Below are 72,089 nucleotides of genomic sequence, written 5' to 3' on the forward strand. Positions count from 1 at the left end.
CGAACTTTTTCAAATTAATTTACATGACCTAGAGACTGAAATTTAAGAATTTTTGGAAGGTGTTTATTTAAGGTGTAAAAATAACCTTATAAACGTGTAGCCCAGTGTTGCCCCTTTATAAATAAAGAGCCAATGCAGTGTGCACGGTTCAATTAAATTGGCGCTAAGAATAAAATTATGAATAAGAGGACTCATTATCCTTCACTCAAAATTCAGGTAACGTTAGTTTGAGCCAAATCATTGCGGCTAAAATGATCAATTTGCTCTCATAATCATTAAAGGGACGGTAGCTGTACCAGAGAGTCGGCCCTCAAGAAGCCAATAAGCGGATAAGGTTCCTAATGAACCCCGAACTTCGTTAATTTGACTTCTAATTTGGTCGCTGAGTCAGTATGCATAACGTGAGGCTCGCTTGATCAACGGAGAAGCGAGCGCGATCATTCGAGCGTCAAATCACTGTTGATGAGCCACAGCCTCAGGCGCGGCCACTTCAGAGACATTATAGTCCATTCCCCTCATGTTTGTTGCCCTCATGTCTGCATTTAATAGTGCAAATAACGCAGATTAAATAAGATAAACCTTACTTATTCTATGAGAATAACGGGTTTTAATTTAACGCGATGTAGCACGAATGACTACAGCTGTACAAAAAAAAACAAAAACAGCGTGAATATAAGCAACGGGAAAACTTTACGATTGGTACTTACCCCACACGCATGATCTTGACTTCCTCCTCGTAGCTCCTACTTCACAAAATTTATTATCTGACCACCAAGTCACCATTCCATATTAAGCATTAATACGATTTTGCAGTTAGCCAGCTGTTCCGTGTACGATTTAGAAATGAACACTTCAAATCGCAAAATCACAGCCGTTTTGTCCTAAGGGGGCAATCATTCAATAACCCTGGGTGAATAATTTTTACAATGCAGCCTCAATAAGGTAACAATCGTCATGGGCTTAGGCAAAGGTTGAGTTTGATATTTAGAATTCAACGGCTTCATCAGCAGTCAAACCTCATTAGAAATTTTGTACTTCAAATTAGAGCAACGTTATTTCAATCGTAGCATGTCATTGTGAAAGGCATGTGAAAAAACTTATAGATTTATTAATAAAAACTAATTAAAATTCTCACACTGCCAGTACAAATTACGCATATTATACTAGATACACCATTGCGCGGTTGGAAAGTAGAAATACTTTTCAAATATCCACGTGTTTTTGGCAATATTCCTTGGTAGTCTTATCTGCGTTATCCTTAAAATTCACTCGGTAAAAAGAGGCAGAACCCTAGCCGTTAATTTGGCCGGCTTTGGGAAGGGAGCTTGTGGCCTCTGAACATGTATATCGAGCGCTGCAATTCGCAGTAAATTAGATGGAGGCTCAGGAAGTTTCCACGGCACTGAGATGGAGGCACTGGCACCTCAACTGCAGACGCGACCCCTCCGAGCTCAATTCAAAGAAATTGAAAGCCGACTCGTTTAATCCGTCAGTCAAGCGGTATTTAAAAATTTTAGATTAATTTCTGAGCTGCGCACGTGAAAACAGGAGCTGACATCAGCGGAGAGAAGGGACTGAGAAAAGACTTCTGAGAAGGACTTCAATTTGAAAGAATTATGAATTTTGGTGGTCAAACTCTTATTTTTACGATGATCGCCCGAAACTAAGGCAACTGAATCGTTTATAAGTCACTGACCACTAATGTTTAGAGCGAATTTCATTTGAATGAACTAATTTCAAGATAGTTATATTCTGAAGCATGTAACCGGCCTTTGAATATGTTCAGTTGGCAAGTGCCAGGTATCCGGGATGGTTGTGCGAGACGAGCTCCTACGTCGTTCTTGAATGACGCACTCTCCACCTACGACTTCTTTGCTCAGATTACTGTGCTCTGTTTTTGCTGCACTGAATTTAATAATGAAAAAAGGGGTCTACAGTTCTTTTCATATTAACTTTTAAGTGTAAATATTAATTACAAACCTGAAAATCAAAGACAGAATGGAGATGCCTTTAAGTCGCAGAACAATTGCCTAGGCAGCTTTAAGTCGTTTCTTCGATAAATTAAGTGGTATTTCGGTCGTATATTTTCGTTCGGGAGCTCAGCGCCGTAAGTTTACTACCGTAGAAACGTCGGAGGAAGGAAACGCCGAAACATCGCAACAACCTCAGCAATTTAATTTACCACGTCATGGAAGAAAGCAGTAACGTGAGTACACCATTATTTCGGTATTATACTTGCGTTTCTTGATAATTCACGATTAATTTAGCGCTTATTTGAGAGCATCGTGGGTCAAATTCTTGATGGAATTTGCAATGAATATTTTCCAAACAGGTACTACTAGGTATTTCAAGGATTTTCCAATCAGGTACTAATAACTGTACTACTTTGTTATTATAATTTTCAGTGGTTCTGCATAAATTTTATTGTTTCATTAGAAGCACAAGGGAATGATTAATAATAATATTCGACTTCAGAAAAGAAAGTTGTACAAAAATGTTACCGAATTTTAATTTGTATTGTTATTTGCTCGAAAAGGATTTTTGAGTTCGCACAATCGAATAAAGAATATTTCGCTGTCAAACAGCCGCTCGACTTAACTAGAATTCTATATCAATGCGCTCAAACTGGGCATGGCTATGAATTATCTACATGCTAATGAATTATTTTGTTTCTGTTTTGTTTTATGACGAAAATTCTGATTCTATTTAATACGAAAACTAAGTAATTTCCTTTCTCAAGAGTTTAGTTTTTAGAACGATTAGTGAAAACTCATCCCCTGCTAGCTATAATAATTTCATTTGGGGTTCTGCAATAATGGATAAATAGACAAAATCAAATCTTTTATTCTAATTAAGCTCGTTTCTTAAAGTTGATGAAAAACGACTACGTATTTTTCGGGGGGAGTAATAGAGAATTGCGACGCAAACAGATGCGATGAAGAAGATGCCTTATAAAGCAGTTTATTGATATGTGTTAATTAAAGATCATGAAATGGAAATTGGTCTTTTGTTTCAAATTCTATCAACTGACTGCTAAATGTAATGTATTGGCTTGGAATCAGTTATTATTAAAAATTATTACTTGGATTAGTATTGTTAAAGATGATTAGACAAACAACGATTCAAATTTTGTAAAACGATGATTTAAATTCTGTAAAACAATGGCTTACAGTCGGCCGGCAAATGTCCCTTAATGAAACGCTCTAAAATTCACGACTAGTTCCAGTCAAATCGTTGGATTTAATCAATTTGTTTGCTCTTAAATCACGAAGGTAACGCTTGTTGGCCAACAAGTGATCGCGAAAACATATCATGCGTGACGATGTCAGCACCGCAGCTGCTTGTCCGCACGTCATATCGCACGATCAGAGTTTTGGTATACGTCGTCTAGAACCTGACACGAAACTAGTTATAGTTTCGGCACGAAAATATTAAGCTATTAAGCTCTGCTGAGATTTATTTTTATGCCTTGAAATGACGGGAGTACGTTGAACTCAAACACAGAATTAAATATATATCAAATAGTCAAACGAAAGAGATAGTCAAATTAATTTATTGGCCGGATCATCGATGATGTAAAAGAATTATTTTATCGATCTAATGGAGCAAGCTTGATTACCATGCATCGTCAGATAAACAAGAAATTTAGCTGATTTTACGTCATACTTGTATGTATAAGTTAGCCTACTGAATGAGACGCATGCGAGTTCTTACGTATTTTCGAGGCTGACGTTCGGCGGATAAGACTCAAAAGCAAACCCCGTTCATCGTGATATGATCAACAATCAAAATTATTGCACTCAATACATAATGTTTTGGCTTAATGTCTGATGATCAAGAATTGAACCGTGCTTTATATTTAATGTTTTGGCTTAATGTCTGACATTTATTTTGTCGATACAAAATCTTGAGCCTCATGAATGGTACAGCACAAAAACAATTGCAGTAGATACGTTCCTGCGCAACAAGTGTGAGACGCAACGCGCAACAAGTGATGAGCCACGTATATACGCCGCGTCATACTCGTCACGCCTGCCGGAGGACAATTGACCCTGTACGTTTTGGCTCCTTCGATGTCGACTTCATTTTAACTACTTTTATAAAATTTAAACATTCATTCATGTTCCCTCACTTCTCGGAGAAAATTAAGGACACATTTATCTATATAAAACTTTGTTCAGTTACATTTAGAACAATATTTAAAACTTTTTAGCGCATTTTCTCATTTATGGAAAAAATGCACTATTGTGCTCGCCATGTCCGTATGTCTGTCCGTCTGTCCGTCCGTCCATGACCTCAAGTTTTTGTCGACGAGAAAATGCGCTCTCTGTCACTCGCTGCAGTGAGTACTGAGTTATATTTTTTTTAATTGAACTTCATTCACATGAACAGTTGTAACTGCTGCAATGCTGATATCCTCGACTGTTTCAGCCTCGTCGTCATCAGAGGATGAGAAATGTTACAGCTCTTATTCAAATGGATAAAAATGAAGTTGAATTCCCGATTCTTTAAATATGTATAGTTAATTGCTGATTTTACTCAAATGGAAATGGAAATAGAGAAAAGGAAAAATTGATTTGGATAATTTTTCTATCGCATAAAAATTACAGGTACCATATAATTAGATGGGTATTACATTTACTCATCATGTAAGTCAAAGCCTATCATACGTTTCAGTAAAAATGATGGGTGAAAAGTGTCTTACAGTTACGAATCAACACTAACAAAGTCTGGCAGCTGTCACCTCCATGTTAGTGGGCGATGCACCTGCGATCTGACTTGGGATTTTACGTTGTGTTCGGAACACAAAATTTGTTTGTTTGTATGAACGATTTAAGAGCATTCAAGAAATGAAGACTAATATACAATCCGGACATCGCCACCGGCTTTGGTGCTGCGTCTTAAGATGGTGGTGGGGGGGGGAGGCAAGAGGAATGGAAGGATGTACAATTTTAAATCCAATCTCTAAATAATAGACTGACATCCGATGAGCGGATTAGGGTTTTTAAAATGGAAAAAATGTATATGCCAACGAATCGCATGACATTTCGTCCACAGAACACATGAATTTTTATAGTTTAAAATATAATTGTCTTATATTGTGAGTTTATTTAGAATGCACTGGCTAGAAGCCGTCTTTAATTAGCAAAGATCGGTTGCGCAGTCCCAATGTTCGTAGAGCACTCCAGTGCAGAACCTGCTTGTTTTATTGGCAACGGCTATCCAGGCACTGTTCAATTTAATGTAGTTTTGGCGAAATTGGCTGCTGTAATTGAGTTGATAGTTCTTGAGCGTGAAGCGTGCATCTACTGTAGTGTCCTTATATCTTCAATTTTTATAGGTTTTAGTAGCGTATCCATATATGTATGGGATCGAGTTTGGTGCATAGTTTCAATTGCAATTTTACATAAAATATCTCCGAGGAAAATATTTTATTTCTTGGTGTTAAGTGAAATATTTTGTTGTGGTATATCGAGTTCTTGAAGGCCCTTGTCCCCGTGTATTAATCTCATGGAGCTATAAACGTCCTTGCGGTTATGCAATATGGCTGCGTGCTGGAGAATTAATGAAGACCTCAGGAATGCAGTCCCTCAAGTCTTCCCTTGTCTTCATTTCCGCGCCTACGACAGAGGGACAGAGGCCGCTCGTTTTGTGTGACCAGAACAATTAACGATCTTTCTTACTGCTGCTCAACGCTCGAAATCTCACAGGAAATTCTGGTCGGATTAATATACGCGCTTGTACTTCATTCTATAAACGCCATAAGATCACCTAGAAATAATTTTTTTTTGAGTTTTATAGAAAATCAAATTGTGGATATATAATTCCAATTCTCTAAACTATTTGATTTCAAATAAATTAAATTGATCAAATTTAGTTCTACATACAACTGCTTTACGTCAAGGAAATTTGTGGTTATTCATCATGAAGCAATAATTTACGTCGTTCGATCTCAGCTGCCTTATGTCGTCACGTTCGACGATAATCAAATCCGAGGCGTCAATCAGCCGCCTAACCCACTTAGGCCAGGTCCAGGGTAGAGAATTACTAACAAATCACAAAAAATCAATGAGAAAACATTGGCTCTCTGTTACCGTGATACGCGTTGAGCAAGTAGGTAGCTTATGGTGGCGTTTCCAGGATTAGTTAATGGTAGCGTACACAATATCCATCACAGGGGCTTAATTTTTTTTTAAATCAAGCTCAATTACAGCTCACTTTTGTAAAGAATAGGCGGGTCTAGGTCTTACAAGGCCCGAATACCCGATAAAAAAGTTTCACTACATTAAGACAGAAAATAATTTAGGTCACATTAGGTAGAAGAAAAGGAATATTTTGCTTATTTTAGACCAAGGGTATTTTCAATTAATTAGTATCGGAATCTTAAAGAAATCTTATCCTGATTCTTAACTGTACAGCGGGTTGCAACCAAAAATGCATGGTTCGAAGTCACCATAGGAAATAAATGTAATGCTGCTTGGATGTTGCGAAACTTGACAGATACTTTGTCTGAGCTCAAAATGATTATCGCGACTCAATATATGCTGTGTGAGGAATAAAACCTTGAAAATTACATTTCTACCAGACTAGTTCTAAAATATCTAGATTATTTGGGATTTATATCAAGCTTTTAACCAATCCATAGANCTTTCAGGTCCTCGTTTGTCTTTCTATACTGAGGTTTGCCAATGCATTAAATTTGCATGCAAATTATGCATTATTTAGACCCTCGGCTTCGCTTAGATGAACTCCACACATTCTAAGGCACTCCTTGCATCATGAAATTTTAATTACAAAAGTTGTCCAATATTACTTAGCTTATATTCACGATTAAAGGCAAAATACAAGAAGGTATTCATTTTTTAAAGTCATTCTGAAAAACGTTAACCATTTTTTACTGAATGTATTAAACTTACTGCCTTAAATTTTTACAATTAATCAGCATCAAAAGGAGCAATGTAGTAGATTTATTTGATGTTGTGGTTTACATATTAACCTTTGTTTAAGGGAATTCACTGCAGAAAAAAATGTTCTTCCACTCATCGCTTTCATACTAATGCTATAATTTGGACGCAAGGAGTTCATGACTTAGCAACTCTGTCCTCTCTGGCACTGCAGCATTTTTAAGTCTGGAAATGAATTCTGGCGCCAGTATTTTTTGCATGACTTTTCTTCGTGAATTTTCGCAATTGTTATGCATGCTAATACGAGCGGGCCTTAAAGATAAACTTTTATCACGGAACGTTTCATACTGTGGCTTGTTCTTTATTAGTGCCGTTCCGATGGAATTATGAAATGTAGCCGCGGCAAGACGTTAGGAAACATTGTATCCCCGGAAAATACTTTTGGATATTTAAGAAATATTCTGGATATCCATTGTTTAAAAAAATGTTGGTGTGTATTCGCTGATATTGATAAAAAAAATTTGACCGGATCTACGCTCAATAGTGTTGCTTAGGTATTTTATGAATTTTCGAACTTAGTCTAGAAAAAAAAACTCCTAAAAAATTCCTCTTTAATTTAATATCAATATCCGAGGCAAAGAAAAGCGCAGATGTTAATAAAATATTATTATTGCAAAGTTCAGGGCATAATAGCTCGAACTGACTTTAATTTTCATCAACCAGCAAGAATTAAAAAAAATCTTCATCGACCAACCTAATATTTTGTGGCTTTATTAGCTTTGCTTCGCCTTGGTCCTAAGCTGGATCGGAAGTCCTACAACTAGGATCTCAAATGAGACAACGCGTCCAGATTCTGAAACTAAATGGCATCAGGAATTTATGGAATCGCACTGTCATTCCCGATTCTCTCCGGATCGGTTCACCTCGCAGGATAATTCAGACTCAACGGTCGGATTCACTTGATTGCGTCTCGTAAAGTTACGATTGGAGTTTAACCTAATATAATGACAAGGAGCGCTCTTGATGATCGATTTTCAGAACTGAGAAGCAATTCGATATTTCAACTCCCTTTGGCATTATTTTACTTAAATTAAAAATGATATCGTCCGCTGTCCGTATCAATGCGGTTTTCAATTTCCATTCGTGCATCATACATTTTTAATTCGTACAGAAAATTATCATACGAAATGATTCAAACAAATTTCTTGATACATAGATATCTACAAGGAAAGTGTACGTTCTTAAACTCTCTTTCTGATTGCAATTTTTTAGCATTCACTCTGAATTTTTCTTTTCGAACTCTCGGTTTAGACATAGAGAAATATAAAAAAAAGATAAATTGGAACCAGTATTCGGAGAAATGTTCTATTTCCAATACACTAAAGGCTTCTGCGTGTCCAATAGCTCTAGTTTATTGATATCCTGTGCCTCACTATTGGCATCCAATTCTTACAAGAGCCTTGCAGTCAAAGAATCAGAGCTGTAAAGCGAAATGCACTGAACATTTATAAGGCAGTAAGTTCCTACAATTTTTTTTTTATTTTTTATGCGTAATATTTTGAAAAAAGAATTTCAAAGAACGGATTGCAAGAGAATAATTACTCACCATAAAGCAATAGAGTAACGGTATCAAATCTTTATATAACTCATACAGGTCTTTACAATTCAATTCCGCACGAAGTGTCTGCCTTTACCAAAAGAGAACCGTAGTAGTACTAAGAATTATCGTTATCTTAGTTCATAATTCTGTAATTTAAACGAACAATTTATATGATGAGCGTTATTTCCAATAAATTTTATTGCAAACAAATTTTGCTTGAGACTCCACAACGGGAGCGATAATTGTCAGAGGAGAAAGCATTGGCAGACAAAAGATCAGAATTTTTTCCGAATATTATTTTTGAGCGAATAAAAAACGTCTCTAAACGTTAAACCACTAACATTTCAAAACGTTAAACGTCATAAAAACGTTAAACCACTAACATTTTTCGCGTTACTAAAGAATTCACTACATTAACGGTTATATTAGCATATTTAAATCCAAAATGAAATTAAATTTGTATTTTTTACCACAGTCTACTTAAATACTTCTCAGTAATTAGTTCTCACTATACCAATTAAAAAAGTTTTCCTCTTGCTTGAGGTAAACCAATAAAAATGTAATTACGACATACTTTTACCATTGGTGACTTCTATAATGAATTCAAATATCACATCTAGAGTTTTCTGCATATAAGATAATTGCAAAAATATCTTCCCTTTTTCGTTTAGGACAAATATCCGATTAATAATTAACAGATCAAATGACTTTTTGAGAAAATAATTTCTGAGTCAAACTCGACTTATGATAGTAATATACAATTTTCTTTTGACATGTCATCAAATTAGTACAACGTAAATTAATTTATAGTCAGTATTGTCTAATTGATGAAATTCCGAATTTTTTTCGTGCATGTTGTGTAACAAAGATATTTTCCTGCGTGTTAACAGGTGATTTTTTTCGTTCGATAAACTTTTTACAAATGCACCTGCAACTCCTGTCCGACAAAATGTCCTTGCAAAGCTTTGAATCTCGAATTGGAAATCTTATAAATTGAAAAATATTGACCCCCAACCTCTACAAGTGTCACCCTTCCTTTTCCTCTCGCTTCCGCTCTTTCTGGTCTCTCTCTTCCCTCTCTCTACCCCGTGGCAGGCGCCTGCGTACATAAATGACGGCAGAGCAGATCAATAACGAGGCTGCGTAGCGTACCGGGGCCTCATACGCACCTCAGCTTCTCTGGGGAGATACCTTCTCTTCCCCAGCATCCCACGCTGCACCGGTGCCCAGTGGGCCTCTCTCTGCCCCGAGGATACCGGATATTCGATGGATATCCGGATGGATATCCGCTGCTAGAATATCCGGATGGACATCCGCTGCTAGAATATTCGGATGGACATCCGCTGCTAGATATTGCGAGTAGTTGATGAAATTAAGCGGCCTAAGATTGACGATACAACTTAGAAGCCAGGCATACTTGAACAGGATACTGAATGCGGCAACTTTCTTCGTGTAAACAAAAGACTTAGCAGCATTGTGAACTTCTGAATTGGATGCTTACAAACCACAATTGGATGTGTTTATTTAAGAATCTATTCAAAAGCAAAAAAAAAAACGAATAATCTAGGTGAATAAGAAAGCTTTTATTTTTATTGTGCGAAGAAATTGCTCGGTCAGCTCGGGGGCAGCGCGATTGCTGCTGAAACATATACGAGATAAGACCGCCCGCGGGCTGCAGACGCGACAAAGGAAGGTGGCAGCGGCCGACGAGAGCGAAGTGGCTCGCGCGAATTGCGTCACGACAACTCCGCTCTCTCCCCGTCAGCGGCCGCCGCCGCCTAAGAGCTGTTCGATATTTGCTGACCCTGGTTTCAGGTTCATCGGCAGCTGTAGACCGCGTCGTGCTGTTGAAGTTTAGCTCGGCTGCAGTGTGAATTAACAAAGCTAATTAAAAACTGTTGTGATGGCAATGCTAACTGAACGACTACGGCTACTAAACTCTGCCATGCACAACTGCGTGCATTTATGTTATTCTCAATTATTATGTTTGGGATTAAGACCAATAACGAAAACGAGGAAATGACTTGCTATAGCTGTCATGTCTGATTTGAAAGCTGTAGCAAATAATTCAAATAAATGCACATATTGTAACTTTTGTGATGAATTGAAGAGTTTTCCTCTGTTTAAGTCATTTAGGAGTGTAAACTGTTGCCCATGCAAACAAATAAAACTCTTACTCCCATTCATTTTTTTTTGATATTTTGTACAAGTTAGCCAATAGCATCATCATAATAGAAATTATTACTGATGATGATTTTCAACATTCATATTCTGCGTATCTGTTCATTATTTTGTCACGGCAAATGAAGGTTTATAAAGAGTCATTGAAGGTCACAGCTAAATTCTCCTTTTCAACCTACAACTAGGAAGCGTCGTTAGGAAATTCAAGCGCCCATATTCGGTGAGCCTGCATATTGGTGCCAGCGACTAATGGTGCAGCAGGGACCCCTTTATTCCTGCCATTTGTTAGGACGGCATGGAGGGCAGCCAGTAATGGCGCCCATCATCTAATGTGGTGCACATCATTGCCACATTGGCAGCCATGAGCATCGTATTGGCCTCCCATGGCTCGAAGCTCCACCAAAAATTGAACACGCGATCAGAATTATTGGATATTCGATTTTGCGATATTAGTCTAATTTGGGATATTTTTCAACATGATGCAAGCAGCGAGAGTTTTCAAGTTCGATTATTTTCTATATTCAGATGATATTGCCTGCAGTTTTTTTATATTCGCGTAGTGTGAATCTTAATACAGAATTTATAAAAAACCTGAACGTTATTCTTATTGTACCATCTTCTTATTGTTCTTCTCAATTTGGAGGATTCGATTTTTTTTGTAGGACTTTAAAGTTCGAATATTAGGTCTCTTACGGACATTTCTTTTACTAAATAATATTCAAACTTCCATCAGAGTTTGATGTAATAAAATGCATTGTCTGATCATTAATAGAACAACCATAAATGATATATGATATATAAAGAGACCTCCTTATTGCCTTCGGACCTCAGCTATGAGGTACCGAAGGATTCTGATTTTTATTTATTTACTTATTTTTTTATGGGGAAAGATTCCACCAAAACACTACGAAAATAAAGAGCAACTGCAAAAGGAACTACGGTAGTTTGCAACAGTTCTGCTGGATGCTCTTGTTTTACATCTTGGCCGGTGGCAAAAAGCAAACGCTCTGCTACGGAAACGGCATTGGTCCTCAGTGATACTATGAAATGCATAGTAGTGTCACTTGAGTGAATTTATTCAATCAGAATTCTTTAGTAATACTTTATTGAAATGCTTTTGTGTATTAAGGCCTTTATTGCAAGTCTAAACAAAGAAAATATTCAGAATTTGCAATATAAAGTGTATACAGCCATTGAAACATGAACAGCACATGTATAAAGCTTGCGCTAAGGAAGCAAATGAGCGATGACGCAAATTTTATCGGTCATGAGAAGCCATGAACTAGAGGATGAACTCTGGTCATCGTATTAAATTTTTTGTTTTTTATTCTCTATAATTAAAAATGTCAGAAGAAAGTTTCTGCGATAATTTGTCATTTTTAGAGCAAAATTCGAACCTTCTATAGAGGTTGTGCAGTACATCTTTGATCAATCAATTACTGCTTCATAAAAGTATTAAATAGGAACTGAATTCTCTATAAGAGTTATGAAAGCAGCGTCTTCCAAGCAGAAATTCAATTAAGATAGGCATTTAATCTTATAAGCTTCTGAATGAGAAGTTGAAGCTTTAAAAAGAAGGCGACTGGCTTTCAGTGGATGGTTTAGATTAATTATGCATGGGAGTTGTTATTTAGTTATACCTGGCTTATCTACGACACTCTTCGTTTTATTTAAAGAATTAAAAAGATTAATTTTCTCGTGACATAAGTCGCGAGACGTCGGAGGCGATCATAGTAAGGTTCAAAGATTTCTTTTTGTAAGAGAAAAATCTCTACGTACGAATGGGGTTATCAGGAAGGGTTTGAATGTTTTTTCCTGTATTTGTTGGCAGTACCTTTCAACCATTAAATTGCTTTCTATTTAACTAATCATTTAGATTTACTGCACATTTTTCACTGGTTTTTCTAAATATTTATGATGTAAACAAGGCAACACATAATCTCGATACATTACAAAAACAATTAAACAACTTAATTTCAAGAAGATCGTCATTTTCCCACCTTACGAATTACAGCAAACTAACATTTCGATCCTTGTGATTGCAAAGTCTGCTCTCTGTAATCAAGTCTTCAAAACCATTTGTGCAATTAGCGTCCTTATTGACGTGATGACTGTTAATCAAGTGCCGCATTACTGCAAACAAGAGCTAGCCATTTAACGTTACTGGTCATTACTTCATCGTAATTATATAATTGAAAGCAATGCGAATAGAAGCAGGTGACAATTATGCTGACATTTACGTACACGCGATAACATAAAGGTATAAATTATTTCAAAGAACAAGTGTTGTTTACTGATTGAGTTTTGTTCACACTGATTGAGTTTTGTTCACATTCCACTGAATTTTCTCATCGAAATTTTAAGTTGTAGATTTTTTGGCTCATCTAAATGGGATGGATAAGTCGCTCAACATTTAAAGCCATAGTCGCGCTCATTAGGGGAAAAATATCGACGCTGAAAAGTATATGGTTCGTGTGTAAAATCTAAATATTTATTTAAGAATGAAAACCCTTTGCGCAGAAATTTGAATTCGAGCAAACAGAAGTATTCAAGATCAAAAAATGACACACCGGACACATCATCAGATACATACCATATGTAATTTACTATATGTCCAATTCTGTCCCGTGCATTCTGTCCAGGCTTGTTGAATTAATTTTTTTCTGATGGATTGATTGATAATTTTTCTATAGAGACCCGCCAGGATCTTAATTTTTGATGTCCAAAACTTGAAAGATTTCCCATTTTTTGTTTCCTAATTATCTATCACTAGACATAATTCTTTATTCGTACGAGCAAGAACTCGGCTGAAAAGTTTTGCAATGCTTACCAAAAGCTTCTTAATTGCCTCGCGCAAATGGATGCGCTGAAAGGTGCAGTTAACGCCTCTTGTAGTCTATCAACAGCTTACGAGAGATAAACAGAAGTGTAGGCAACCCTCTTTTTCCCTCACTCGTAACACGCCGCTGGGTCGAGTCTTCAGCATCGTAACCTCTATAATAGGCTTCGTGGAATACGTAAGACTTGCGTGAATGTTAGTGGAAAAAATATAACTCAGTACTCACTGCAGTGAGTGACAGAGAGCACATTTTCTCGTCGACGAAAACTTGAGGTCACGGACGGACGGACAGACGGACGGACAGACAGACAGACGGACATGGCGAGCACAATAGTGCATTTTTTCCATAAATGAGAAAATGCGCTAAAAAGGATTTCTATTTCATCACTCGCTGGAAGCATAATTTTATAACTTAATCTTTAGTTATTGACAGACAGAAATGCATAGCATCTGCTTGCTTTTTTTTTAATGTACTTTAGAATTAGAGGTTTTGGTACCAAGGAGACTTTCAGCTGTTGTCTTCAAATCAGCTCATGCCATGAGGGCTAAGTACCAACAGGTAACACTGGCAACTCTTGCCGACGTTACTTAAAATCTTAATAGGCAGTTGATCCCCAATTCATTATAAATTGTGTTTTTAGGGGAACTGTGTACCCTAAACTTTATATATGTACTGTATATGCATAGTCATTTACACTTTCATGTGTTTGATCACACATTTCGTAAGGACTTGCGGATTAATTTTGTTGTTAAATTCGATTTGAAAATTTTTTCTTGTTATGCACTTTTCTAGTATATAGACTATAAAGTTAATTATGAATTTCCGGAAAACTTGACCTAAGTAACCTCAAATGAGGTAGGTTTAATGGATGTTAATAATAGATGATGTTAATATCGTGATATATAACGAAGAATAGGCTTTGTGGGGATATTTAAAGAATATTCGCTGTTCAACTGATTGTTCTTCGATATTTACCTCGTTTTAATTTCGGTTTCTAATTCGGGAATCACAAACCCTGATAAAAGTATCTTAAACTCCACACGCGTCCGCGCTATTAATACAAAACGATACAGCGAATCGAGCGTTGACCTTGTGTTTTTTGCTGACCTCGTGTATTATCCTTTGAATCGATACACGCACTTACTATCCTTGATGACAAATTTCACCAGCATTAGATGTCATGATAGTTAATGATGCAGCTTTTTTCATTAATTTTTACTTTTCTCTTTCGATAAATGAAAATACTTACAGCGAAGTACAAATTTTTGACACTGAAGTAAAATCGGGTACTTTCACTCAGATTCTTCTATTTAAATATCCGAGATAAACGAAATCATGTCTTATGACTATTGGCATTTATTTATATTATGGCTTGAGGCAGCGATATACTTCGAAATGTTAGTAATGTGTACGAATTATACCATATTTATAATTTTTTTCGTTGCTTCGTTGAAAATATACGAATATCAAGAAGTTGGAGCTTCCATATGCACAATGTCTTTTCATAAAATTAACAATTCTTTTTCGGAAGTCTTCAGCAGAACCGAGTTAAATGAACAGAATTAAAAACTCGTCGTTAAGGTCGAAAAAAATATGTTAATTTATGTGACATGTTTATTAAAAAATTCCGTTTTTACTCGTATTCTTACAAAAAATCCAGGAGCAGAATTAAGACGATGGTTACGTGACAACCGAACAATATCTTTTTGATAGCGGTGGTCAGGGGGCGCGGAAGAGGATGTTGTTCTGAGAGAATTATGGCAATTGTCCACAGAAATGATCGTCGGAGGTGATGGCGAAAGGGTAATCGTATTTCTGTGAACAATGATTTTTCTCGCGATATGAAAGTGATGATTTTTTTCGTTTCAATTGTTTGAAAATGTTTTTAAACATTTACATACAGCGTTATAAAATTGTAATCATTTTTTTATTTTCATAAGAAATCAATAATTACTCGAATCAACCAGTTAAGCTGAACCCAACTTGTTCGTCTCGCGTTAAATTTTTACTGAAATGAAGCAAGACGGTCACCAGCAATGCGGTCGCATCTTAAATTAGATTGTTTTAATGGAAAACTCGCAAATTGGATTTTACCCAACTTTTTGGAGTTCGATCTTACTTTTTAGACTGTGTTTTTGCAAACCCTCATTTCCGTTTCAAGGGCCTTCAATATGTTCTGTTAATATTGCGTGATATTAATTTCGGAGAAGAAACAGTAGATCTTTTATCCATAGAATGAAGCCAGCCGTGCTCTTCATATTGGACGGCAGTTCCAATAAAACACTTGACTTGCAAGCTTCGGCCGTAGACAGGAACAAATTCTGGCTATTTGTTTGGGCAACAATTGGCTCGCGGCATGAGAGGAACTGTGGCACCTCTATGTGACAAAGAGGCTAGCTCGTAGCTTTGACAATACGCGATGGGAAACTCTAGTGAATTACGGTCAAAGGTATTTTTGAGGTGACATGATGAACTATTGTCAGGGTAGTGTATCTTTTTAATTCTGGCAATGTTGAGTAGCGAGCGTCAATTCACTACTAAATTAGAAGAAAAGTATTTACTGTTTTTTGATGCCCCAACCGCAATTTTTACAGGTCAGAAAGTCAAATGCTCAGCAAAGAACCATATCATACATTCATCCTGGAAATGAATGTCATCTTATTTTCAGAGATATTTCCGACTGTATTTTTTCCGACTGTTTTTAGCGCATTTTCTCATTTTATGGAAAAAATGCACTATTGTGCTTGTCATGTCCGTCTGTCTGTCCGTCCGTGACTTCACGTTTTCGCCGACGAGAAAACGCGCTCTCTGTCACTCACTGCAGTGAGTACTGAGTTATATTTTTTAATGTTACCATTCTGTTTATATTTTAATTTTTCCATTCCGACTGTATTTTAATTTTTCCGTTCCAACAGTATTTTAATTTTTCCATTCCGACTGTATTTTAATTTTTCCATTCTAATTATATTTTCCTACTCCTCAGGAGCTAGTGGCGTCTACGCCGGATCAGCGCAACTGGCGCGGTGTTCTGATCGCGCTTGTGGTGATCGGCTTAGTAATCGGGCTGATCGTGTGCTCGGTCATCCTTCTCTCCCCGCCTGACCGGGGGCCAAACTTCACAGGAGATCGCTTCACCCTGCAAGATATCGTCAGTAACAAGTTCCGGGCACCACAATTTGAAGCGCACTGGATTACACGTAAGCTGGATATTTTGTTTCAATCGTCGGTAGAATATTCTAGCATAATTTAATAAATCAGGACTTACCTAATAGTTTGATAGAATATTTTTTCATAATTTAATAAATAAGGAAATGCACCGGGTGTAGCATGACTTGAATTGGAATATTTACGCTAGTATTTATGTATTACATATATGAAATATCCTATTTAGGCAACAGTTCCAATTGGTATGACCGGTCATGCGTGTACCTCAAAATGTTCGCTTAATTTCAATATTGGAGTTGAATTTGCAATACCTCCAATTACGCGTAGCCAAGTAATAAAAACTAATCTAAACTTAGAAGCATAAATCTTACAAAATGACTGAGAAGAAACAATCACAACCTTCTAATAGACTCTCACTAGACATTGATCACGATACGCAAAATCTAACAATATAAAAATTGTTCTCTTTACAAAATCTCGCAATCCAAGAAGCCATCCGATCTTTTCAGAGTAAATTTGCTCTGTCATGAGACACAACAAATTTCCACGTTTAAAATCGAGTGTCTCTACGGCGCTGGAGCGATAGTTCAAATATTGCTCTAAAATGGACAAAAACGAGCTTGTTAGGTCAAGAAATAAGTCGGCGTTATTGTCAAACTGAGAACAAAAGAATAGCAGTCCCAAGATCGTTATAATAGCTTCCCCAAAACACTAAATTCCATCCACAATATCAAGTATTTTTTATAATAATAAATATTAATACATTGCCTCCGGTTGGAAGGATACGGTTATTATGAAGCACCGAATAAAATATAAGATGACCTATAATTTGAAATGCTCTAGGGAGATCAAATAAAGATTCAGTTCAAAATTTGAAGTCGAATATTCTCTGGAGGAATTAATATATCTGGAGATCAAGCAAATATTCAGTGATTTTTATTCAGCCTTTCTCATGATATTTGTTTGAAAAATGTATAATGCATTTCACTCCACGATAGCAGGCAGCTAGTGAGGGACTTTTTCTGTGAACCGAGAACATATATAAAGAAAATGTTAATTATTCCATGCAGTACGATGCAAACAACTTAGGAAATAAGATTGCTGCCTATGAGTTTTAATAAGGCCTCGCTCTCGGAAAATATATTTGAGTCTTATCCGATAAAAATCTTTCCATTGACGCGGATTAGCTGCAATTCTGCCAAAATTTGTTAACAAACTTCTGGCTGGTTGTTTCCTGTAGCCCTGACTCGCATAATAATATCAATATGGTAGCTTTTCAAATTGATCGTTTCGATGAAAATGAACCAAAAATGAGTGCGATCCAGTTTAATTTTCTTATTTATCTAGGTACCCCCTTTTGATTTGGATTGAGGTTGAATTTAGCGCTTGATCTCTAACAAACAGCCGACTAGATGCAAATGAATATAATGCCACATCAGTTTTTCGCAATAAGACACAAAAGAATGTCAGAAAATGTAGGGCGCTGTACTCTGGGGAAGTGCTGTCGTGTGCGACACGTACGCTGGGTTCTCTCCTAATCAGCTAAACTGGGCCTCCATCACGCAACCTGAGCGCTAATTGATTGCCAGCACTTACTGCAATACCCGTGAAAATTTTCAGGTACAAATTATTCCAGTGAACTGGATAAACGGATAAATTTGAAGAACATGTTACACGAAGGGAAATAATTTATGTTTTATTTTTGCTGTGGGATAGTGTTGCAATTCGCCGGGACTTTTGGACCTTGACATCAGTTACCCAAAAAAAATGTCCTCAAACGTATAAAAAAACATGAAAAACTGGACAGGCTTCCCAATTTTCTAGAAAGACGAAGTTGTCAAATTAATAATTTGGAGAAATACAATTAGTATATTTGAGTGCCTCCTCCAACTTTCATTCAATCACATTGAAGTTTCTTGAGCACCACTCAGCCTCTTAATTGTGGCACATTCAATTTAAATTTTAATTACTGCAACCTTTATTTGTATTACCTACCCAAATATAATTTATTTCCACGATATAAGACAGCATTGAAATATATGAATAATTTTCGTAAGTTTTACCCGTAAAATTTTAGAGCTCATGTTTTTGTGCGGATTTCTACGTTTAAGTCGAAGTGAGACAATTCATTTTTTGATAATTCCTGCATCCTAATTTTAGTTTTCGATGTTGAAGCTTCGATTATAATTTATGTTTCTTTTTAAAATCACTTCAAAAAGATGAAAATTTAGTCTTTAACTGCGGAATTATAATGAAATAAACATATATTTGTGTTGACAATTTGTTGTGATATTTAGCAAAGACTCCCAAAGAGACCAGGAACACAAATATATCCCAAAAATTTAACTTTGTAAGATATGCATTTTCGTCCTGTAGCAATTAATTAAAGATTTAATTTGCAACATTTATCTTATTATAGACAGATGTGACATTATTCTATTCGATGAGTTAAATCATGCTTTATTTCTCATTTTTGTCTGATGGACCAATCCCGAGGACTTATTTTCATTTAGTTTACAAGAATAAACATTTTTTTTACATGAATAAACAATAAACAAGAATAAACATTTTTTTAGCTACATAAAGATTATTGGGTCCACATGAAACTTCTTCTATGGTATGAATTAAGTTACAGTGTGCAATTGCTACACCGTCGATAAATTTATTCCAAGCTCTCCCAATTAAAAGCAAATTGATTTATCTTGCAGCGAGTGACGTGGCCTACAGAGACGAAGACAACGGAGTTTCCGTGCTGGACGTCAACAATTTCACCGTCACCAAACTCATCTCCCACCTCACTTTTGTAAGTCGGATATATTTTCTTCCCTTGTAATTACATATAAAGCAACGTAACGCAGCAGCGATATTTTTGAGACTAATGAATATAATGTTCTTGTTACGATGCGGGTTGTTTTTCATCGATTTTCTACCCGAAATGATAGCGAATGGTCAAAGTGAGTTACTGTTTTTTATAAAATTTTCAAACTTACAATTTACTTGAAGAATTTTACACTACAAACAGCAAGAATCAATTTTTAAGTGACGATCAATAAACGAAGCTTAACTTTTACCTCGAGTTTCAAATAAAAACGAGTATGATAAGGTGAAGAATTTATTTTTCAGTTTGTTGGTATTTAGTTAACGACCCGAGCATTTAGCACTGTATCATATATATTCAAATTGTGTACATACGTGTCACGTATGATTCAAACGTATCACCAAATTTTCAATGATCACATAATTAATTGGATTACTTACATTTGATTTAAGGCTGTAATATTAATTGCGTGGAGAATCTTTCATTCTTCCCATTTATGACATTACTTGCGCGTGTGGACTTGCCTGATAAGACGTATAGCGTTGCAACGCTTGAAAGGACTTTAATTCTCTCGCTATAGAACCCAATGTATTACTCTGCCTTGGCTTGATCCGTCTTGGATGTTAGCGGCTCGATCACTGCTTGCTGTAATACAGGCGTGGGATATACGGCTGAGCTGTTGCCGCGATATCCCGACGAAATTATTTCAATATAATTGTTTTGTATCAACGAGTAGCTCAAGCGATTTCTTTTAAGTTATCCCGTGTTCTTTAATTAAGCTCGCTATGTGTTCAGGTTTTTCTAGTATTATATACCAATGAATTATGAGTTTGATTGAGCAGCATGAAAAAGAGTACCTTAGAGAGAGAGAGAGAGATGTTGAAATAGTAAACTAAAGCATTTTTTCCGTTCAATCACACAAGTTAATTCATATGCTTTAAATCACCACTGATATTTATTAATTATGAAATTGAAAATTATGTTCTATCAGAGAAACACGGCGAATTCCAAGTTTGTTTGGTAATTGACAATAAATTTGGCGGTTGTCTCGCATCTACTGTAATTACACGAAGGATTCTAGAACTTTTTTCCTGAAACGAACTTTCAATTCCCATCCGCTGAGCGTGGGGAAATTTGTGTTTCAGATTATTTGCATCATTTTAAATATAAGTTATAATGATAAATGGAGTTCGTTTCATATTTCTCTTCATTGTCCAGCGGAGGCTGACAGTGCACGAGTTTCGCGTGTCTCCTGATAAGAAGTACGTCCTCCTCCGACACGATGGCTACAAGGTCAGTTCATGGAAATTGTTACGTTTGCTGATCGTATGACTTCAAAGTCCAAGCTAGCTAAGGAGGAAGATGGGCCGAGATGAGACTATATAGGTTTGGGGAACTGTATTTGGTGAAATCTGGCATACAACTGAGGCATAAAGGCTTGCTGGCCTTACATTACCTACTATTGACACTATAGTAGTTCTACTTGAATTTGGTCCTAATACGTAAACACGTAACAGAAACAATTGATTGATTTTTTTTAATTCTGAAGCGTAATTTACTAGAACTTATTGATATAATAATATAAAAATAAGTCTTTTATTATTTTATCGTGTTTTAAAGCGTCAATGGTATGAATAATTAATTATCTATATTAATTCGAAATTTTAACTGATTTTTTTAACTTGCGGATAGTTGTAATACAATAATATAAAATGTATCACCATACTTCATATGCTGGCTGGTTTCTAATCAAGCTGCTCTCAGCTTGCCCTGCATGCTAATTTCGAAATTGGTTACGGCAAAAAATGTTAAAAATACACTAGCAGTCGAATATTAGGGCCATTAATCACGTGAGAGGTGCCAATACTCTAATTTTAAGATTGATAACGAAAGTTTAAAGTTTAAATGTAAAGTTTTCTAAAATTAAACATTTTTTACTAGCGCAAAGTTTCGAAACTTTGCCTAGGGATGCATAGAAATTGAATACTTCCGGATTGTAATGATGAACATCACATGGTTCAGATGATTTCCACACGCTAGACATTGTCTCGGTTGGTGTACTCATAGATGCCCTCCGTTCTCTTGTGAAGTGATGCATCTGAACAAAAATTTAAGCCCTCAGTGCATGATTTTAATTGTACAATTTTGCCCTTTACATCGGGGGTTAAATTAAGAGTTTGGGAGGAAAAATCGAAACAAAAGCAACTATGCTTTAGCAACATCTGCATGTCACCAGCTGTACACCCTCACAAGCTGGGTCTAACGCTGCTTAAAAACGACCGACTGCGCTTGAGGCAACATTTTTATTATGAATTGTCCAGAAATGGATTGTCAACTTATTCCAGAGAGTAAAACACATTGCTACCTAAAACAGTTATTATGGATGGTCTTGAATTTTGAATTGTTTTTTACAGAGTTACAACCATATTCACCTGGCGAAATATACCGCGATGGAGTCCGGCACTGAGTGAGTTTTGTTACACTTGAACTTTGTTATTCGTTGCATTTAATAGGGCTTTCTATTATGTTGCGAGCTGTACGAATATAGCACATTAGCTCTATGTAGCTATATAGCTAGTTTATCATTTGAATGAATATATTATTATTATTATTATAATTATTATATAATGTATTTGAATGTATATATGATCATTATATAATTTATTTAAATTAATATGTTATTATTATAGAATTTTTTGAATGTTTATATATTTTCAATGAGTGATTTGAATGATTTTTTTTCTTTCGTTAAATGACCTCTTTGGATATTGAATCATTACTGTCTTAACGTTGTATGTATTATTCGATAGCATCTAATTTAGTCTTACATCATTTGAACAAATTTCCTCAATAAGGCTTTGGTTCCTATAAATCACATAAAATTTTAACTTTTATATAACTAGGAGATTCATTAACTTTTTGATGATACACATTTGGTTCTAATCTGTGTGACCATTTTTAGCGCATTTGTTCATTTATGGAAAAAATGTCCTATTGTGCTCGTCATGTCCGTCCGTCTGTCCATCTGTCCGTCCGTCTGTCCGTGACTGTACGTTGTCATCGACGAGAAAATGCGCTCTCAGTCACTCACTGCAGTGAGTACTGAGTTATATTTTTATTACACCATTCATGCATAAAATTTATCTAAGATCTTGCACGAATTGTTCACCCCCAGACACGTGGAATCAATATCCCCGTCGCCGCTGGACGATACGCACCCTCCGCTCCAACACGTCACGTGGGTTGGCCCTACCACGTCACTGCTGCTCGTCTATAAAAATAACCTCTATTTTAAAAGCAGTCCTACGTCACCCGTGGTGATCAGACTCACGTCGTCGGGTGATGATTCACCCGAGGGGCCCGTTTATAACGGAATAACCGACTACCTTTATTTCAGTGAGTTTTACATTAAAATTATAATACACACAATTTGTTTGAAATATTAATTGTGAACTTCTGTTTTTACATTCGGAAAATGTGATATTCAAGTTACAGAAAGGCCGATTTCATTTAACTATTTTTTACATTTTTTATTCAGCATTTAAATAGTTAAGCTCTGTCAAAATTTGGTACCTATATTCATATGTTTTTAACAGTTTTATTCGCATATGGCTTGAAAGACAAGTTATTGTACAACTCATTTGATTCAGCCATGTAAGCATAGGTGTATTTTGACCAGGTATTTCCCGAAGCTCTCAAAGTTCCTGTAAAGGCCTCGTAGGCATCAACAGCTTTTCACTTTTTCAAAGCTTCCCCTGAAAATTTTATGCTTTCGATTCACATCATAGCAAATCGGTTTTAAGAATTAGGAAGCAGCAACCCGGAAGCTTTTAGAAGAACCCATTTGCCGAACTGCGCCACAAAGCTCCTCAAAGTCCTTACGATGTTGAACCAAACGAAGGCCTCTCAGAATTTTGCTCTCATCAGAGTACGTGTTCAAGTCGAGGTCAGCTCTCTGGGTCAACAGCGAAGGTTCGATGCTCTGCTACGCTCAGTTCAACGACTCCAGCGTCTCTTCCGTGCCCATTTTGTCGTACAGGGGAGAAGACATGTCGTTGCTTCAACTTAAATACCCTTTGGTAAGATGTATTTCTTACTGTACCATACAAAGCTTATCTTTAATATGGTTAATTATTGTTGAAGCAAAAATTGAACCAATTCGTAACGACTCCAGCGTGTCTTCCGTGCCCATATTGTCGTACAGGGGAGAGGACATGTCATTGCTTCAACTTAAATATCCTTTGGTAAGAAGCATTTCTTACTGTACCATGCAAAGCTTCTCTTTAATATGTTTAATTATTGTTGAAGAAAAAATTGAACCAATTCGTAACGACTCCAGCGTCTCTCCCGTGCCTATATTGTCGTACAGGGGAGAGGACATGTCATTGCTTCAACTTAAATACCCTTTGGTAAGAAGCATTTCTTTTTGTACCTGACAAAGCATCTCTTTAATATGTTTAATTATTGTTGAAGCAAAAATTGAACCAATTCGTAACGACTCCAGCGTCTCTTCCGTGCCCATATTGTCGTACAGGGGAGAGGACATGTCATTGCTTCAACTTAAATACCCTTTGGTAAGAAGCATTTCTTACTGTACCATACAAAGCTTCTCTTTAAAATGTTTAATTATTGTTGAAGCAAAAATTGACTTAATTCGTAACTACTCCAGCGTCTCTTCCGTGCCTATATTGTCGTACAGGGGAGAGGACATGTCATTGCTTCAACTTAAATATCCTTTGGTAAGAAGCATTTCTTATTGCTTCAACTTAAATACCCTTTGGTAAGAAGCATTTCTTACTGTACCATGCAAAGCTTCTCTTTAATATGGTTAATAATTGTTGAAGAAAAAATTGAACCAATTCGTAACGACTCCAACGTCTCTTCCGTGCCCATATTGTCGTACAGGGGAGAGGACATGTCATTGCTTCCACTTAAATATCCTTTGGTAAGAAGCAATTTTTATTGTACCGTACAAAGCTTCTCTTTAATATGGTTAATTATTGTTGAAGCAAAAATTGAAACAATTCGTAACGACTCCAGCGTCTCTTCCGTGCCCATATTGTCGTACAAGGGAGAAGACATGTCATTGCTTCAACTTAAATATCCTTTGGTAAGAAGCATTTCATTTTGTACCATACAATGCTTCTCTTTTATATGTTTAATTGAAGCAAAAATTGAACCAATTCGTAACGACTCCAGCGTCTCTTCCGTGCCCATTTTGTCGTACAGGGGAGAAGACATGTCATTGCTTCAACTTAAATATCCTTTGGTAAGAAGCATTTCTTACTGTACTATACAAAGCTTCTCTTTAATATGGTTAATTATTGTTGAAGCAAAAATTGAACCAATTCGTAACGACTCCAGCGTCTCTTCAGTGCCTATATATTGTCGTACAGGGGAGAGGATATGTCATTGCTTAAACTTAAATATCCTTTGGTAAGAAGGATTGTATTGTATCCTACGAAGCATCCCTTTAATATGGATATTGTTGCAGTAAAAATTGAACCAATTCGTGTTTCATATAAGTGTGGATGGGTCACTTCCAACGGATGAAATTCTAATCCAAAGTCATTTATGTTTTTTTACTCCTGATTACACTTGTTTTCTAGTGATATAATCATTTTTGAACCAAAACGAATTTAACGTAGATAAGTGCCTCGAATAACCTAGATTTTTTCAAGCTTAAATTGAGGAAATTATTTTCGTACCTGTGCAAAGTCAATTCAATTCCGAAGAATCGACGCTTTTCAAAGATTAAAAATGATATATTCGGAGACAGGTCCATTAATTTCATTCCTAATAATCATTGAACGAAATAAAGTGTTTTTAGTATATATTTTTTATTATCAGGTTGACGCGACGAACCCCAAAGTCACGCTATTCGTAGTCGAGCTGAGAAGAGGCAACGCATCCAATCCTCCTGAGAGCGTGGAGCTGAAGCCGCCAGCCAGAATACATGCACAGTGAGTTATTGGCTTTACACGTGACACAAATGTGTAAAGCCAATGTGTTAAATGGTAGACTTAAATGTGTTTTTAAAGGACTTAAATGTGTTTTAAGTTTTCACAAATGCACTCAATGCTCAATACGCTCAAACTCTTTCAAGTCACTCATTTGAATAGCGAATCCACTTAAATTCAATGCCATTAGATTATCTATAAATACTTCTACATTGATGCCTGAAATTCTCAGTACTTGCATGTTTGTTTACACTTCATCTCTTATTTTTTTTTTTGCTTAAATAGCCTTTAGACGTGCAATGCCATTTTACTTCGTTCTCGCAATAAAATTGATTGTTTATGGACATTGAAAACAAATTGCGCAAATGGTTTAAAAAAATGCCTCTTCAGTTTGAATATTGTGCATCATACATCGCGCACTAAACTGAGCGACTAATGGCCGATTTCGTTCTCTTATAAAGAGAATTTAATTTATGAACTATGATTCCAAATGACTGATATATTGCAAATGTATTAATTGATAGACCCCTATAATATTCACGATGATTGCATATAGAAGTATACATACACAATTCCTGCACTTAAAAACTTTTTCTATACCCCATTTTCATTTGCCCGTGCAGCGACCACTACCTGACAGATGTGAAGTGGGTGGACTTATCCACAGTGTCGGTGGTGTGGCGGAACCGACAGCAGAACGTCAGCGTCACGAGCATCTGTTCTCCTCCAATGTGGTACTGCGAAGAGGTAATCAACTAACATAAATAGATTAATAAATTACTGTTAATCGACACTGTCGATGATTTGGAAGATGTCCTCAACTCACTTCTGACTAAATTTATTCTTGGGTCTATTTCATTGGGTTGTATTTCTTGGGTCTTCTTAGGTTTATTTCATGTATTAGTTATTTATAAATTGTATGCATTTCTATAGTTGACAGTTGAAGAGAGTGACGCCCAGAGGTGGGTGGTCGGGCGGGCGGCGCCGGTGTTCGGTATCAACGTAAGCCACTACGTTACACTGAGTCCCTTATTTGATGCCGAGATGGGATCGTTCCCTCACATACACCAGGGAGGGCGTAACTCCAAGCACAAGACTCCCCTCACCCACGGACCGTACACGGTCTTCAGGGTGCTAGCCTGGGACGTCCACAGGCACTTTGTGTGAGCCTTTGAAACTATACGGTTAAATAATTTCATTTTTTTTTGTTAATAAACACTTGACAGTAAATGAGTGCAGCACCTCAGAACTAGATAAGAATTTTTTATATTATTGACAACAGAATTAGTTTTGTATCACCAAATTATTCGAAATTTCATTGATTTTACCAAATTGTTTCATTAATTAAAAAAATTGTTATACAAATCAATACTTTTGAAATTTTCACTGGCAAAATTCATTCTTAAGCAATTCATCGAAGATTACAGAAATTCGGCTCATATGACAAAAATGGTGCTTTAACTTGTAGCAAATTTTAAATAATTTTCGCTTTAATTTTAATTACGGCATCTCACTTACAATTTTCAATCAATACCCAAAACATGACTTGTCAATGACAAAGGTCGTGCTTTAACTTGTAACAAATTTACCAAGCACAAGACTCCCCTCACCCACGGACCGTACACGGTCTTCAGGGTGCTAGCCTGGGACGTCCACAGGCACTTTGTGTGAGCCTTTGAAACTCTACGGTTCAATTATTTCTTTTTTAGCGCATTTTCTCATTTATGGAAAAAATGCACTATTGCGCTCGCCATGTCCGTCTGTCCGTCCGTCTGTCTGTCCGTCCGTGACTTCACATTTTCGTCGACGAGAAAATGCGCTCTCTGTCACTCACTGCAGTGAGTACTGAGTTATATTTTTGTTAAAAAACACTCGACAGTAAATAAGTGCAGCATCGCAGAACTAGATGAGAATTTACATATATCACTGACGACATAATTACTTCTGTATCAAGAAATTGTTTTAATATTTCATTGAATTTTTTCCAAATGGTTTCATTAATTAAGAAAAATATTCTTAAAAATAATACTTTTGAGATTTTCACTGGCGAAATTCATTCTCAGTTACTTCATTGAAGATTCGAGAAATTCCACTTTAATGACAAAAATCGGGCTTTAACTTGTAACAAATTTTAAATAATTTTTCTCCTTTCAATTACGACGTACCACTTGCAAACTTCAACAATAATCAAAACATGACTTGTCAATGACAAAGGTCGTGCTTCAACTTGTAACAAATTTTAAATAATTTTCCTCCTTTCAATTACGACATCCCACTTACAAACTTCAATCAATACCAAAACATGACGTGTTACACCGAGCAGTTATTACGAAGCAAATGACTTGTCAATCAATACCCAAAACATGACTTGTCACACCGGGCAGTTATTACGAAGCCAACGACTTGTCAATCATTACCCAAAACATGACTTGTTACACCGAGCAGTTATTACGAAGCAAACGACTTGTCAATCAATACCCAAAACATGACGTGTTACACCGGGCAGTTATTACGAAGCAAACGACTTGTCAATCAATACCCAAAACATGACTTGTTACACCGGGCAGTTATTACGAAGCCAACGACTTGGATGCGCCGTCGGAGCGACATCTGTGGCGAGTGACAGACATGCAGGCTGCGGTGCCACGGATGCAAGAATGCCTCACATGTCCCCTGACCAACACCTCGACCAGATCTTGTCGTCACTACACTCCTGTTTTCCATCGCAGCAACATCGAACTCGTTAGTTCTAATTATTGCTTCATTTCGTATATTTTAGTGTCTGGTATTATTAGATTGACAATTTTTCGTGTATTCTGATATAATTATTGCTTCAATTCGTATATTTTAGTGTCAAGTGTACCCTAATAATAAAATTACATTGTATAAGTTTTCGTATTTATTGAGTGTGTGTTATGTTCCAATTCATATTAGGCATCTGAAGTAATCACGTACATTACAATTTCAATTTTCCCGTCAATTGTGCGTTCTTATTGTCCGTCCTTCTTCCATCGCGATTTTAAAATGATTTCACAGCGAATAGGTAAGGGGGTTACTGAACGAATAATTTTAATATGAGTAGAATGTTGAAATATCATCGAAATTTAATAATTTCGTTCTCCCTGAATTGCTTACACATATTTTTTAGACATATTCCTTGAACCACATCCAAAAGTTCTTAACTTGCAATTAATGGAGCGATGTCACGTCTAAGTTTAAATATATTCTATATTTGGCTGATGTTTGTACAGGTGATGCTATACTGTGAAGGTCCCTCAGTGCCACACACGCTGCTCTACTCCCTGCTGGACGAGGAAGTGATATACACCATACAAAACAACTCACACCTTCTTAACCTGAGCAACAGTATGGCGTGGCCGCAAATACGGGACTTTAGGATACGACTTGACAACGGCTTTACGGCGACCGTGAGTTGCATCAGTAATGATAAGGGAATTAATACGCAAAGTTGCACATGTATTAGAAATATTTTCGGTTTTAGGCTGTAACTAGGAACTAGGTTTGTGGTTGCGTTTAGTTGGAGATTTTTCAAATTTATTGGCCTACGACGCGTATAATATATTTTGTATTGTCTTTATCCTGAATATTTCAATGACGAGTTTGTAGAAAATTCAAAATTTAAAAGTAAATTTTGCAACTATATACGCAGTGCGCCAATGTGGTTAACTGATCAGAAAGGATATTGGGCAGTAAAATGTTATACAATTTGAAAAGTGAGCTTTCTAACCTCACTTAATGCATCACACTTAATCTAACCTCGCTTAATGTATTGCACTCACTTAATGTATTAGTTTATTTATTTATTACAGAATAAACGAAGAAACATACAAACGGGTGTGTGGTGAATTGTCACATGAATTTGATTTTGACGCCGCAGGTTAGAATGACGATACCGCCCGAGATCGTGGAGGAGAAGTCGGTGTTGGGGCACACCACCATCGTCAGGGTGACGGGCGTCACGGGCGAGCAAACTGTCAACCACAAATGGGGTGCTTCACTGGACACCTACTTTGTCAGCAACAGGTGCATATCTGATCAAATATAATTATTTATTAATTCATTTTTAAATATTTATATTTGTTATAATAGTAAATTCTCGATTAATTCTTGTACGTTACATGTATATATTTAAGTGATACCATACACTTGCTAGATTAGTCATGGAGGTTTAGTTAGTTTCCCAATAGTAAATAGGCTGCCATACCTAGGAAGGTATTCCAAACCAATCTTCTACTGCTTTTGTATCCACCCATCAATAATAAATTTTTTCATTCGATTTACAAATACTTGCATTGTGAGAAATATTCCTATAACATAATATTAACTCATTAGTCTCCTGCAACATTTAAGACTAATTTCAAATAATTTCTCAAAAACTTTTTGATGAAGCGTTAATCTCGCTTGGTGCATCACAGATCGTGGGTAGTGCTGCAGATGGACGTGAGAGGCGCTGGTGGCCAGGAGCTCGCCGAGTACTACCAGCCCGCCTGGTCACTAGGCACGGCCGAGGCGCACGACTACACTGCTCTTATCAAGTCAGATTTGTTATCTCTCATGATTAAAACAGAGAAACTTGTTTAATTACAATAATACCTCGTTAAATGAGAATGTATTTTTATTATCTTAAGTGAGATTTGTTATCTTTCATGATTTAAACAGAGAAACTTGTTCTATAACTGTTCTCATCAAGTCAGATTTGTTATCTTTAATGATTAAAATATAGTATCTTGTTTTATAACTGCCCTTATTAAGTCAGTTTTGTTATCTTTAATGATTAAAATATAGTATCTTGTTTTATTACAATAATACCTTGTTAAATAAGAATTGATTTTTATTTCTCATCAAGTGAGATTTGTTATCTTTCATGTTTAAAATAGAGAAATTTGTTCTATAACTGCCCTTATTAAGTTGGTTTTATCTGTTATGATTTAAAAAGAGAATCTTGTTTTATTACAATAATTACTCGTTAAATGAGAATTTATTTTTATTTATCATCAAGTGAGATTTGTTATCTTTCATGATTTAAACAGAAAAATTTGTTAAATTACAATAATCCCTTATTAAATGAGAATTGATTTTTATTTATGTTATTACACCGTGCATTTTATTCCATTACAGTAGTAATGAAATTAGGACATGCATATGACACTTATAATATAAGAATTTATAGCTTCATTCTGTTTACATCGAGTAATGTGAGGTACCAGATGAAGCCGAAAATTTATTATAACATGAATTAATAACGGCTAGTCATCTCTGTAACGGAAAAAATGTTGCGAAATGATATACTATGGAATTTGCTTCCCAATAATTCAGATGGTAGAAAATGTTAAGATTGATCATTGCATTTTCCTTGGGTACATTTTTAAAGGAACTACGATGAATCCTCTTGGCGTTCTCTTTAGTAGTTAGTTCAGTTACGATTTGAGCACCTAATTCATGTCAATACTTAAAGTGCTTCTGTTATGAATTAATGATGAATCTAAATTCAAATGTTGTTATGGAACGAGTGCCCCAGCTCGAGTGTATGGAAGGCATGAACGCTCAAGACTGGAGAACGACTTTATTTGCATTTAGTTTGCATTGGCGTGCAAAAACGTCTATCAATTTTTTTCAAGTAAGATATTCAAGTCAACCCATTATTTAGAATTCCTCTCCACTCGTACTGTGTCAACCCAATTATTTAATTATGGAGAATTTAGGTACTTGCCCTAGACCGTTCAACTGATGAAACTTTTATCTACCCCAGTAAGCAATGTTCTCACGGTCCCTGAAACACATTTGTTTCAGGGACCGTGAACCCATAAATCAGTCAACCCACAAATCAGTCAACCCATAAATCATTTATTAATAATTCCCGTTGCGAGAATCGTTTTTTACACTGAATATGGTTGATAGCTTCACCGATTGATACTGTAAGTAGTTATAGAAGGCCATAAATTTAACTAAATAAATGCAGACTATTTTTCACTGAGTTTCAGCGTGAAATTTGGCATGTAAACGTGTAGGTACCTTGGCGAGACGCTGGACCTGGTGGATGCTGACCGGGTGGGGGCGTGGGGGTGGGGGGCGCACGAGGGTTACAACACCCTACGGCTGCTACAGGAGGACGGAGACGGTCTCCTTAAATGCGTCGCTGCCATCGGTCCTGTCACAGACTGGGCCTCCTACGGTAACCTTGGCAACGGCCAAAATGTGTTAAGAGAGATACTTGCTTGCTTTCCTATTTATTTTGAAAGTTCAAGTTTATTCTGTTTCATATTTTCAGAAATTCTGTGAGCTTTTTCCTTTTATAATGTTTCAAGTTTTTTCTTATGCCGAAAAAAATAGTTTTAGCTTCAAGTTTCTTTGAGTGAGTTCTTCGTGGGAGCTAGAAACAATCTCTCTTCCTTGCGATGTCTTTGCTTGATTCTGATTAGCACGGAAGAAACACTTATACTTTCTTGCCTTTTTTTCATCCAATTTTCCAAAGGGAGGAAATTTAATTGAATTAATTTCTTCTCGTCTAACAATTTTCGATTCTGATTCTACATCTCCATTGTTAGATTTGTTTTTTAAATCATAAAGCGCGGCTACTTTTTAATTATGTTCTCAAGAACAAAAGCTTCTTCTCATTGATTAACTTTTCACCATAACATTTTGTCGAGGTATAAATCGCCAGAATGTGACATAAACGGCAATGGGTGAATATGATGTAGAGTTACATAGCTTGCTAGTTTTATCTGTGCGTGCACTTATTAGCTCAAACACATCCATTTTATTGGATCTGAAGACACTATGCATTGTCGCCACCATGCATTTAATAAAGACACCATGCATTTTTTAAAGACACCATGCATTGTCGCCACCATGCATTTAATAAAGACACCATGCATTTAATAAAGACACCATGCATTTAATAAAGACACCATGCATTTTTTAAAGACACCATGCATTTACTAAAGACACCATGCATTTAATAAAGACACCATGCATTTTTTAAAGACACCATGCATTTTTTANGTTCAAATGAATTAATGAACAATCAAAACTATAATCAGATATAATATACAATGATGTATTTCGTTTGTAAGTATTCTAGTCACAGCCACTCGTCAAAATGTCCCAACTGCTTGAGCATTTCAGAGCCGTTCTTAATTAAAGTAACCAAAATGAGTGAAACAACATGGGATGAAGTGTCCAATATTATCGATGTTCTTGATTTTCACAGCGCAAGCTACTGAAATGTGTCGGCCTTGGTGTTAACTCGTCGTCTTTTTATCAATGTACGCAATGTATGCGTCAATGGTGCAGTTGACGCTATCGTCTAGGTGTGCTTCAATCGCTTCGCTAGTACGGAAAACGGCTATCAGGCTGACGCCAACTTCAGCTAAAATGTTCTGATTAAGTGCCTGCAATTCGCTTATTTTTAAAATTTTATGGAAAAATTTGCGCAGCGGCAGGGAAGCGATAGAAGGAATGAACTATGGATGTACGATGACTTAGGAATCGTACTATGGATGTACGATGACTTAGGAATCGTACTATGGATGTACAATGACTTAGGAATCGTACTATGGATGTACGATGACTTAGGAATCGTACTATGGATGTACGATGACTTAGGAACTGTACTATGGATGTACGATGACTTAGGAATTACGGACGCAATAATGAGCGTTGTTTTCACCTGTTCAATGGCAGAGTATTATTGTTTTTTCACTGGGGTAAATTTGTAATACTTAACTTGTAACTCAACAAGACCTTTATTGTTTCTATAATGCATGCCACGTATTCTGGTATGATCTTTTTCGTTTTTTGTGTGTTTTCGAACAACCATTCCATTACTGAATTCCGGGGCCTTCTACAATGTTTTTTCAAGTTATTGTATTTTTCGTTTATTTATGCAAATTATCCAGACATTGTTAGAAGCTTAATTAACATTAATTGATAATTTATTCCTAAAATTTACAACTGTAATATTTTTTGATTGATGTGTAAGGAGATTGACCAACAAAATTCATGGTCTTTTATTTTTTAAATCACTAGAGCTTGCACGTGATATACTGAGCACCTCAGAGCCGATTTATTGATTACCGCAACCTCAGGATGCTTCTGTCGAGCTCATGTTCGTTAAAAACCATTCATGTATTCAACTTATGACCATTGTAGCATTAATACTCATTCACTCCGAGTCTTCACTTCAGAAGCAAATAATTGTTCGCCTCGCGCTCATAAGTTACATCAAAACTCTTTTAAAGTCGACTTATTATGCTTAATTATTAATTTCACAGCTTTTTTTGTTGTGATTTCTGATCGCGTTTACGTCTTGCATGTCTCTACGATCGGTAGATAACATTGATTTGCAGGTAATCACGGTAAATCTAAAAAAATACGTCGTGCGATGAATAAGCGGGTAAGGGATATTGAGGTATTTTATTCTCGTATTATTATTATAAATTCACTACTAAGCAGGAATAATTTATGCTTGAAAAATATTATATGCCACATTCACTGCGTGCACTTTTTTCAATGAACGGATGTCAATAATTAGCAGGAGATATATATTCCTTCGATATGTGCATACTTGATCTTTTTAGGATCTATATATAATTTTTAAACATTTTTACATGAAAATTTTCAATAATATTATAACATTTCCATTGATTGCTGTACAATTTACTTTTTTAACTTATAATGCTTGTTATGTAGTTTGAAACCGCATTAGGGCAATGAATTCAGGCTATGCAAAACTATTCCCCGTTTTTATAGTATATTATCGGCATCAAATAGTTCATCATGTTTTTCCGAGATAACTTCTTCGCTGCGGTTATATTTAATGTTAAAATCCAACGCTTAATTAAATTTAATTAAATATAAAAAGTTATCCGTTACAAGGAGAATTTTCAATAATATAATGGCAACTGCTTCCAATAACTCAAATATTGAATTTTCCGTTCCATTATTTCGTTTCGATCAACAATCAGCAGAATATTAAATATTTTTCCTATTCATATGCAAACATCATGCAGGTTGAATTTTCGAGTGAATCGAACTCGACTTATTTTCACAATTAATAGAGCACTGGCTGGGCCGATACTTTCAAAAAAAGTTAAGAGATCGTAAGTTCATCAGCCAATCATTGACGGCCTTTCGAGCAAAATCCACCAATCGTAGACAAGAAAATAGAGCGTAAGTACTTACGTTCACTTAGCGACTTTTGAAAGTATGGCCCCTGGGCCCATGCTTCAAAAAAAGTTAAGAGGTCGTAAGTTCATCAGCCAATCATTGACGGCCTTTCAAGCAAAATCCACCAATCATAGACAAGAAAATAGAGCGTAAGTACTTACGTTCACTTAGCGAGTTTTGAAAGTATGGCCGCCGGAATATAATCTTGTATTGGTGTTATATTCTCGAACAAGATTTTAATGTTTTGTAACTTTTTCCCCTGTAGGAACTGTGCACCATGATCAGACTAGAGCTAATAGCGAAGTGTTTGACAATATATTAATTAGTCATTGAATGCAATGAAGCCTTGTGGTTTCCGTCAGATAACTCAGGACCTTTTTGTAGAAGATGTGCCGAGACTCGAATAGTATTATAACTTTGATGCTTTAGTTCCTAGTATTAATGAAAACGTAGAACATAGGCGTGTAATACAAAACATTCCACATAAACTACAATTGCCAAATCATTGCTTATAAAAGTCATATCCGTAACGATAGGTGTAGAACAGCTTCTTTTATACGAAACTGTGTTCATTTCAATTAACTACTGCGTCTTAATGAAAATATTTAGAAGTCACTGAAATTGAAGAAGGTGTTAGCTATAATTTGTGTATACTGTATTTCCAATTATACACACAAAAATTTACTCATGCGTCTTAATGAAAATATTTAGAAGTCACTGAAATTGAAGAAGGTGTTAGCTATAATTTGTATATATTTTCAATTATACGAACAAAAATTAACATATGTCTCGAACTTTCGTTGATAATTTGTTCGATATTTCCACGTCTCAAGACTATCAAATTAGATGTACCTTTCATGGAGTTATTTCTTAATAATTTTTATCTAACAGTCAATACGATAAAATAGCTAATCCTTTTTGTTGCTTAGCGACTGTAATTCGTTGAGGAAATAGCTTCAATTTATCATAATTAGGCGGTGCGTTGCTCAATGTCGTTCTCAAATATTATAGTAATAGGCTTAGGTCAATGGTAACAAATATCATAAGCGTAAATCCGCGCGTCATTAGAGCTATCATACTGCAGTGCTGGTGCACGTGAACAGATATGAACCAAATGCAGGTTTTATTATAGGTTGTCGACATTAAGTTTATTCGTCATTCTGCGAACTGGTAGTTTTATCATGGATTTGTGATTATTAATTACATGGGATTTAGCTAATTTCCTGTTAATATGGTTTTGTTTGGTTGAAATGGGTGGCAGGAGCCTTCTTTTTGTGGGTCCACTGGAGATATTTCGTATGTTTGGAAAATTTTGTGATAAGTAATGAATGAGTTGAGCTTTTACATTTTTCTAGACTATCCGGCGAGTGGTTAATGACATTGAAGGATTCATTTTAGTTGGGTAAAATACGGGTATACATTTTCATAGAGTCGTGTAAATTTGTGTTAAAAGGAATATAGCTATGGGTAATCTTTTCTCAAATTTATGTATTGATTTTTATTGCACTCACACAACTCCGTGGGCATGTCCAAATTTAGAAACGCATCTCCTCTTATAGTAGTTATTGCTTTGATTAGACTTACTCACTGAGTACTACTACTACTCACAAAACGTTAAATATTCCCCAGTATTAAATTGAGTGTTCGCAACAGAAAAATAAATGCATTGTTTTAAAATGTACGAATCATTTGCTGCTGATACAGGAGTTGTGTGCGGCATTCCTTGTACTGCCTTCATTGTTGGTGAACTAAAACGTCTAGTTTTTACGGAGCTTTCAACGCCGTAGACCAAAGTTGAAACATAATACGCAAATGCTGCAAATACCGTCTTTCATTGTTGGAATTTGGCTAATCATAACCGTATTTTTGGGTTTTCAAATTCCTAACGGTTTCAATTACCGTTGCTAATTCAGAGTAAAGTACAGGGTTGTTATAAATGATGGACCCAATTTAATAAATTCGAATTTATCTAAGTATAAATTCAGAATTAATAACTTTTACACCAATGGAAAAAGACGGTCTAAATTTTTTTACCTATTCAAACACGGAATTGGGCGACGGCAGAAACAGCCGCTTGAGTTCTCGCGCCAGCAGCCAAGAGGTTCAATACTGAATTTGAGACGAAGTGCCCGCTGCACTCTAACTTGCAACTCACTTTTAGCGGAACGACTTTTTTAGCGGAAACAGGAACGCAGAAAACCTTGTGCTGTACAACAGCAGCCATCTCACTCACGAGTGACCGTTGTTGCATTTGCTAGTCATATGACTTTTAAGTCCCAGCTAAGGAAGAAGATGGGCAGAGACTAGAGGTTTGGGGAACTGTATTTTGTGGAATCTGGCATACAACTGAAGAACAAAGGCTTGCTTGCCTGACATCGACATACTATCGACAATTTAACAATGTAGTAGTTCTACTTGAATTTGATCATAATACGTAAACACGTAACTAATTGAACACGAAGGCGGCTGGCTGGAGCGAGAGCTCTAGCGGCCGTTTCCATCGCCGCCGTCGTTTGAGTAGGTAACAAAATTTTGAATTTTTGTTTTTCCATTGGTGTATAAATTATAAAAGTCTAAATTTATACTTGAATTAATATGAATGTATTAAATTGGCTCTATCATTTGGAATAACCCGGAATTACTACTTGTTTTCGCCTTCAATGGCAGGCGGGATCACAACTGTTTCCTCCAATAAAAAAAAAGCTCGTATTCGTTGTTTATCAGTTAAATTTACTTAGCTGGTCGTATATTATTCAATTTTTGAGAAAATTATCTAAGCTATTCCCTGAAAATTTTTAGGGAAGCTAAGTTTATTTGCTTTAAAAAACAGAAATATATTAACAACGGGTACTAAGTATATAGCCGACGGTCTATAAATGAAATTTCTATTTACACAATGACCAGCAATGTAAATTTTATTGTTGATGTGTGTTCGTGTGTGTAGGAGTAAACATAGCTTCGAAATTACAGTGTGCACGATGATCTAGTTATGCCTTAATTAAGTAAATGAGCATCGGCATTGGACCAGAGAGCGTTGCGTTTTGCAAGAAATTTTACCGTTATTTTACACTATTGCGAAAATATATAACATAGACTGCTTTAAGAGGCTGTTATTCGTTTGAGTAGCTTTTGTAAATATTATTTTTAATAAAGAAGCGCTGAATGGAAGCCCTTAATTAATTGCCCCGTAACAGCGATGGTGTCGCCGATTAAGATCAACGCGATCTGAACAATGAAAAGTGGGTTTGAGCCAAAGTAGAGTGCGAACTTTCCTGTAGAAGCAAGCGAGTCTAGGGTTCTAGGGCAGCGAGTCTAGGGTTCAAGACTCGTCGAGCTTTGAATATTCAGAGACAGCTTTTATATAGCCTTAATGATCAACGCTGAAACCATATTTTTATACATTGTATATTAATGACGAGGTTACGTTCGGAGGTTTCAATCCGGCGTTTGTGACATAAAAACTGGACACGAGAGATAGATTATATAACATTTAAAATGATCAGTGAAGTACGTTGTATGCATTTATAATGTACACCCGATATATTTGTTCCGGATGGAGGTCATATCTACTCCTATGTTTAGAATGAGGGCCTCGCGTCAGAAAAGAGGAACCATCGTTTCTTCAACTTCTGAATCAATATTAATTAATTAATTATTTGTTTACAGTTGATATATTGAGGTTAAGTAGGCTTAACTAGAAAATAAATAAGTTTGAAACATCTGCTATTAGGAATGACCATTATATTCCGGTATATGAACTGAATGAGGAGTTGTACACAACACTACTATCTTTGTATAACCATAACCAAGGATATCAATGATATGTAATTTAAAAGTATAATTAACTAAATCGATTTCAATAATTAATATACATGCTACACAAGACCAACGTACGCAATTTACCTAAACATTTTTTTCATTCTGTTTTTCTTTCAAAGTTACAATGAAAATCGTACATTAAACTTCTTAGGCTCTTCAAGGTTTCATCGTGAATCAAGTTTCAGAATCGGGATTAAACCCGATTTTTAAATGAACGAAGTAACGTCTATAAATAGATAATATAAGGAATCACATACCAATATTGCTAGGGAATTGATGCACAGAAATAATCATTATTCCACAACCCAAAACATCAACAATAAAATGCACAGGCATTACATAGCTCTCTAAAAATGAATCACCATAGCAAAATCCCCCTACATAATAGTGAATGAAGTTCTCGACTAGTCGATGTCGCATCAATGACTAGTTTAAAACAAAAATGGCGAAATTAAACAACTAAATTACTAATAACAAAAAATAACTAATTGCGAAATTAAACAACTAAAAAACTATAATAACTACTTCAAATTAAAAAAATATATTCGCATATACGTTTCATTAGGACACTGGGTGAAAGCTGATTCAGCTGTCGACTCAAAGTTGGCCGCCTTCGTCGAACACCTCTAGGACCGTCGAGACCATGAGCTGGCGAAACAAGAAAAAAAAACTTGTTTTGGCCGGGTTGTAGATAAACTGATAAATGATTATCGCGTCGAAACGTCGAAGAAAGCTACCAATAAACTATATAGAAGTTAACTACACTGGAACTAGGTTCTTGTGTAGTGTCGGATGAGTTAGTTTAGTGTTGACGGCGCTGAAGGACTCGTGACTTGTTCACAGAAGATCTAAAACCTAGAATTTTGAGCAGAACTTATCTAAGGGGACGTTAAATTTAATAGCTACTTGACTTTTACCAGGTCCGCGGGGTTGTAGGCACTTCAAGTCTTAACATAAACTTCTGCATAGTCTATAGTCGGTTCGAACTCGGAGCGTCAACGATGCTAGCGGATGACTTCCACATGTCGATGACTCGAAGTTTGAAGCGAGGAGAAGTGTTGTTGGATGGCCGGGTTGAACCATATTTTTAGCGCATTTTCTCATTTATGGAAAAAATGCACTATTGTGCTCGCCAAGTCCGTCCGTCCGTCTGTCTGTCCGTCTGTCCGTCTGTCCGTGACCTCAAGTTTCCGTCGACGAGAAAATGCGCTCTCTGTCACTCACTGCAGTGAGTACTGAGTTACATTTTTTCAGCTTATAACAATAGCCCCTGGTGTTGGTTATTTCATATAATAGAAATTATTCAAAATCTTGTGATTCATGTGAGTTCTAGTGATTAATAAACGATGGCGATCTATAGGTTTGATTTTTGCTGCAGGTTTAGATTTATTTGACGACTCCTCATGATTAAATTGATGATCTAACATGAACTCCAGTCAAAACTCTTCGAAACTCTACACCTATTAAGAGCTATTAAAATTCTTTGTTTTTATCAGAACAAAATTTTAGAAAAATTAGGTTAAGATAGTTTATGCTAAGATAAGTTAGATTATTAAGATGCAAGAGCAAAAGAGGTTGGAAACATACATTTTTTCGTTGGATATTTATATGTTTATTATATTTATCTCTGACATTTTAGTTTGAAATTTAAAGATTAGTTCTGCTTCAAAACCATATAATATGATGGATATCGATGGAAACGGTCGGTAAATCTCGATTCAAGCTGTGTTGATCAGTCGATCAATAGTTGTGATGTAAGATCGACACTAATCTAAGGCAAAATGACTTGATGGTTGAAAAAAAACGCCAAAATTTCAAGTTAAAAGGCCATACTTTACTGCCTGGTTACCCAGAACGTGATCTGAAATGAGAGCGAGGACTGAGCTGCCCCACCGCCGTCTGCGCGGAGAAGAAACTTTTCACTCAATGAGGTAGGAAAATAATGTAGTGTCCCATAGTAAACGATTTTTGCGTCTCCTTCTTGTAGAAAACGATCTGAAAAAGTGTCTAGACGGAGTCCTGTGCCAGAAATGGACTATGGTTATTGGGATGAAACGGTCAACGAAGTTCACGCATATTATGTGTACTCATTTTTTGATACTGTGTACCTCAAATAGTTCCGTTGTAAACGCCTCGAATAATTTCGAATGCTTAAACTCCATGACTCAGCTTAATTCTAACATTATATATTACACATAGTGGTTGCCTTGGTAGGTACTACAATTGCTTTAATTACAAATACAAGTTGAAAGTCATTAAGACCTGCGGATTTCATTATCTGATATTGCGCCCAAGTGATTCTACCTTCTCTAAGACTGACAGGCGACACAAGTACTTTCCGTCAATGACATTAACAATGTAACGAGACGCTCGCCTATACTTTCAAAAAAAGTTAAGAGATCGTAAGTTCATGAGCCAATCATTGACGGCCTTTCAAGCAAAATCCACCAATCATAGACAAGAAAATAGAGCGTAAGTACTTGCGTTCACTTAGCGAGTTTTGAAAGCATGTGTGAAAGTTTTCATCAAAATGTTTGTTATCGTGTGAGGGGTTGTCGGTAAATTTTTAATGTAATTTTTTAGCATGTTTCCCAATCCAATTTTCGCATCGAATGTTATTGAGATAATTTTCATGTTAGCCTGCACTGAAATTTGCACAAATGCATGTTTCAACTAAAATTCTATTAAAATAATGCGTTGGCTTTACAAGCAGCGGTACTTAAACATACTCGAAACTTTGAAATTTTCACTTCCGTTGAACGAGTTAACTGCCCATGATCGTCAAAATTCTTAAGCCTGATTAAACTATTCAGGCCATCAAGAAGCTTGGAGTTGCATGACTTGATTCTCAGATATTATTAATAATGGGAAGGTATTCTGGATTCATCAGTGAACAAAAATGACAGCTATCGCAAGGAGTCTATAGGTTATATGGAAGACTTTATCGTGAAATTAGGCAGAGATTATAAGACCACACGGTTCTGTGACCTTATCTGAAACTGAAATCCGTTCACGCCAATTTCACTTAATTAAATATCTTATAACTTCATTTATATTTTTTTCTATTTTTCACAGAATTTCACAGGGACAGGTAATATAACAACAGTTAATCAGAATAAATGAATAAAATACCTATTTTCTTCGAGTTTTACTAATTCTGCTCCAATGAGTAAAATTCTACTCAAGCTGTCGCAATTTAATGAATATAATATAATGAATTAAAATGAAATGATGTAATAAGAATGAATGTAAGAAATGTAATAAGATGAAAATTTTATTTCAAACATTTTACTTCTCATAATGAGTCACTCAAAAAATTTAAATTCTTAAACATACATAAATTTCTCGGACGATGGTGTTCAAAAACAAGGATTAGTGTAATTTATTTGTCGATCACACTGTGTTAAATGTCATATAAATAATTATTATACTTATTCACGTCCCACGATATCATGTGTTCCTGTAGGTTATATGTTTTTATGAACTTTGTTAACTTTGCGAGAATGTCAAAGGGTAACTTGATCGATGCGGTCAAGGAGGTTTATTATTGTTAGATATTATTATTTATCAATAATTTGGGCAATCTTAAGTAGAGACTTAAATATAATCCGATGAATTTGCTGGAAGATTCAGGCTTATCTACGATAGTAAATTCTATTTATGAAAAATTCTTTTGGGATTTAAAATAATTCGGATCGATTAGAAAGAGCTGAATGCGATTATTTAATAACAATGTGATATATTAAGTAAATAACCCTAATTTCAAAGTTTTCAAAAACATCGGTAATGAATGACTGCATCATTTATGAATTTTAGCGGAAGCAATCAATTGTCGTACTGAAATATTACAGTCAGACGCCATACATGAAAAAGTTCAATTTGAACAGCATGTAAAATTTTTACTTTATTTTTGTTTAACCGAAGAAAACTTTTACCGCAAGCTCTCCTAATCATGGTCTTCATAAAAAAATATTTTTAAAATATGTTTTTCGAGTCGAGTATAACAAATTAAGATATTATTGTTTGCAATTTTGTAACCTTAGTTAGCAGGACCTTTTTCAACCTTAGTGTTCGGTACAATAAGGGAAAGAAAAATAAAAATTCGTTGTAACGTCGAAAATTAATAGTACGTTACTCAAACAGGGCTGTTGCATGTTAAATTGCACACTGGTCAATTAAACAGAAGTCTCCAAGCAACTCAAACTGCGTAAATTCTCAAACATATCTCATCATCCCCTATAAGAAGATGATAATTGACGGGTCTCGATGCCAATACTGTGCTTGATGGAATCAGGAAACTTCACTCAACAAAAACTAAATGACCCTAGAGGGAAAAAAAGTGGTGCAGTATGATTGGAGTGAATGTCACAGATGCGCAAGCAAATGGATTAGGAATTTAGAGGCAAAGAAGAGCCAATTTAAAATAATCACTTTATTTTCATTGTTCAGTGTTTTCTGTTGCTTTTAAAATTATTATACTTGGTTACCTTGCTATTTAACCAACCAGATGATATTAGCACTTTCAAAAGAAAAATTAACTTATCACTTGAATTCAATGGGAAATAAATGGTATCAAATCAGAACTATGATATGATATTGTAGCAACATCCCGCCTGACTTCTTGAATCAAACCACCTAAGAAACAGTTCATTCTGGTGTTAAATTTGTCATAGCTGTTTTGTACCTTGTAGTCATCCAATAAACTTCTCCTACACCTTCAGTCGTATCTTAGCCTTTCCTTAACCTTGGTGTACGTGTACTTAATTAATTTTAATCTTGGAAGTTCCGACTTTCTACCTCCGGAACTTCTACAATACCATTTATAACAGAACTATGTAACGGTTTTCAAATTGTGATGCACAGCGTTTTCATCCTTTTAATTTTTTGTGGGCGGAGTGGGATGCGGTGATGTTATTAATAGAAAATTTCTATTTTAAAACACATACTCGTATGTAGTGAGGCGGGCACTGAAACGATGTTAACTTTGAAATAAATAATTTATTTTCATTCAAAACACATAGAACACAATCTACGATATCTACACGAACACACACACACATATTTCCAGTTGGTCAGCAAGAGCATGAGGACTTGATTGCTGTAACAACAACGAGTTATTTATCTTAAGATTATATATATACACGAAACTGAAGAAAATCCCCTCATGAGCAGGGAAATTCGATAGCCTCTAACTCACAAGTTATAGCAACAAATCGACTTCCCTTACCGATCGTTCACTGGAAATAAGTGATACTTAAGCGAATAAATTGCTGGCACAGTAATTAAATAAATCGAGGAAGAGAATTGAAAAGATAAAAGAGAAAAAATAGAATGAATGAAAATAAGAAGTATCTGAAATTTTTGGGAAAAATCAGGATTGCTCATTATTAGCCTGATTACATTTAGTTCATAAAACAATTATTTGGTTGATAAGCATATTTTTAATTGTTTACCGGAGATATTCGCATTATGCCAAAATCTTCCCAACAACAATTCTGGTAGGTCATCCGATGATGAAGATAATACTGCGAAATATTAGATCATAAGATAATTTTTCTTGCATATGAATAATGGTTGAATCAAACATATATGCGAAATAAATAATAGAAGAGATGTCAGAAACAGTCATATCCAAGGCATGATCATTCAGACAGAAAAATAAGCCTCCTTAAAATTAATCGTTTTCGAACACAAATCGATCGATATTCTCATTCAATTTTTCGTTCGTTCTACTGCTATTCGTTCGCTCGAGAAAAGAACCATGACGATGAATGAAGGCGCTACGAGTGGTTTCGAAATCTAAACTTTTAAAATTAAAACGCAATAATCCTTGCCTACTTAGATTCTGCGGCGCTTATGACTTTGTTGCACAAGGCGGCAGCGTCTTGTGCTTGTGAATCTTTTTATTTTTTGTATCGCTGGTAACTTCATGGAGCCATTCGTTGCTACATAACGACTTTTGTTATGGCTTTCAGAACTCACATTAAAAAAATGCCAATTAAAATAAAAACTAAATAAATGGTATGCGTTGGTTGAAGAGTTACTTTCTATCTAAGACTAACTCTGAAGTCAGTGGTTTTGATTATTCTGATATTTTCCAATATTGATGAAAAATTGATGTATTATTTTAATCTAGAGTCTCATAGGTGAGATTGTTAAGTTTGATCGCAATTTATGACTGCCTTCTGTACTGGCTAGGAGCTCTGAAGAATGAAGGTACAGTTCGAACAACTGGTCGAGAAACTGGACTTTCAACACGACGCCTTCCGAATCCTCGACTTCCACCTCGGACGTTCACTTCTGGAACTTGTTTCACTTCTTCCTCTTCATCATCATCGTCATCATCTTCTTCTGAAGATTCCTCATTGTCGTCATCATTTTCGTCTGATTCCTCTGATGATTCTTCGTCGTCATCTTCTTCTGAGTCTTCACCTGAACCTGCTAATTCCAATTGTTTTTCGTAAGCATCGAAGAAAGCCGCCCGAGCTGCCTTCACGTCGTCGGTTTCCTCGGGAGCCTCGGGCAGAGCGTCGCCCTCCACCTTGAAGCCTTCGTCGTTTGCTTGATATTTAAATTCGTATTCATCGCCTTCGGGAGCTACGAATGCGTAGGTGCCTGACACCTCGCCTGAGTCTGTGCGCTCTTCGAAGCGGGCGCTGTCACCCACGTTGTACTCCAGTCTGCAGGGAATTTGAAATTTTACATATAGTAATAATAACAGCTAAACGAAGTTCATGAATATTCTTATATCGTTTTAATTTAATTGATGGTGACCATTTAAAACTAGGCAAAGTCATCTATTGATACCAAATGCTGCGTTGATTGCTCAAAACGGTCCCAATATTTGAATCAACAATAAATTTCTGGTTTAAACATGGATTTGTATTGGATTATTAATTTTCAATATAGAAATCGTTATCACAAATTAATAGAACATAGCACGAAATATAAACATTCATATTGACCTATAGGCGTCGTTCTTCCTGTAGAAGTCGTTGACGAATCCCTTGTAGCTCCTGAGCAGCTGCGTTGGCTTGAGTTTGCCCTCCCGCGCGCCGAAGTCAGCAGGCACGGCAAAGCAAGCTGCCACCAAACACACCAGCGTCGACGCTCTCACGAACTGCACAGCAGAGAAAGAAACAGCTCTTTTAGGGTACGCACACAGTGAAAGCAGATTTGCCGGCGCGGGCAACCTGCTCCAACTGCCACAAGAATGAACATAGGTTAATAATGTAAGTGTTCACAGTGAAAACCTGTACGAATAGGCTTCTGTATTCTATGGTTTCAGGCGCCAGCCTGAGCAGGTAACCAGCACGCTGGCAACCTGCTTTCACTGTGTGCGTACCCTTAGGGCGGGGTAGTTGTTTTCAGCGCAATGACAACCCACCAGGATAAGTATTTGTATGGAGAGGAAATGTTTCTACATTTATTGCTTTTAGGCGAGATGGGAAATTCGCTAGTAATGTCTTTGTGAGATTCCGAGAACTCAGGAAGATTCAACGTCTAATTTGACTTATTCCCTTGCCGTGACAATCTACATTATTGATATAATTTTCTTTTTATTTATAACTTTTATTGTTGATGCCGTTCATGAAATTCTTGGCGTTCACGATGTCCAAGTTGGATTTCGTCTTGAGCACGCGCTTCAATTGGTCGTGTCGATGGCGATACAAAAATAGTATCTAGATTATTATCTCAGTAATTTGGGCATGGCTGTTGTCAGCCCATTATGATGAATGTCGGACCCGTGTAAGGAAGCAGGGCGGTCTGTTCTACAGCACAATAGCAATCGCCCTGGGTCAAGACTGCATAGAGTGGAGCTGTGTTCACTCGTGATGCAGGGGATATTATTTCATTCTTTAGCTCATGGAACTGATTAGTTGTTGAATTATGTCAAATTATTATTGTATCATGTACTCAAGAATATTAGTTTTTATAAGGGCCTCTTCAACTCTGGATTGTCTTCATAATTCAATTGTTTTCATCTGCTTTAAAACATGACAGGCCTCCCGAATAATTTTTACTTATAACCGTGCTCACTAATATTGTAATGCTCAAATTGTATGTAATAAAGCTAGTGTGAGTGGTAGCACAAGTACATATTGGCATGAACTATGAAAACTTTTACTTAGACTCGTTGCTAAATCTCCACCAAAGTATTTTTAGTGACATATTTGACAGCTTAATCATTGTTATGCAAAGTTTTGACCGAGTGAAATTTCGTTGACTGCAACAAATTTGCCCTCCGGTTTTGGTTGATTTTGTTTGTGAGAAGCAGCTGCGGATACCAGCTGTTACCTTGAATTACTGATACCATTGATACCCAGGCGTTAAGTAAGAATGAGCAGCATTCATTTCGTTATCGTGGTGCGACTTTAAGATGTTGAGGTATTAATGCACGAGCAGTTGAATTTCCACAACTGTTAGTTACGAGATTTCAAGTTTTTAATTTCAGTAAATAAAAGATTACATATGAATATGCAGTACACAATTTCAGTCCGACACAACATTAATAATTTTTCGACGCGACATGATTTGAGTACATTAAGTATTAATAAGTGGCAATAATGCAAGATTCTAACTTATATTCATGAGTTGCGAGTCATAGAAAAACGGTTTCAGTTCTACGTGGAGTAAACTTTATTGAACTCTAATAGTAGGACGACTCTCTATTTTTTAGGACTCTATTAAGTAGGAAATTATTTGAAAAAAATGTGATCACAGTAATAATTGGGATTACGATGTGAAGTTGTTATCTTCAACGTTTATTGAAGAAATTGGAGACTAATTTATGAGCTTCATCATTTGTTTGCTCGAATGACAAGACCCTCCAGCGGTGTTACAACAAGCTTACGATATTTTACGTAATTTTTATGTGATCGAGCCTCAATATCAGGAGCCATTGAGGTGTCGGTCGGTCAGGCAAGAATATTATTGAAGGAAGTTGACCGAGACGCGCGTGCTGCCTGCCTCCCAGCAAGGTTAACTTTCATTGCAGGGTTGGGCCCAGGCACAAAAAATTTCCGCACTAGATTTTTTTAATTGCACATACAAATTCTTTTGTGTTTGAATGATAAACGAAGAGCGTAGGCTAAGCTGAAATGAGTCATTATATTCAAAAGTCACTATTGAGCCCGTTACAGAGTGAATGAGTAATAAAATTGGATTCCAAAAAATAGATTGAATCACAAGACTATAATTAAAACACCTTCAGTCCAGGAGTAAACAGAAATAAGCCAGGATTAAACTAAGCCATGGCTTATTAAAAAATAAAAGAAGATTTTTTGTTGCCTTATGGTCGAGTGTGCATATCAACGCCCGAAAATAGCAACACTTGCTACGCAAGAGCTGTGCTTGAAAGCGAGCGCAGGTCTGTCGTCAAGAGGTTGAGCGACCCGCAACCTCGCTAAGCATTACTGCCGCAAACACTGCAAAGTTCTTGCATCGATCGCAGCTGATTATATAGTTACAAATATTCAAAAAGCTTGCTCGGAAGTAGTAAAAAAAAAACTCGAAGTGAAGGTTCAGGAGGAAACATATAGGCCTGGGAAAATGATAAGAAACAGTTTAGTGCAGTATGGTTAAACAAAGTAGTATTTTCATTACAATACCCAGAGACCAACATTCTATAGAAAATTCAGAAGGTACATTTCAATACAATGAGTATAATTAAAATTGAAACCCTACCAAATATCCAAGAGAGTGTCAGGTACGCATGATAGCCATGATATGAGCTGCTCGGCCTCACTATTCAGAAGTGCTCTCGATTAAAATACCGCCCTCACTTTTCAGAAGTGCTCACGATTAAAATACCGCCCTCCCTATTCAGAAGTGCTCTCGATTAAAATACCGCGCTCACTATTCAGAAGTGCTCTCGATTAAAATACCGCGCTCACTTTTCAGAAGTGCTCTCGATTAAAATACCGCCCTCACTATTTAGAAGTGCTCTCGATTAAAATACCGCCCTCACTTTTCAGAAGTGCTCTCGATTAAAATACCGCCATGCCTGTAGCCTGACCCATGGATGTGAGGAATAGGTCATAGGACTCAAGTGCAGTCACAACTCCTGCTGAGCAGGGCCTATACTTTCAAAAAAATTAAGAGATCGTAAGTTCATCGGCCAATCATTGACGGCCTTTCTAGCAAAATCCACCAATCATAGACAAGAAAATAGAGCGTAAGTACTTACGTTCACTTAGCGAATTTTGAAAGTATGGCCCCTGTTGTGGCACAAACTTACGAGGTTTGACCCGTAAAAACAGAGTCAGGTTAGTGGCTCCCTGATCCTACCCTACGTGACCTCGTCTTAGATACAAAAGCAATTCAGTGTCAAGGACAACCTCTGCGTTAGCTTTGAGTATGGTTTGTCTCGATTAAGTTATATTAAACGTTGAGACTACTTTCCATTTTGAATTAATGATTTGTCATCTCACTGTTACTGATTAACAGCTTTGATAGTTGTGAAACGAAACGAGTAATGTATTAGCGTTGCACTATGTTAAGCGAAAACACAGCAAATTCGAGTATATTTTTTAAGTATTTTCGAGACGATTTTTAGGTTTAGGGTGCGTTCGATGCATTCAAGATATCAAAAAATGCTATTCAACCTATCAACAGAAAAATTCAGTATGCAGGTTGCAGATGCATACAAAATTTTGATGGGTTACGCATTTCTCATTATTTTCTCGACAGAATGTGAATTCTGTTCTTTTTAACTTTGGAATGAAAAATATTTTAAACAATTCTAAGGCTTTTGTTATTAACCAATCGTTAATAACGTGAGATCAAATTAATTACTAAGTAAAGAAATCGTAATTTTTCGCTGAGAAAAATAATGGATATTATATTTTTCGGCAGTGTTAAGAAATTAACAGCGAATTAAAATGAGATAAATGATCCTTGATTCTTCATATTGATACTAAAAAAATAAGTTTTAAACGCTGAAACAGTAAAAATGTTTTTGAATTGCCTCATATATAATAACTAATTATAGGCTACCAAGGAATCAGAGTTCTTTGTAGCTTCAGAGATGAACTGAACTACATCACGTCTAAGAATATCAGATGCGTGCACTCCTCAATTTTCATTTCGCTTCTGAAAAATAAACGACTTGCACTGAAACTCAGGCCAGATAACAGCCATGCGTGCGGGCATCAGTTCTTACGTTATCTGTATCATCACATCATAGTTGAAACAGTGTTAGTCGGCTTTTTTTTCCCACTTGACCTGTAAATTCAAGATCAGATTTTTTAGATTGAGTCAAGGTCGAAGCTTACTATTTTGCCCTGAAAATTGTAGTTAATATTCAGTGTTGATTTCCTTTGTTTCACTGGCCTATGAAATAGAACGCGTTTGGGCCTCTAATATAGAGCATGAAATTTCAAAATTTCATGCCACGGTTACGTGGAATTTTTCATCGCAACTAATGATCATTCGGTAAAAAAGTTTGCAAGTTCCTAGCTTGAATTGATCGCGAAGATAAACAGACCGCCTTCGACGTGAATATCGACCAGATCTGCTCGTAACTTAGCCATAGCATTGAGACACATCATTACATAAGGCCTCTATTGCAAGCATCACATTGTTGCGTTCTTTGCGATCTTGGGTTAACTTAGACTACGAGTTAAACAGAGCGGAGCGAAAAGTTGCTTGACTGCTACATCGATACGTCGGTAACAGCATACGTGACAAGAGAATAGTATTATATAGGTCATGTTAATTGCTAGAGCCTCATTCATGAAATTTATACTTGAGAGGATCACTAATTTATGTTTCACGGCTAAAAGTTTAGAAATTATTTCGAGAAGGGATTTGAGAGTTATTGAAGTCATCCTAAGGTTGAGCAAATGCTTAGAGATGCCAGCTCCAATTTTGTTTTACGTACTTGCTTCTGTAATACCCGAGTATTAGACATAAACGCACGGTCAGGCTTTCAAATAAGCTTTCAGTGAAAGAATTACAATTTGTAACACTGTTATAATTTGTATACCGGCTCCCGTTTTATAACCATGCAATTTAGTGGTAGTGGCTCGAGCGCACGCCATAACAATAAATATAAATAGTATGGCCACCACGCCTTGCTCACGACGCGACGGGAGACCCATTTCGTTTTTGTTCTGATTCTTTTCCTTGACATTTAGCGTGAGTCTTTTCAGAAGAGGTCCATTCAATATATACATATACATCGCTATGTATGTCTGCAGGGGCCCCAACGTGCCCGATCTCTCCAATTAAATTAATTGCTTGGCCAATCCGATGAAAGTTTCGGCTCATAATGGCATTAGTAGTGGGTTGCAACGCTTTGCAGATTGTTATATGGATCTGAGGGTTGACTGCTGTAATGCTCGCTATGGCACAGCAAGGATCGTTGAAGGAAATTTTTCCACTGACCCCACTTGCCCTCAGGAATTTAGTCCTGCTGGCAGTTTCACGAAGCGATAATCCTTTGAGTTTTCCATGAATGTTGAAAAGCTAATTGACAGATAATTTGTGTATCAAATGAAAATTATCTTAAATTATGTAATAATGTAGAAATAGAGCTTGACGAATACCTGTGCGTGCAGATTCATAGAATTTTAATCGAATTTCAGTTTAAATTTAATTTCGTGTTAAATTTGTACAGCAGGCTAAATTCAAATAAAAAATAAAATTAAATTTCGAATTTCTTAAACACGATAAATGTCTTTTAAAATATTGTGAAAGATAATCAAAATATGTTTCTTTATTACAAATTTGCAATTACCAGCAAATAATTCAATCTTTTTAATGCAAAAAGTAGCAGGTCTCTTCTCGATCACTCGCTATAAAGACTTGAGTTATGTTCTCGTCAATTAGCCGTGTTATGGCCGTAAGTTCAAATTGTTGAAAGTTAACATAGTACAAGAATTTATCATGGTACAAGAAAGAGTAGAATTCATAGTACAATAATTTTAAAGTAGTTTACATAGTACAAGAATTTATCCAGCTTAAAAAAATTGTTTATATAATCACTAAGAAGATAATTCACTGATCGCAGCATTCATCACAAATTTGGCAACTCACTCTCATTCTAAACAATCATTTTATTCAGCACGACAGCACTCGACAAGCGGCACTGCAAAATTAACAGCGAAAATTTCCTTAGCTCGCCCGTTAAAAAAAAATCTGTTAGCCCAAACTCTTGCACGAACAAATATATAACAATTGTAATTCGTGAATTACCTTCATGACTGAAAATTTTGTAGCTATGGTTGTCTAGGACTCCCGAAAGAGAGAAGGGTAGGTAAGCGACTGACCGCTGAGGGCACTTGTGCCTCTTATATAGGGCGCACCCAGGCCACGCCCTCCCTTGGGCACTGGCACTGAACTTGGCGCGCTAGTTTATTTGAATTTGAAATATAATTAAATCCGTTATTGGGATTGGTATCATTATTAGTTTAGTTTAAACCCCGGTTTAATTTTGTCCCAGCACTAATGTTTTCTTGGCTGGAATTTAACATTAATTAATAATTAAAGAAACATATAACTTAGTATTGAATTCGAAGTATAATTAAATCCGTTATTGGGATTACTATCATTATTAATTTAAACCCCGGTTTAATATTGTCTCTTTTGTCCCAGCACTAAGGTTTTCTTGGCGGGAATTTAACATTAATTAATAATTAAAGAACCATATAATTTAGTTATCCAGTTGCTGCTGGAACGCGTAGTCCCGCAACGTGCGCCTCACGGGCTCCAGGTTTCCTCATTTGATAGGCCTAAGGTCGGGAGCTCTAAAGGTGATTTAAGGTTATTTTTCCTAAACAAAAACTACTAAAATATAATTAGCTATAAATATAAGATTTGTGTTGAGAAGGAAACCATAAAGATAGGATAAAATTGCTATCTTTGATGAAGTGTACGTTGGATGTTATTAACTAATTTCAAATCGAAGAAAATAGAATGAAGTCTTTATATCACACTGCGCTTATTTCAAATCCATTTATTTCAAACCTTTATGTTCATCATTTCACATGCAAATATTTATTTTGTTTCTTTTATAATAAATTACTCAATGATAGTTTCAAAATATTTTAATAAAAAATATATATATTTTAATAAAACAATGATAGTTTCAAAATATTTTAATAATTTAAAAATACATCTTTCAATGTATATATGTATAGGTTTACCATACGAATTTATAGGTTCACCACATATATGTAAAAGAAACTTGAGGTGTAATCGTGAAAAACCTTTGATCAGGAAAATACCGAAACTCAATTGTTAAATTTTTAATTGGGCCTTTTCCCTTCTGCCGCTTCATGACAGCAGCACGAGACTTAGGTTAGAGCGCGCTTATATCATAGGAACTTTATAACACAAGTGCTAATTAGCGAAACGATGCTAATGAACCACCCTGTATGGTTATATCCATATATGGAGAACATCATTGAGATAAGAGTTATGTATTATGACCCGCTGGCCTTACTGCATGTTTTTCGGGTGGCGACGAACAGCCATTTATAGCAACAGTGGCCCAGTCTACAGGGGTTATATAATGGGCAATATTTGAATTCTAGGACTTCTAAGTTAAGGAAAAATATTCTAGCCCTGAAAAACCTTCCAACAGTAGATTTAGTGGGAATTTTTTCATTTATGAATTTAACTGCGAAATTGAAAAAAGTGACGCACACGTTAACACAATGAAAATGTTCTATTCATCTTTCGGGGCAAGTTTTTTAACTCGAATTGTTTATATTGAAAATTTATTTTTACTTCAAAATTTATTTTTAATTCAAAATTTTTTTGAAGGGACTCAGTGAAATGGCGTAGGTCTCTCGTAAGTATAAAAATGACCGCACAAATATGCACTATTTCTTCGTAAATGTAATGAAAAGCCTCTAATGTAGAACTTGCGAGGGCGTGAGAGGTCCTGCGAAAATGTCACGGGCATTTTTAGTTATCTCTCGCGGGCGCATTTCTGATCAAAGAAACGTCAGTTTACAAATAGAGGTCGCATTTTCCTAATCTGATATTTGAAGGAAAATTGTCTCCCATAGACTATTTGCTTTGTTTCTACCACTATATTATTGTAAGCGTAAGTCGCTGAATAATCTTCATAATCTTGACATTTCAAGAACGCTAAACTTCGTTTATATAGTTGTTGCTTCTTCATCTCTGTAATACCTTTGAGCGATAGAGGTATTACAGAGACAGTAAAAGGGGGAAAAAGATTAACTTTTCAGAATATCAACATTGGAGCAGTGAGTCGTGGGTTCCATACCAGCTACCTGCGACAGTTCTGGTCAAAATCTGCGGGGTGGCAGGGCGGCTTAGCGCAACAAAATTGGTGCAGTGAGTTTCGGGTTCGAGACCCACAACAAGCTGTGAAAATGCTGCGTTGACCAGAATCGGCGACAGGTCTTACGCCCAATCAACACGGAAACTCCTATTATAATTATTATTATTATCATTATTATTATTATTATTATTATTATTATTATTATTATTATTATTTATTATATTTAGATTTATTGCCTTCTGTAAAATTGTAACACAATATGTGGCTAATGAATTAGTACAGCACCACATTTTTACAAGGCAATGAATAAACTCGAATGCAGGGACAAATGCTGCTTTCTATAAAGTTCTACGACTCCGAAGGTCGATTATGAACCAGGCTATTGGAAGCAAAGCCTTGCTTGACATTTAAAATGAACCACAGCACACTTTTTGTCTGCGATGGGATTAGTTAAGAGTTAAAAAATCCCATATATTAGCACATAAATGTTGACCTCATCGAGAAATGTTACTAATTATTGCAGTGAAGGTCTAGAGCAGAGAATATCTTGACAATGAAACCGAGCGCTAGGTACGGCCCACTAAAATGAGCATTGTAAATGAGAGCAGCGGCAATCTTGGTATAACTGATGAACCTAACAGAAACTGTGACCTATGCTAGCCGTTTTACAAGTGGTCCGATCGAACTCTTGGGCTGGTCAGCTTTGACCTCAAAATTGCTCCCGTTCTGGTTTTTAAATCTTCTTACACAAAGTCGTTATTTTTTCTCGTGTGTATCGAGTAATCAGTGAAGCGATCTAGTGCATATGGTGTGGCACACACGGTTGCATCAGAGTGTGTTTACATCAGCAAGAGTGGACGTGTTACTTGGCTGGGTTACTTCAATGATAGAAGAACGGGTCACCTATGACATTTTAAAACTTGATCTAGTTTCTAACGATGTGTTTTCCAGGCATTATTGTTCCTCTCATGGTGTAGTGGCATGCACCCTTGCAGGTTTCGCGTCACATGCATTTTTCTCTTGATATACGTGGCCTGGCTTATCAATATCATTGGCTACATTTTCATCAAGATATCGAGAACTTACCAGAATCCAAGCTTGCTTGAATAGTGCGATACCTTCAAGAATGATTCCAATTCTTCAGCCTGATTGTAGCGTCGTAGAATATGAGAAATATTCAATACAGATTACAACGGTTATATCTGTGTAAAAGATGTTATGCGCAAAAATATCTTTATATTTTTTAGTAATAAAGCCGATCTAGTTAAAATTATGCTGTCTATGCAAATCTATTCTTCTGAAATATTGTCGGAGGGAAATTTTGAACCACAGCTCTTGGATTCCGCTGCAATACAGAATGATTTCAGTAGAATGAAAAAGATCGCTTTTGAGGTTGCAGATCTTAATTTTCACATATGGGGTCACCGCACCAGGTTCACGGAATCGCACAGGAACACAAATAGCTGAGATAAAACTAATTTGACCATGCTAATATCTAATAAAATTTTAGCAGAAAAACTCCATGTTAGAGTTTACGAAATAAGTTTAATTCCTGCGTGAAGTTTAATGCCTGGGAAGCACTTGGGACTGAAGAAACGACTACATTTACATCGAGCTGTTTTGCAGGGGAAATTAATCATAATTCTCGTGTTTAAATTTAAATTTTTTGTTTGTCAGTTTAATATTAGGAAAAGGGCGCTTTTGCACCCGTCCAGAGGCTGTCAACTGATAGTAAAAAAATCGATAAGGTGTGTAAAAGCAGGCATAAATACAATCAGACGTTCAGCATATAAGTGGAGATTACATATGTAATTCAACGATATTGCATACCAGTTAGTTCATAAATATTTATTAGAAATGCCCCGGTTACGTTATAATTAATTGAGTCTGAGCCGCAAACAGACTCATGCAGAAGGGATAGTGCTTTACTTCTGAAGGGATAGTGCCGTGTTGGATAACTTTCTGATTATGCATTCATGTTGAGTTCCAAAAAATTTTTTGAATATATTTGATCTCGAATAAAATTGCATTTATTTTCACCCATATGTCAGTTAAAGTGGACAAGTGCAGAAACAAAACAAAATAATCCAAGCCTATTGCTTCACCAAGGAAGATTCGTGTTCTCTAATAAACTACACGATTTAAGAGGACGGACTGGACATCTTTATTTGAAATTATGCGGAAGAAAATCACGGTCATTACAAACTCAAAGCTCGAGCAATGACCGTTCATGCCTAGTGACCTGAGATTCCATCTGATTATTTTTTAAGCGAGGAAATAGATCGCGAGGAAAAAATCAAGCCTGATATAGATCTAATCAAGAAGATGGACGGAATGCTCTTGACAAGGATGAGTGAGAACTCTAATCTAAAACTCCATTACCTAACGACAGCCATGAGTTGCAAACACTTCCGTGCCCGTACTTTGTTCTCATTAAAAGCAGGCAATGAAAGTCGCTCCATGTCTGCCTATAATACGCTGCTCTGACCTTTCACGATATCCCGTGTTTGCAGGGGATGAACCCAGGTGATGCAATTGAGTAACTTGCCCTCACATGCTCTACTAATTGATGATATTTTAAAGCCCTTTTTTGGAACTCATGCCCTAGCTGCTTCCGGCGCACCTCAGTGAGATAATGCTATACAAATAAATAAATAGAGACCTTGTAGTAGGTGAGATAATGCTATACAAATAAATAAATAGAGACCTTGTAGTAGGTAAGATAATGCTATACAAATAAATAAATAAATAAATAGAGACCTTGTAGTAGGTGAGATAATGCTATATAAATAAATAAATAGAGACCTTGTAGTAGCTGAGATAATGCTATACAAATAAATAAATAGAGACCTTGTAGTAGGTAAGATAATGCTATACAAATAAATAAATAGAGACCTTGTAGTAGGTAAGATAATGCTAAACAAATAAATAAATAGAGACCTTGTAGTAGGTAAGATAATGCTATACAAATAAATAAATAGAGACCTTGTAGTAGGTGAGATAATGCTATACAAATAAATAAATAGAGAGCTATGTAAATAAATAAATAGAGACCTTGTAGCAGGTGATAGGGTTTCATGTACTTCTAGAGGTCGTTCAGAAACTATCACTTCATGCAAACTGTGAGGCTAAATTTTATAATTCAGGCAATGAAGGAATTTCGAAGCATCTATGAACACTTCATTTCTTCTGTCACAATAAGGGCAATTTATGAGATTTTATAATGTTTTTCATGAGTTGTTTAATGTTAAAGTTCGGTAAATTTAGGAGATTTAAGTTTTATGTACGAAATATTTGTATTAAAGTTTGAACTTCATAAACCTCCCAAGATGCACAAAAAATTATTATATGATCATATTTTTTAAGTTTATGTATGCATGTCTACAATCAAAAATGTTAGTGATCTTCGATATCGAAATTGAATTTCGACTACAATCAAAATTTAGTTTCAAACATTTTCACTTGATTGAGAAGAGTCCCTGGTTAATTTATTTATTTACTTGTTGCACGTCTCTAAGACCAAGAATTGCATAAAAAATTATGTCACCGACCACGATTCTGGAATTCGATATTTTATCTATTTAAAAATGCCCATGGAAATTGGCCATGAATGTACGAAGAGGTCGCGAGCGAAGTGTTGGTTCCTCATCCTGGTTTGCTCGCTTCCCCATACTGTTTAACTTCGAGACAAATAATCCACATCAGTGACCTTAATTAGTTCCCTATAGCTTTCACCATGAAATATTTCAGTCCGCTGATATCAAGTCGAGTCGAATAAAAGATAAAAAAAAAACATGTCGGATGCTACTACGAGGTTCTCGATGGCATGCTAATGTGTCGATAGCATTTATCCGGAAAACATTAATGATGTCAGTTCCCATTGAAATTGTTAAAAAATATTACAAACAGCTAATAAATTGTAGCTAGCAAATCTCGCCGTGTGGGGTTGATAAACTTTTAGTTATGAAATAAATCATTGTAGTCACTGATAAATAACGCAAATTACTTACACATTCATGTCACGTATTTTTTCCTTCTGAAGCTCAAATCATTGCTAATGCGATGGAATTAAATCGATGGAACTATTTGAGAACGACTTGTATAGTGTAAAGGTGATCGCCCTGAGACTGCACCCATGCCCTTTGCCGTGCCGATATGCGGATAACTTACGATTGTTATGCCATCATACATGTACTACGATTGTTATGCCATCATACATGTACTACGATTGTTATGCCATCATACATGTACTACGATTGTTATGCCATCATACATGTACAGCCGTAAATCTACTAGGCATCCATGGAGAGGACAAGCATGAAAATGTAAGCCGTAGACCTGCAGATGCCGTAACTCTGATGTGCTCCAGACTTCCTCCTCGTATCCTGATGACCACGCCCAAAGGTCGAGTATTCTCCGTTCTGTACACTTCAACTTTATTGGAAAATTATTTTTTATGTTTCATTTTCTATTAACTTTGAATTATTTTGACCATGTTTAACGTTCTATACGCTTCATCTTTATTTAAGAGTGGATTTTATTTACGTTTTATTTCTATTAATATTGAATTATTTTGAGCATGTTGAAGTTTAGCATAAACCAAACTTGATCTTGTACACAATCACGAGAAGGTAATTACCGAAAAAATTGACAATTAATCAGTAATAGCAAGGAATTTTGTTGTAAGGTCATGATGCTCATCAGTTATTACTCTCATTAAGACACTTCTTGCACAATGTGATCAAAATAGAAAATCAGTGAAGCTGTACATGTGAAGAGAGCGTGTACATCGCCCCACGATGACGCTCCACTTCCGCTGTTTTTGTTTCTAACGATCTCAAGTTATTTGAAAACGATGCGGCATGTGAGCCGCCCAGAAAAGACCATTCATTTCTTTTATGTTCTCCCGAGCCCTGCAACTAAAATACAATGGGAATTATTACGACCAGGAGCCGGCGAATATCAAGTTCAATGTCGGACGATGCAATGCGCTGTGAAGTTCATAAATATAGAGAGAAAATTACCAGGTGGAAAAGAAGAATTTTTAATTAATCCAGCAGCTAAGATATTTCCATTATTAAGTAGTTATGATGTTCCGGGTTGACAAATTGTAATGATTTTGATGATGTTGCCTTCTTAATTTTTTTTTGGACTACCTAGATCTGAGTTGAGTTAAGTTTGATATGTAGTTCCAAATAAACTTTTTTGTAAATGTATTTAATGAACATAAGATAAAATTCCAATTTGGAAATTAATAATTTCCAAATATATGCACGTGGAAAGTAGGAAATAGTTTAACTGAGTTGCGTGGTGTTTATAAATTTCATAAGAATAGATTAAATTTTCTTCACTTCAATCAAATTGCGTAAGGATGACAATTCAGCCGATGAAGGGCTTACACAATTTACGTTTCATGCCACCTGACATTTAAAATTGCATGCTCTATACTTGAATTAATCATTGCATTGTATGTTAGCTTTAAAACGCGTGGTAAAGTAGTTAGGAAGGAAAGACGTCTATAATAGGACGATCATATTGCAAGAAACATCTTTGTATGTAATCCATGATTGAGCTCCACTGCCGCTGTGATGACACAGAGATGATGCCAGCACGATTGTGGTTCTTTTAATTGTTATATAACAGATTTTGTTATTGAAACTTCATTTAGAAACTATATCGTTGACGTGTTTATGCATATTTTTCCATTATTTACTTCGAGCCGTATGAACATATAACTGATATAACTTTATCAATTAAGTAAACGGCAAATGCAATCTTAAATTCGAAACTTGTGTTAGTTTTGTGCAAAATCTTACGTCGCATTCCTAAACTAGCAATCCAAAAAATAAAAAAAATCCAAATCCTAAACTAGCAATCCAAAAAGTATATTTTTGCGACGAAAGTTATATTCTTTCCAACCACTCTGACAAAATCAAAAAGGTAATACAGCGTTCGGTTAATGTAATGTAAAGGAATACTTGAAATTTATAAAATGAGTTTATGTAAATTTAGTTAGAACTTTCTAAGACTTACGGAATTTCAATAATGCGAAATTTCATGTAACCAAAGAAAAATACAGTAAGGCTTCAGAAAACAGTGGTTAAATGTGGCATAGAATTTAATTTGTCCGCAAATTTTGAGTGTTATTAAACTCTCCCCGATTCAATCTTTATTAAGAAATATTCAGTCTGTTCCATTCACGCCCACACTGGTATACATAATAAATCATCAATGTATTTAGTAACTGTGAATAAATTTTTGCATGAAGTTTCCGTGAGTGGAAACTTCCGATTTATTTGGTTCACATTAAAAAACTCCTGTTATATTGGTATAGAATGTATCTATTTGTAACTAAAATGGAAGCGAGTGAGATGACAAATTATTATGCAGACAACTGCCACTTTCTAGCGGTTTTAATTTATTTTTTGAGACGAGGATTCGGAGCTATGTGAAGATTATAACACTATTGGAATATTATACAATTTTTAATTATTTTTAAATATGTCTTCAGTATGACTTTAACAATTCATTTGGATTTTTATTCCTTGTGATTTACGATTCTGCCTGCGGGCCATGCGGGGTTGCGTTCACGCTGATTATTTTATTATTTTTTTGGTGTAATTATGAGAGCGTCATATCAGGTGTTTCTGTTATATTTTATCGTACTTAATTATACTTTAAATATGTTAGTTTTATTTGAATTTATTCTTTTCGATTACGATTAATAGATAACTGTGAAAACAAAGCCTTCAATGACGCCAGATTTTAAACTAATATTATACGGCCAAACATTCAACTCATGAAAAGAATAATGAAAAAAGCCTCATTTTTTCTCAGCTTCGAAGCTTTTCTGAAACACGCAAATAAATATAGGACTTGTAACCTAACTTCAGAAAATAAAACGAAAACTCGTCATAAATGAGCGAAATTGTATCGTTGTAAATATCATTGCATTGACAACATGAATAACATTTTTACAAATCTTTCAATAAACTACATGTATATATTGGGCACTTATATGATCGAAACAAAATAAACAGGACTCATTGAAACCGCGTGCCACTGCGGTTGAGTAACAGACAATTATACATACAAGGCGAGGTTGTACGAGGTCACGTCGGTGGTGACTCAAAACCTGAACAAGAAATTAAAAGTGTCTTTTCGTCGCCCCTTTATAATACGTACTTTTGTATCTTGTTTCCGTTGTATCATGCTATTATTTTCATTGGAATTTAAATTATCGGTGTCTGGACGAAAGAATTTAGTTGAAAAAAAATCGATTTCACTAGTGCGATTAGCTTCACAAGACAAAGTTAACCACTGCCAGATTTGTCATAACTAATGTTTTTTTAATATTGGAAGCCTTTGTACATTTTTCTTCATCACTAACCTAAATGCTTGTTGAGGTTTGCCGGTAGATAACAGGACTAACGACTGGAGTCAATGAAGGCTAAGGATTCATACATGTCCGGATCACGAGCCCACTAGTGATGAATGTTATCTATAATATGATTGATATTACCCTACTTCGCTTCCATGAAATTACAGGAAATGGAAATTTGGCTGCTTTTTCAAATGAATACATTAATGCAGATGAGAATTTTTTCGTTGAAAAGTAAAAACCAATTAAATTAATTAATAATAAAAATTCTGCTCGCGAACAATGAATGTTTCAAAACTTCGAAATATGGACCAAAAAACTTCGGAACTGAAGCAAAATATAACTTTTTTAACCACATCGTTGAAATCTGCGCGAGGTTCTGTAATATGCAATCAAAGCAAAAATTTGAAACCACGCCCAGGTTCACCGGACGCTTGTTAACTGCTTTGTTATCAGATGAAGTTATTGGACCTAATTTAGAACACATGGAAAGGGAGCATTTTTCGCCGCTTAGAGTGATGTCAGTAGCTCTTTGCATTCAAAACTACACACCCAATGACCAAGGTCCTCGGCTTAATATGGAACTTGAAATGCCTTCAAAGTCATTAAAATATTTTAAGGTTGCATGCACTAAACTTCTGACCGACGATATATTTTTTGCATGTCTTTACAATGGTTTTTACGTTGCTTCCTAAGCTCCATAAAGTAGGGAATGGCTCTACAAAATTCTTTCGACCTCTTCATCAATCGAAGCGCCCGCGGCACTTTCGCCTTGACATTGCACGGCCAAGGAGCGTTTCAAGTGAAACCGGAGATCGAAATTTTCGAGCCTCGGCTGACATTTCACTAGGCACGTATTTCTAATGTTAGGCTTTGCAAGAATAGAGCAAATTTGCGTGTTAATAATAATATTATTATTTCTATAATAATGTTATTGAAATATATTCATCAAATTTAATTCTCTGCTTTAACACTATTATAAATAAAATTTTCGAAATGAAAACCGTGGATATTTGTGTGTAAATTAATTGGATTTAGTTTTTCTATAACTAATACAAGGTGTTGGTCGGAAACTCAAAGTGGTTTGAAAAAACTCGGCCGTGGCTACGCGCACAGGGATGATTTTGTTTCTAGGATTCTTTGGATGTCAAACAAGTTGCTATTTTGCGAGGAAGCACGTTGACTAGGCTGTTATTGTCGGTGTAAATTTAAATAGAAAATACAGAAAAACTTGTTTAAGTTATTGACCGTAACCCTGAACAGGTGCCATTTTGCGTAACGGGACTCCAACCCATTTAATGGCCCTCAGTTAGTTGGCAACCACGCTACAGGATTGCGCGATGTATTGCACTATCTCCTGGTTTAATTGAACAAGACGTTGTTCCAACGAAAGTTATTTGGGATAAGCATGTATAGTGTTCAGATGAGAAGGCTGAGCTGTTAGCGTTGAATAATTGGTCACTGGTCATGACTTTTTTTACCATCGAGAACTATTCAGCAACACATGATATATAATTTACCCACCATGACCGAGTTAAAGCTTGAGGCATTGATATATGCTAAATAAACCTAAATTAAATAAATTAAATTAAATTAAAAGCTCACAAAAAATCATTTGAAATGGGAAAATTAGTTCATTTTATTAAGAAATCAATTTCAGGTTGAAAATTGTCTGCAAGATGCCTATATATTGGCTACATATTTTTAGCCGCAAGTTAAGCTTGTAAATAAAAGTTTTAATCGCTGACAATTTATTGGTCTGTTTCATTTTTCAGTTAAGAATATGAAATTATGCAAAAAATTTGCTGGCTTGCCGTAAACGGAATGCCATCGGTGGCCGGTTATTAAAGAACTAGCGTTTTTTTAAAAGCTGCAATACAAACGGAGAAATCGAACACCTTGAAAAGTCTCACTTGTTTTAGTGAAATTGCTATACGGCTTTTTCTACCTCCATATGAACAGGAGCGCGCATGACGAAATAGGCTGACAAAAAATGAACTTAGTAGGATTTGGCGGGTAAAATATCGTTGATTGCAACTTGTGTGCATTAAAAGCTGACAACGCCATGCTTCATGGAGTGGAATTTGAGTTTATGGATGTGGTTCTAAATAAGATTCGGTGAAAAATTACGCAAATAATAAAATATCTAGAATAAAATGCGGTTAGAGCTTTAAATTTATTCCCTTCGAGGACATCAGCGACTTATGCATTATATTACTGCAATGGAAGGGCGTCATTCAATATTAAGTGTAATTTGAAATGATGATATCGGCTTTAAAATGAAATGATATCGGCTTTATAATTAGCGACTCAATCTTGGAGCATAAATGTTAGTTTCAAAATTTAAGTTTCTAAAATTTTCCGATTATTGAACTGAGTAATCATTCCACTATAATTAAAAATATGTAGTGTACGAATTCTCACTTTAACAACGGCCGACTTCACTGTTATAAGTTTAAGGTTCACGTATCTAAAATTACATATCTAGCCATAAAACAACTGAAGTTCATGACCTGTTTCAAATTATATCCCATATAGGACAAGTTCCAGAACATATTATAGCGGGTTCACTTTCTACGTGACTTACAAAAAGGAAAACAAACATAATAACAAGGAGCACAGTTAGTTATTATCTTATAAACTGAGCCTATGAAATAAATAGCAATTCTCTGTTTTCGAAAAATTTATTTGAATATTTGAACTTTTTCTTATAACCAGCGTTCAAAATTGGGGTGTTTTTAGGCACGAATTGACTGAACAACATCGGTAATTCACATTATAGCTTTGGTTGCAAATGCGGACACTTGAAAGTTACAACGAATGCAGCGAAGTGTGACCGCTAGCGTACATGTGTTGATTAGATTTGTCTTCAAGTTCTGCGGCTTCTATATAAACGCATTGCCACGATAGTGCAAGAAAATTTTCAGCATGAAAAATTGTGCGCTGCAGAACATTTTCTTCGGTGATCGAATAATTTCCGAGCCGATCACGACGAAAAAAACTGGTTAAGACTCCCTGCAACGCCAACCACAGCCTTTGTGTTCAGTGTTAAGAGTTTACATTGCATAGATTAATTATTCAGACGCCAACGTTTATCTCTTTGAATGCCGAACATGGCTGCAAGAATTGCAGTTGCGTCAGAATCGCGCCTTGCTTGAAGCAATGCATGCCGTTTGATTGTGATGTTGGTTTGAAGTTAACAACGAATCCTAAATTTATTTATCTAATAACAACAGAAATTCATTATTTATAGCATAACTGGAGTCGGAAAGAGATTCTTTTTCATAACGTAAAATCTCCAAACGACGAAAATTCTGTCACTCTTTACCCTTTTCCAAAAAGTGATCGGAAAATTTTCGGATAACGAATAGCTCAAGGCCCTTCTTCTCATATATCAAGTCATGTTGTGTTTCATATCATGTTATTCATGCCATATTCTGTAGCATTTCATATAGACTCCTTTTTATCACGGCTCCTGCTGTTACAAATATATTTGGATATGGCTATGGTATGCATTAACATTGTCGTGCATGTTTGTACCGAGTTCGGTTTTTTAGGAGTTTAACGTAACCGGTCAGACGAGGGGTACAAAGAAAAGTTCTTATATGAGCTCAAGGTCGAGATTGTAAATGGCAGAGAAAAGTGAACTTTGAATATTATAAGTGAGAGTGAGCTGATTTAATTTTTGAGTGGGCTGGAGGAAATTTGTATTTGCAAATGTAAAAGTTTTCATCCTTTTTGAGGGCTAAAATTCTAGACAGACGCGCGACTAAAATATTTTCGTTTGTGAAAGTTAGCCGAGTACGTTTAAGAAAATCTTAATTAATGGGAGATAATAAAAGTTAAATTAGTTTTCGGTTAGAACTACTGAACAATATTTTCATTGTATTAATTATACTATTGCAATAATTATGTTAATAAAATTTCCATTCAAACTACTGACGTAAGTGATATAATTCTAAACATTCAGCAATTTACGGACAGTAGCCGACATTGTATACGTATTCTCCTCTCCTCGTCTCTCCCCTCATACCGGGGCTCTGCACGAAAGAATGAACTCAATAACGTATTTATAAAGGCTTTCGGTGCTCTTCTATTCGTAAAATTATTTATGAAGGACATCGTTTTCTGACAATTTTTTTGCGAACATTGTCTGGCGTACGTGTCATTCGGAAGCAGAAGAGCCTTTGATTGTGTGAGATCACCGATCTCATCTCCTTATTACAGCTCTGACCCGTGGCATTATGACAGCTTCTGATTACCTAAGTGTTTTATAACGATATTATATTGAATAGCGACATCCTACTGCTGGCTTAGTATTGCAAAATTGTGAAGTAATTCGGACTCTCATTGACGTGAAGAAGATATCATTTGATTCGTGTTATGCCGCATTTACTCTAAGATTTAATTTCTTCAAATGTTAGATTTGTGCAAGACTTTTTTTAAACTACAGTGATTGCATAATACTACGCTTGACATATTCCATGCTGCAAATTATTATGAAATATAAATTTTGAGTGCAAGAAACATCTATAAACAATTTGGAAGGAATTTAAAAGCAAATAAAACGCCAAGAAAATTCACCATACCGACATTGAAGCGTTTTCTTTGCTTTTAAATTCCTTGTGAATTTGCGATATAAGCAGACTAATAATATAAGTACTTATAAACAATTTGGACTTCATGGTAGGTACGGTCAGTGTGCATGGACATGCCAACTATAAACAATGCGGCATGAAGTGAATAAATTCTGTTACAATGAGACGTCCTCGCGGAGTCACGCTAAAACGAAACCAAGTGAGAGGCTCCATGAGCCAATTTAATATTTTATTTTGCCACATTCTCATCGAAAATTGTTCAAACGAAGCGATCAAATCAAGCTAAATCTTAAGAAGTGAAATAGTTCGTCAAAAATAATTTTTTTAGTTTAACTTTTATATTCTTTTCTATTTGCAGGTTGTAGGTCACACGGTAGTGCGTATTTTGCATCAAGTTTCATTGAATGTAAAATAGGCAATTCAGATATGAATTTATATTTTTTCTAATAATTTTTTTGTGTGTATGCCACAGCAAGTTTTAAATAATATCCAGCTTCATTCATCTCAGATGCTAGCTTAGTATTCTTATTACAGCTTTGACCCGTGGCATTATGACAGCTTCTGATTACCGAAGTGTTTTATAACGATATTATATTGAATAGCGTCATACTAGTGCTGGCTTAGTATTGCAAAATTGCGAAGTAACTAGGACTCTCTGACGTGAAGAAGATATCAATTGATTCGTGTTATGCAGCACTTAATGTAAGATTTCATTTCTTCAAATGTTAGATATGAGCAAGACTTTTTTTCTATATAAACTACAGTGATTGCATACTACTACGCTTGATATATTCCGTGCTGCAAATTAATATGAAATATAAATTTTGAGTGCAAGAAACATCTATAAACAATTTGGAAGGAATTTAAAAGCAAAGAAAACGCCAAGAAAATTCACCATATCGACATTGAAGCGTTTTCTTTGCTTTTAAATTCCTTGTGAACTTGCGATATAAGCAGACTAATAATATAAGTACTTATAAACAATTTGGCCTTCATGGTAGGTACGATCAGCGGTGCATGGACATGCCAACAGTAATCAATGCGGCATGAAATGAATAAATTCCTGTTACAATGAGGTGTTCTCGCGGAGTCACGCTAAAACGAAACCAAGTGAGAGGCTCCTGATTAATTTAATAATTTATTTTGGTTCATTCTCATTGAAAATTGTTCAAACGAAGCGATAAAATCAAGCTGAATTTTAAGAAGTGAAATAGCTCGTCAAAATAAATTTACTAGTTGAAATTTTATCTTCTTTTCTATTTACAGGTTGTAAGTCAAACGGTAGTGCAGGTTTTGCATCAAGTTTCATTGGATGTAAAAATAAGTGATTCAGATATAAATTTTATTTTGTCTTAAAATATAGTCACTGCATCCAACTTCTTTCATCTCAGTACCCGGAAAAAAGCTCGCGCATGGTGACCAAATGCATCACTGTGTCCACCTCTCTTATACTTGATATCGAAGGCTTTATATCCTCCCACTCCTTTTGTCCTACAAGCGACGGACATTTCAATGAACATCCATTGAGGCTGAGGAACCCGCTTGATCACTACATGCATTAGCCAAGTGCACTAGTCGAACATTTACGCTTCAGCGGCTGAGATAAGTGACCTGATCCTGCATAAAAACGTCAGAAGCCAAGCTAACCTGGTGACAAAAAAATGGCTCATTCAAGCACCTTTCATAGGACCACCACCTTCACCTGTAACATGGAGCCCTTATAAATCCTGATAGTTTTTTTTATCATGTCATAGTTCTGCTCCATATTTAGGTTGGGTGTGTTCTTTATGTAAGAGAAACCTTGATGTCACAAACCTACATAGAGACGAATCCTTAAATAGATTAAACATGAGTAATGTCTCCAAATACGTTAGCATAGAGTTTGAATCATTCACATCAATAGGCTCTAGAGTTCTAGTCGTATCTAGGCGAGTTAAATGAATATTGGGGGACAATGAAACTATCGCGAATGGCGTAATCAAACTCTAATTTTATTATTTTAAACGAAATGAAAATTTCTTAGTTCGTCAACACAAAGATTTGACGTAATCGAATTCCTAATTTTGGTATTTTAGACTAAATGAAAATTTTTTAGTTCGTCAACAAAATGATTTATAAATGCGCAAATAATAAATGCCACAACATTTTGAATGCATCCACTTCCAATTCTACTGGTAATATCCGGTAAGTAGTACGAACACTAAAAAATAATGACGATCCGACTGAATTATTGAGTGTGTAACTTCTCACTGTTTGAAAATATGATTAATATTAAAGATAATACGACTTTATTGAACGTTAAATTCCAGTCAGAAAATATAATCGCGAAGTGTTTATTTTATGCGTATGGTAATTTAGTCCTTTAGAACCCGATAAAGAAGTTTTATCCCTGGATATTTATTGGAGCTAAATATTTGGTGTAGAAAAATCAAACAGTTTCCAACTTTAATTGATAGATAATAGAGAAATATTCGAGTTCTGTGATTTCAATGCGTTTTGTTACTCTGCTCACTCCGCCTAGAGCTCAACCAACATGAAGTTTTATACGCTCATGTCTCCCCATTGACATCCAGTTTTCGAGCCACTCAATTTATCAATGCTTACATAACTTACGGTGCCCATTTATTGACTGGTCACCACTCTCAAGTTTATTCGCCTGTGATTACTCAATAAAACGCGTATATAAATGCCACCGCCCACGGCCACACAAATCCCTTTTATGGGGCAGATCACCTCGATGAAGCAGGTTTGGAGGCTCAGGATTACTCAATAGAAGTTTTTTTCTTGGGCTATCGGTGGCAATGTCAAGAATGAACGATTGAAGAGCCCAATTGACTGTGTACGTGGTTCATAGCTCCGTACTTGACATATGAGAGGGTAAAAGAGTACAATGTTATATACCAGTAACATGTGTAACCTAACGAAATTTAGAGTCGCCCCAGCTTCTGGTACTCCAAATCAGAAGCTGACGCGTCTGTAAATTTTCACTGGGTAGTTTCTGTAGAATCAGTCCAAGTAGTAACAAAATTTTATACATGACTACTCAGAGATAAATTCGAAGTCATCAATTGTATTAATGTGAGATAGAACAACCGAGGCTAGGTCAATTGTCTAAATGGTTTCTGGAGATGTCAGCAGGTGTCTGAGCGCACGGTCATGATAAAAAAATCAGAGTTGACATCGGTTGACCGACAAAAACTGAGATATTCATCTTATCACATAGTGATGAACGCGAACCACGTTGCTGTGAGACGAGAGCTATGCTGAGTAATTTTCGGAATGGCGAGAGACACGACCCAGATGGACTTTATCTCTTCTTGATTGCCAAACCATGCTTTACGATATATTTTACTTTATTAGTTTTGATCATATATAGGTTATGGCCGTCTGCGGTGGGTTACTGAAGATTGTGGGGGTAGATTAAGGCTGAAGCTCTGGCCAGGGTCCTAGTGTTATGTTTTCCAAATCCGACCAGCAGATAGTAGAAAATATATTTTCGGTGGGTATTGCAATGCGAGACTCTCAACTGAAAATCGCTCGAAATAAGATAGCAATTTCATGAATGATTCCAACGTTACCTCGTGAAGAAAATCAAACCTATTTTTATTAAGATATAACGCAAAATTACTAGGTTTTAAATATTACCTCAACATGAGAATTCAAAACAAGAGTGCAAACAATTCCAAAAGAGTATTCAAAACAAAGTTTGAGGGCGCTTCGTTAACAATCCTGCATTCTTAATTTAAACTCATCGCAGTGACCCGCAGCACACGCTTGCTGTCGCTGCCCTTACGCTGCACTTTTTCAGAACGATATTTAATAGTCAATCGAGTCGCTATCCCGGCCAACATACGTAATACTGGGGCAAAAATGCGGAAATTACTTCATTTTACACTTTCCTGGGAGGGATATCGACCAAACACCGAACAATGGCTGGGTAGGGCAGTTCCATACGACCCGAGCAGTTTAAGATCAACTTGGGAATTATGCTCTACGGTGCAGGGGTAACTAAAAGCAGGAAACGCACATTCAGACCAACATTCGACCAATACATATCAACTCTAGGCACTATAGCGTAGGTCCAACAAAATGACCTCGACCTTTGGAGAAAGACGCAGCTGCCGCGGCGACTGTAGGGCGGTGGCCATATGCTGCTGCCGTTGTTGACGTGGCTGCGGCAGTTACGTGTGTCTGCTGCTAGACGGTAACAACCTTTTGATCGAGTTACGCATTTACGACCAAGGCCAAAGATTAAATAAGATAAGGTCAAGAATTTGATTCGTTGGCAGGATTAAAGAATAGTTTATAGAGCATTTGCACAACTTTTACAAACACGAATTTTATGGAATTCTATAATAAATACTAATATTCGTTCAGAATAGATTTAGTCAATTTTCAGACTGACAAAGTTTATTATGATAATCAGTGGGCGGGCTTATATATATTTCAATCAGATGAATTATGAAGCAGGAATGATAAACAAGAAAATCGTTTACCTTGCTTTCGTATATTTGCTTTTAAATAAATTTAGTTTGAATAAATGATCTATAATAATAATCTATTCCCATAATCATTTGATCAAGGACATTGTTAAAAATATGAATTCTTTTTTTTTCGGACAGTGAAGGAGCAATTGTTAATTAAAATACGGCAGCCTAGACGCCTAAAGTAACTAATTGAGATATTTTGATTCACAAATCAATCTTTAAAGTAACAAGTAAACTAACATCTGAATGAAACTGGAATTAAATGATAATATTTTCTTTCAATAAAACAAAATTGTATCTCATAAAAAATTGTCAAATCAAAATTATTATGGTGAGAAAGTATCCCGGAAGGAGAGCTCAGAAAGATTCAGTTGACTGACGCATGCACAATAAATATGGATTTAGTTTGAATAAATGATCTATAATAATAATCTATTCCCATAATCATTTGATCAAAGACATTTTTAGAAATATGAATATTTTTTTGGGCCAATGATGGCAGTGAAGGAACAGTTGTTAATTCAAATACGGTAGCCTTGACGGCTTAAGCGACTAATTGAGGTATTTAGATTCGCAAATTAATCTTTAAAACAACATCAAACTAACATCCGAATGAAAATAGAATTAAATGATAATATTTTTTTATATATTAATAAATAAATATTTATAAATATTTTTCCAATAAGAAATAAATATTTTATCCAATAAAACATAATTGTATCTCTTAAAAAAATTGTCAAATCAAAATTATAATGATGAGAATGCATCCCGGAAGAAGAGCTTAGAAAGATTCAGTTGACTGACGCATGCACAATAAATATGGATAATTTCATTGATTAAAATATTTTTCTGACCCATGTCGGAGAATATTTATGACCGTCGGCCAATTATCGACACATCCTGATTTTCTGGGCGTCATCTAAATCATTCATTAATCCCTTAATAAAAGCAATAATATTGGCCGACAAAGGTTACGCTCGAGTGCTCTCATAATTAAGGGGACTTTTAGAAGCAGAAATTCCAAGCACCTGGCGTAGCGACAGATGGTGCATACCCCAATAGTGCAAATGGTGTACAATGTTACTATGGAGTTGGTGGTGTAAATGATGTATATATGCTATAGATTAAAATAATGAATTGGATGCTAATGCTAGCAATGAATCCGGTGATGCATGATGTAAAAATGTTAGTAGTTGAGCAGGTGGTGCATCAGATGGCAAAATTCAGTGTGTCAATTATAAGATAGCCGTCAGCTGCTAGTGCCATTGGCCCGGATGTCACAGAATACGCTGGTATGACGACTGACTCTGAAGAAACACCTCATGTTCTATACAATGATATAGTAACTAATTTCCTTGCAGGACATTTAACTAGTAAAAATTAACAAACAATCATGGTCGAATGACAAAAGAAACACATAAATCTGTGATGAGTAAATCTCAGAAATATGGCCGAGTGCATTTTACTCAGAGATTATCTTTCAGAATTTAAACTGAAATTTACAGAGATTAGCTTTCAGAATTTAAACTGGAATTTACATTTTCCAAGTCAAGATCACGACGTCATGTGTGAGAGTATTACCTGGTATTGTAATTAAGGCATTAATAAGAGACTGAGCAAAATACCTTGCGGGTTGTGCAGTGATGCCTGCAGCCTAAACTAAACACTGGACTAAACCCCACCCATCGCGTGGTCTGAAAATAATATGAAACAATCAGCGTGTTAGAATATTGTAAACCTTTACCTTCTTAGTTCTTACTTAAAGGAGCTAAAAGAGCTTAATATTCTGTTACGAAAAAAAAAAAAACAACAATTTGATCGGAAAGCTATTCAGAAAAGTGGTGTTTGAAGTTCAATGCTTCCTGTAACTAGACAATGATTGTT

The 72,089-nt window shown here is 35.9% G+C and overlaps 2 protein-coding genes across 2 annotated transcripts; one reads left to right on the forward strand and one right to left on the reverse strand.

Moving 5' to 3' along the window:
* Positions 1–2,013: 2,013 nt before the first annotated feature.
* LOC108671664 (dipeptidyl aminopeptidase-like protein 6) lies at positions 2,014–32,800 on the forward strand. Its single transcript, XM_047880313.1, has 18 exons — positions 2,014–2,206; positions 16,510–16,723; positions 19,400–19,494; positions 20,728–20,802; positions 21,924–21,976; positions 22,685–22,905; positions 23,437–23,588; positions 24,257–24,289; positions 25,360–25,472; positions 26,093–26,216; positions 26,403–26,630; positions 27,063–27,136; positions 28,037–28,211; positions 28,721–28,897; positions 29,368–29,513; positions 29,906–30,025; positions 31,499–31,662; positions 32,784–32,800. The coding sequence occupies exons 1-18, from the start codon at positions 2,189–2,191 to the stop codon at positions 32,798–32,800; spliced, it is 2,199 nt and encodes a 732-aa protein (XP_047736269.1). The 5' UTR covers positions 2,014–2,188.
* Positions 32,801–43,455: 10,655 nt separating this feature from the next.
* Positions 43,456–51,737, reverse strand: LOC108671670 (nucleolin). Its single transcript, XM_018159241.2, has 3 exons — positions 51,678–51,737; positions 45,443–45,597; positions 43,456–45,157 (listed from the first exon to the last, which is right to left on the reverse strand). The coding sequence occupies exons 1-3, from the start codon at positions 51,681–51,683 to the stop codon at positions 44,650–44,652; spliced, it is 669 nt and encodes a 222-aa protein (XP_018014730.1). The 5' UTR covers positions 51,684–51,737; the 3' UTR covers positions 43,456–44,649.
* Positions 51,738–72,089: the final 20,352 nt, after the last annotated feature.

Source organism: Hyalella azteca, unplaced genomic scaffold (genome assembly GCF_000764305.2).
Source record: "Hyalella azteca isolate HAZT.00-mixed unplaced genomic scaffold, Hazt_2.0.2 contig5174, whole genome shotgun sequence".
Taxonomy (NCBI): Eukaryota; Metazoa; Arthropoda; class Malacostraca; order Amphipoda; family Hyalellidae; genus Hyalella; species Hyalella azteca.

Bases quoted from the DNA above. Each gene is read 5' to 3' on its own strand.
- LOC108671664 (XM_047880313.1), top strand. The intron at 26,217-26,402 runs GTAATCAACTAA...GCATTTCTATAG, and splicing joins CAATGTGGTACTGCGAAGAG to TTGACAGTTGAAGAGAGTGA. The intron at 30,026-31,498 runs GTCAGATTTGTT...GTAAACGTGTAG, and splicing joins GACTACACTGCTCTTATCAA to GTACCTTGGCGAGACGCTGG.
- LOC108671670 (XM_018159241.2), bottom strand. The intron at 45,158-45,442 runs GTCAATATGAAT...AATTCCCTGCAG, and splicing joins AGGAAGAACGACGCCTATAG to ACTGGAGTACAACGTGGGTG.